The sequence below is a fragment of the Engystomops pustulosus genome, chromosome 2 (assembly GCF_040894005.1).
Source record: "Engystomops pustulosus chromosome 2, aEngPut4.maternal, whole genome shotgun sequence".
NCBI classification, from domain to species: domain Eukaryota; kingdom Metazoa; phylum Chordata; class Amphibia; order Anura; family Leptodactylidae; genus Engystomops; species Engystomops pustulosus.
In genome coordinates, this window is record NC_092412.1 from 116,276,851 (window position 1) to 116,347,797 (window position 70,947).

The 70,947-nt window shown below is 41.6% G+C and overlaps 1 protein-coding gene across 2 annotated transcripts; it reads right to left on the reverse strand.

Annotated features, from left to right (window-relative positions):
* Window positions 1-22,033: 22,033 nt before the first annotated feature.
* Window positions 22,034-60,400, reverse strand: AKAP1 (A-kinase anchoring protein 1). 2 transcript variants are annotated; one of them, XM_072136105.1, is made up of 11 exons: window positions 60,254-60,400; window positions 44,478-46,291; window positions 41,958-42,091; window positions 39,123-39,249; window positions 38,902-39,026; window positions 38,354-38,531; window positions 37,027-37,177; window positions 36,729-36,796; window positions 34,610-34,683; window positions 23,564-23,629; window positions 22,034-22,935 (listed from the first exon to the last, which is right to left on the reverse strand). In XM_072136105.1, the coding sequence occupies exons 2-11, from the start codon at window positions 46,264-46,266 to the stop codon at window positions 22,873-22,875; spliced, it is 2,775 nt and encodes a 924-aa protein (XP_071992206.1). In that variant the 5' UTR covers window positions 46,267-46,291; window positions 60,254-60,400; the 3' UTR covers window positions 22,034-22,872. The 2 variants fall into 2 exon arrangements, with proteins under 2 accessions (XP_071992206.1, XP_071992207.1); XM_072136106.1 differs by lacking the exon at window positions 60,254-60,400 and adding an exon at window positions 60,079-60,202.
* Between the last annotated feature and the right edge of the window lie 10,547 nt (window positions 60,401-70,947).

Here is a 70,947-nt window from a genome sequence, read left to right on the forward strand (position 1 = left end):
ACAAATCTAATATTTCTTAGATGTTGTGCTGCATGTGCGCCCCACAAGTAATTGTAACTTTATTGTAAGAAATAACTTCAATACAAATTCAATTATTATTACCAATTTTAAAACTATTTACTTCATTACCATTTATCGCTTAACATGCAGTTTATCGTCTTTCCATTATATTGTTTCTTGAAACCAAATGTACTTGGTGCATGTAGCAATTGACTTAGTTATGGATCTCACCCAGGTATTCCCAGAATGTCCTCCTTTCTTGGGTTTCTGGTATATTCTCATTAACATCCAACAACTGTCTGCTTTCTATATTTTATTTGTTCTACTTCATAGACACACAGGCGTGTTAGTGTTTTCTCTATTACAAAATCGAAATCCCACAAACATAAGCCACAGTTATGTGGATCTAATACTGTAAGAAGTATAACTGTATCTGCCTTCTATCAACTATCATGTAACGTGTATCATATTGCTCCTGGTTATACTGCACTTTGCTTCACATTACCCCTCCTTGTGTTTTCTCTTCACCCCATGAGGTACCCCCTACTACATAATGTGCCAGCTACCAGTAAATGTACTGTACATGATGTGATGCCCATCTCCTATCCTAACATGTGGCTGCTCCCTCACCTTTCATCAAAGGTTGTATCCATCAATGCAACTTCATCTCCTGTGATGTCCCTCATGGATTCTTCTACCTGAGGTCCTTGCTGCTCCTAGGATGTAGATGCTGGGTCTTTGGGTTGAGATTATTACTGGGATGTGGTCTCTCTCTGATGTCTTCTCCATGCAGCTACAGTCACATTCCAACTGTCATCTCCCAGGTAATGGAAAGTAAGTAAGCCTCTGATTGGTTGAGTCCATCCATTTTTTATAGAAACATACCAACACCTAATTTGTTGATTCCATCACATCTTAGATTGCAGATCCGATTGGCTGATTTGAAATGTTGTTTTTCAAGTAATGGAAAACAAGGCCGTGATTGGTTTATTCTGTCACTTATTAAAATAACATAAGAATAAAGAATTTAAACATCCTAGGGTTCTCATGAAAAAATGTATATGGGGAAAATGCAATAATATTTCACATAAAATGATGTTGCAACCTCCTTTTATACTGTATTATACAAATCAAACACTTCAGCAAAGAAATATAGTGTTATAAACAGTTTTTCTCTTTATGAGCAAAGAAACAGGTATTGAGGAGGTGTCAAGTGGTTACCATTGATTATAAAGTAGATCTCAGTTATTGAATAATGTACATGTAAAGCAGCACATGCAGGGAGAGGCAAAGATCCGCCATTACATACATGATTGGTTTTGTATGGTTATGGTTAGTGGATTTACAATTGTCAGGGACTAATGGTCAGGACACAGATTTTTTTCTCCAGCTTCTAATGTCCATTTTATCTATGTTTTAACTTGTCTGTAGGTGTTTGATTAAATAAAGTTGGTTCATTCTCTTTTTGACACATTTTGTGGTAGAGTGTGACACATCTCTTTTAGTTGATTAACAAGTTAATGGTGATGTGCAAACCTTGATAAATGTCCCCCAATGTTTTGATGTGTGACCCATTTGAATAGAATTATATTTTCTATTATATGCATACATGTTATGATAAATCTAGAGGGGGCGCTATGATAAAGCTACAGGGAGAACTATAACAAAATTACTAGGAGACTATAGTAAAACCACAGGGGGCACTATGATACAGTTAATGTTTTAATGTATGAGCCATCTAAAATAAATGATATTCCCTGTTATATGCAAAAATGTAATGATCTAGAGGGAGCAGTATAATAAGACCACAGGGGGCGCTATACGGGGCAATATGCTAAAGCTAGAGGGGGTGCTATAACAAAGCTATAAGGGAAACAGTAAAACTACAAGAGAGACTATAATAAACTACAGGAGCGCTATAATAAAACTATTCCGACATTACCGATGCCTTGACACCAGTACCATCTATCACCTATCGTAAGGGCAGGTCCCTTCGGGACCGCCTGGTACACAGCCATTTTTCGATCAATCCAAAAAATACATGGCTGGATACCATGAAACCAAAGGGCTCCTTCAAATGTGATGGCTGTGTAGCTTGCCCCTATATTCTAGTCACAAAGAAATTTGTGGCGAATGTGACTGGGGAAGAAATTCAGATCAATTCCTTTATTAAATGTAAAACAAAGGGGGTGATATACAGGGTGGTCTGTACTTGTGGCATAGAATATATTGGAAAAACTTTTAGACAATTTCGCAGACGAGTGGGCGAACACCTGGCCGACATTAGGCACTCGAGAGATACCCCGGTAGCAAAACATGTTCATGAGCATCACCATGGGTGTGCCGATGTGCTGAGATTTCATGGTTTCGTTCAGGTACCTCAAAATGTCAGAGGTGGGGATTGGAACCGAAAAATATTGCAAATTGAGACACGCTGGATTTACAGGCTAGCCACTGTTACTCCCAACGGACTCAATGAAACTTTAAGTTTTGCATCATTTATTGATGTGTAGTTTTACTTTGCTGGTAACAGGATTCAAATAACTGTAAACAGCAATAGCAAATTCTCTAATAGTATCCTAGGAGTTTTTCTTGGGTAATACTTTAATTTTGTGCCTTCTCCTTTAAGCCAGTTTCCATATATCGAATGCTTTCGTTTTATCTAAATACTGCCAGAAATATCATACTAATTACCACCTAATTTTACTGTATATGTATACTTACCGTCTAACGAGTTGGCAGGTTTTGAGCCATTCTATATGTATAAACACGAAGGGCTCACTGCATACCTCTGATAAGTATCAGCGGCGGTGGAATAATACATATTGCTGTGACTATGTGGCGCAACATTGTATCAGATAGAGGTAAGGGTTTTTTCCCTCCTCTCCTGAAGTCACAGCGGGGCGCGCCGCCTCCCTGGGGCCATGTGACTGATCACATGATCAGTCACGTGATCGGCACAAACCGGAAGTAGGCGTCGCAGGTGGCGTGTATGAACCGGCTGTTTAAAAGACAGTTGGTAAAGCGCAGCAAGTTGCTACACACGCCAGTCGCCTTGTCTGGGCTTCACTAAGCTGGACGGCCTGGGGACTAAAGGAACTACTGCCTGGTCTCCACCACTATGTAACCTAAGGAAATCTAAGAATCACCGACATCAGTGATATCTATATATCCCCTGATGAATCCGCGGGATTGCCGAAGAAACGCGTTGGGATAATGGGACATTTCGTATGGCTCTGAGATCACTTGATAACGTGGAGCTACAAGAGCAAGGGCAAGCTGCACGCCAGGGACAGCTGTGGACCGTCCTTGTGAGGACGGGAGTTTATGGGCAATATCAAGGTGTGAGGATAGTCTGTAAGGGATACCTAGGTCCTTCTTCATCTGTGAGAACCAGATGGTCCGTATCTCATACCCAGGATTGGTAAGAATATTCCATTTCATACCCTTTACATACTACTGTTACTGCTATTATCATTGTAGCATACACCTGTACTATTACTATTCTTCCACATAGCAGCGAGCATAGACCGGCTGCCACATCTGCAAGACTGAGTGACTATTGCTTGCATTTGATGCTATCTGGTATGATACCTGGCGTGCATCACCTTGTGTACATTTTTTACTTGTGATTAGTAGTGTAGATGGCACTACTTTTTGGGCCCTGTGCTTTTTGACACTGTATACAGCACAGTGACCCATTGTTGTTGATGTTGATGTATTATTTTTCACGAATATAGTGGTTTTTAAAGTAATTTTTGCAATAAATGTTAAGTTTTATATGTTTTTCACCTTGCAATAACTATATTTAGATAACTAGGTGATTGGTATAGTCCCTTCCTTATTGTGGATCTAAGAGTAAGCATAGGGCCGATCCTATAACCAATAAAACTATTCACATGGACAAAATTGGTGGTAACCCTCATTTGATGAATTAAAAACACACAATGGTCAAAGAAATAACTTGAATCTGACAAAAGTAAAAATACATCTATATAAAAACCATTGTTTTTCAACCATGCTTCAACTCAAGAAATAGGACTGAACAGAAATGATGGCACCATTAACTTTTGCTGCACAATCTTTTGAGGTAATCACTGCAATCAAACTTTTGAAACTATCTATCAGACTTCTGCACCTCTCAGCAGGTATTTTGGCCACTCCTCATTAGCAAACTGCTCCAGTTGTCTGGGGTGTGAAGGGAGCCTTTTCAAAACTGTGGGGTTTATTTCCTAAGGGTCGAGGATCGCTCTTTCGCCTGACTGTGGCTTTGGGATTTGTGCAGCTTTGACAGGTATTTAACTGGGGATTTTGTCACACGCAATTGGATTGTGGCACAGCAACGCTGGCTTACATGCAACAGAAATTAGGGGGGGGGGGGGCGCACAGTCGGATGATCAAACGGATTCAGACTGAGAGCGGGATTTAACTTTTAATTTGTGCCACAAGACAATGCACATACATGCACCGGGAAGAAGAAGGTGAATTCCTGCGGACCTGAGCGGGGAAGCGTCACATTCAGGATATCGGGTACACGATCTTAGTGAATCGTGGCAGAGTGCATGATCGTCGGACAATGCACTTTGGATGAACTCCAGCAACCGGGTAAGTAAATGTGCCTCTGTATGTTTCAGCTCCTTCCAAAGATTCTCAAAATTATTTGGGTTATACGGAAAGTGACATCACCGGGCCCCCGCCTCCTCCTAAGGGGAGAGATGCAATATGCTGCATTCGAATCCCCATGGGCTATGTCCCATGAGTTTTATATATTTTTTTTTTTAATTCTGTTGAATAATCCTCTTTTGATGAGGAACAAAAAAAATATAGCTCTCAGAATATGGGGACATATAGGCAAATGTGGTTTCCTTATAATGGAGTTTTTATTTGCTAAAGTAGTAAAACATAAGAAAATCTATGGTGCCTCCTTAATCGTACTAACCTATAGAATAATTTTTATCATGTTTATTATACTGTAGAGTGAACTGCGTAAAAGTTTTAATCAAAAAACAAGTGGCAAAATAGCTGCTTTATTCTGTTTCATTGTAGGAAAGAGTTAATAAATTTGAATCATTATGCTATTTTTAACATAAAATTAACCCGCAGGATTTGAGACACTAAACCGCCCATTGGTCCTCAAGTTGCGCTTATAATTAGATGAGGCACATAGGACTAACATCTGGAGCTCTTGGTGCCTTCCCTCTCAATGAAACTGAAACACTCCAGCTTTATAGTACATGATGTGTACCTACAGTGCTTGTGCAGTGAAGCCGGGGTGTACTACTCCAGCTTCATAGTACAGGATGTGTACCTACAGCCCTTGTGCTGTGAAACCAGGGTGTACTACTCCAGCTTCATAGTACATGATGTGTACCTACAGCGCTTGTGCAGTGAAGCCAGGGTGTACTACTCCAGCTTCATAGTACATGATGTGTACCTACAGCGCTTGTGCTGTGAAACCAGGGTGTACTACTCCAGCTTCATAGTACATGATGTGTACCTACAGCGCTTGTGCTGTGAAACCAGGGTGCACTACTCCAGCTTCATAGTACATGATGTGTTCCTACAGCGCTTGTGCAGTGAAGCCAGGGTGTACTACTCCAGCTTCATAGTACATGATGTGTACCTACAGCGCTTGTGCTGTGAAGCCAGGGTGTAGTACTCCAGCTCCATAGTACATGATGTGTACCTACAGCGCTTGTGCAGTGTATTAATTCCTCACAGGTTTCAATATCTCTACTTGCTTTCCTTCTATATAAAGCTTTTCCATATGTATATCTCCATATATACCGTGTAGGAGTGATAGTGATATGCTATACAGGATAGAAGTAGTAGACCTACACCTTCACACTAAAAACACACACTTCTTAATCCCTTTTCCCTTCTAGACAGTATTTACTTTCTTCAGGTTAAGTCAAAGGGATGTTCCACAGTGTAGCTAGAAGATACAGGGATTCCCCCAGAGTACCAAAATGTCAGATATGCCCCCATAGAATAGCCAGCAATTACAGAGACACACAGTGAACCCCAGTAGTCAGGATTAGCCAGTAGTCACAGAGATGCCAAACAGAGTAGCCAGTAGTCACAAAGGTGCCCCACAGAGAAACCAGCATTTACAGAGATGCCCCCAGAGTAGCCAACTGTCACAAAGATGCCCCCACAGGGTAGCCAGCGGTCACAAAGTTCCCCCCCAGAGTAGCCAGCCATCACAGGAATGCCCTCCCCCAGAGTAGCCAGCCACCACAGGGATGCCCATCAGAATAGCCCACAGTCACAGGGATGCCCCCCAGAGTAGTCCACAGTCACAGGGATGCCCTCCAGAGTAGCCAGAAGTCACAGTCACGCTGGATGATAAATGTGTCCTAGTATAAGACTGTCTAGTCGTACTCTGCACCTCATATTAGTTGGCTTACTTTATGCTAGAAAGGTAAGACACGATTCTGTCGGGTAAGCAGCATTTCTGGCGCACGGATCTTTTGGTGCGAGACTACACCCTTTTATTAGGCCACGCCCCTTTATCGAGCTAGTCGTAGGAGAGCCAAAAAACCTGTCTAAAACCCTTTATAAATGTAAACAAAAGAAAGAGAGAAATTACTCTGAACGGAGCTCCGACAATCCTTTATAAATTCTTTGTGAATCCAATACAGTATATGTTTTGACGCATCGATCCTTTTCAATGAGTATTACATGTCTCCACAGGTTTCTGACAAGAATAGGTCACCATGCAGACCAACTCCATCGCGTTTCCTAATCCTCTTTCATTGCCATCTCTCTTTAAGACAATTTCACTAGAAGAATACATGTATGGATAGTGTAGTATATTCTTTGTAGTTTAAAATTTTATTAAAAAATATACTCACAAAATATTTGTAAAAATGCGCATATCTAGACATAAGCAGGACGCCAGCCACACATGTCCACCCGACCCTGGGTTTTCGCCTACACAGCTTCTTCCGCGGTGTTGCTGTCGTCTCATGTCCTGTCTCTTTTATATAATTCACAACAACATAAAATTACATAAAAAATACATCTTAATAATACTAACTTATAATTAATTGATAAATGTGATGCTGACAGTTTTTTTAGTGCAAAATATGACAGCATTCTGTTGTAGACAGAGGAATAAATCTCCCCCAATAAATATATTTAGAAAATCTTTACATATCAAAACAACCTTTTTTATTTACATATTTTTTTCCTTTATAAACCTGATAAATGATAAGCTACCGTATATACCCGAGTACCTAATTTTAACACAAAAAACTGGGAAAACCTATTGACTTGAGCATAAGCCTTGGGTGGGAAATGCATTGGTCACAGCATCCCAGTATATAGCCAGCCAGCCGCCTGCCCCCCTTGTAGCCCCCTATGCCCAGCCTATAAAAAAAAATAGGCTGTACTCATTCTTTCCTGTGGCTCCTTTTACATTCTGCCTTCAGCTAACAGGCTGGAGAGAGGGCACATTGCAAATACCTAGATCTCCTGAACCTGGACCATTTTTTTTTTGTACAGCTTTCTATTTTGGTTTGTAAATTTAAGAGTGGATACCCCCATACACAATGCTTATATTATATTAAAGGGGACACTATCCTGTTTCTAGTTGCAAGGATTCAGAAGATATAGTAATTTAAAGTGTGCCCCCCACCGGCATTTCAGCTGAAGGCAGAATGTTGAAGAAGCTGCAGGAAAGTACTTTCAATTTGAAAAAGTACATGCACCTCCTTCATCTGCAGCTGAACCTGGGAAATTACAAAAAAAAAAAAAAAAACTTTAACAGAAAAACTGTCAAAGCTTATTTCTTCACATTTCTAGTCAAATATATATATATATATATATATATATATATATATATATATATATATATATATATATATATACAGACGGTCCCCTACTTAAGAACACCTGACTTACAGATGACCCCTAGTTACAAACGGACCTCTGGATTTTGGTAATTTACTGTACTTTAGTCCTAGGCTACAATAAACAGTTATAACAGTTATCGCAGGTGTCTGTAATGAAGCTTTAGTGTTAATCCTGGCTCTAATGACAATCCAACATTTTTAAAATCCAACTGTCACAGAGACCAAAAAAGTTTGACTGGGGTTACAATTATAAAGTATACAGTTCTGACTTGCATACAAACTCGACTTAAGGACAAACCTACAGAACCTATCTTGTACATAACCCGGGACTGTATGTATTATTAAAGATTAAAAAATGTAATTAATAAAACTATCCAATCAAGTTAAAGACTCACATGTCATGAAAAAAAAACAAAGTACAAATGTAATGTTATTTAAGCCCTTAAAGACTAAGCCACTTTAGCGCTTCCAGACCAAGCCCCATTTTTTAAATCTTTCCTGTGTCACAATAAGTTGTTATAACCTTCAAATGCTATACATATAACGTAATTGTGAGATTGTTTTCTCATCACACATTGTACTTCAAATTAGTGGAAATATTTGGATGATATCTTTTGCCTTTAATTATGAAAAAAATTTAAATTTGTCAAAAATTTAGAAAAATTTTCAATTCTTTGCTTTTCAAGTAGATAGTCAAAGCACCCAAATAACTTTATAAACAACATTTCCCTAATGTCCCCCTTATGTCCGCGTGGCTTTTTATGCATCCTCTCATCTTTTAGGTTGTCTTGGGGCTTAGAATTGTGGGTACAATTTTTCACATTTGTATGAAAATCAGGTTTCAAGTGACTTTGAACCCCATTTACCCCATTATAAAAACTACACCCTCAAAGTTTGAGAAACCAACTTTAAGAAGTGTGTTAACTCTTTAGGTGATTTACAGGGGTAAAAACAAAATGGAAGTTAAATCTACAATTTGTCATTTTTTGGAACAATACATTCATTTTGGCCCAAAATTAAACATTCACAATGGATTAAATGACAGAAAGCGCCAAAGTTTGATATCCAATTTCTCCCGAGTATGCTGATACCCCATATATGTTGGTAAACTGCTGAATGGGCACATGGCCGTGCATAGAATGGAAGGATATTTATGAAAAAAGGTCCAAATGGGGACCTCACTGAGACCCTTAGTCAAAAACAATAACTTTTATTCAAATAGGTAGATAAAAAGTGATCTGCACTTTTCTATCAGTGAACTTCAACAAAAAGGAATAAAAACCTACAACTCTGGTATTGTTCATTTATTATTTCACTTTTCTCGTATTCCAGTGAGAGGACCTATTCATATGGTTATTTTCACATACTATACTAGAAACATGCACCAGGGGTCACTGGTGTTCTATGTAGAAAAGTGGTAACTAGAGATGAGCGAGCACTAAAATGCTCGGGTACTCGTTATTCGAGACGAACTTTTCCCGATGCTCGAGTGCTCGTCTCGAATAACGAGCCCCATTGAAGTCAATGGGAGACTCGAGCATTTTTCAAGGGGACCAAGGCTCTGCACAGGGAAGCTTGGCCAAACACCTGGGAACCTCAGAAAAGGATGGAAACACCACGGAAATGGACAGGAAACAGCAGGGCCAGCATGCATGGATGCCTCTGAGGCTGCTTAATCGCACCATTATGCCAAAATTATGGGCAACAGCATGGCCATGACAGAGTGACAGAATGAAGCTAGATAGCATCTAAAACATCCAATAATTGACCCTGACACTATAGGGGACTTCATGCAGAGGCAGCGGCAGCAGCGGCAGGCTAGAGAGTGGCATGGCGACATACCCTAAATGGACTCAGGCTTCAAACCAATGGGTGGCAGAGAGGAACCAAAGGAGGTGAGCAAGAAGCGCTCAAATAATATCGGTACATGATAAAAGTTTGCCAGTATATTTTGTGGATTACACAGCAGGGTGGCGACAAAGTTAACATGGAAGCCATGAAAACAACCCAAAATTCTGCCTGACAAAGCTCGTTTGATAAGGGGACCATGTATGGAGGCAGTGAACTAGTAGTAGATTAAAGGTGCTGCAGTTAAAACTATGTTAGTTGGATCTTGGCATGGAGCTGGCGCTCCGCTGCCAGGCGAGCTTTCGCCAATCCAAGCCCGTGTCTCTAGGCTACTCCCCAAACAGCACTTCTAAGAACCTTTTGTATAAGATCAAGTGTAGTAGCGTTCTTATAAGTTTAGGATATGGCGGGTGAGGGGAATGTAAACAGAAGCGCAAGAAGCGCTGAAATATTATTGGTAAATGATAAAAGTTTGCCAGTATATTTTGTGGATAACACAGCTGGGTGGCGACAAAGTTAACAACTTTGATGTGGAATCCATGAAAACAACCCAAATTTCTGCCTGACACACCTCGTTTGATAAAGGGACGATGTATGGAGGCAGCTATATGGACGACTTTTGGAGGTAGCAATGGAGACAACGTGTGGAGGCTGCTATGGAGACAATTTAATTTGGATAGTGCCTGTATGTGGCAGTCCAAAAAAGTTTTCAAACCAGAGGAGCAGGTAGGTGGCCCTCCAGAAAAATGGAATAGATTGAGTGCCTGTATGTGGCAGTCCAAAAAAGTTTTCAAACCAGAGGAGCAGGTAGGTGGCCCTTCAGAAAAATGGAATAGATTGAGTGCCTGTATGTGGCAGTCCAAAAAAGTTTTCAAACCAGAGGAGCAGGTAGGTGGCCCTCCAGAAAAATGGAATAGATTGAGTGCCTGTATGTGGCAGTCCAAAAAAGTTTTCAAACCAGAGGAGCAGGTAGGTGGCCCTCCAGAAAAATGGAATAGATTGAGTGCCTGTATGTGGCAGTCCAAAAAAGTTTTCAAACCAGAGGAGCAGGTAGGTGGCCCTCCAGAAAAATGGAATAGATTGAGTGCCTGTATGTGGCAGTCCAAAAAAGTTTTCAAACCAGAGGAGCAGGTAGGTGGCCCTCCAGAAAAATGGAATAGATTGAGTGCCTGTATGTGGCAGTCCAAAAAAGTTTTCAAACCAGAGGAGCAGGTAGGTGGCCCTCCAGAAAAATGGAATAGATTGAGTGCCTGTATGTGGCAGTCCAAAAAAGTTTTCAAACCAGAGGAGCAGGTAGGTGGCCCTCCAGAAAAATTGAATAGATTGAGTGCCTGTATGTGGCACTCCCAAAAATTGTTTAAAACAGAGGACCGGGTCGGTTGCCCTCCAGAAAAATTAAATGCATAAAGTACTATAGCTAGAGCCAGTGGGCCCTGTCAAAAAATAGCCAGTTTCCTCTGCTTTACTGTACAAAGAGGAGGAGAAGGAGGAAAATGAGGAGGAGGAGGAGTGGATAAATTATTCAGGCTGAGCTTCCTTCACCTGGTGGAGATTGGAAATTATGAGAAATCCAGGCTTTATTCATCTTAATAAGCGTCAGCCTGTCAGCGCTGTCAGTCAACAGGCGTGTACGCTTATCGGTGATGATGCCACCAGCTGCACTGAAAACCCGCTCGGACAAGACGCTAGCGGCAGGGCAGGCAAGAACCTCCAAGGCGTACAGCGCCAGTTCGTGCCACATGTCCAGCTTTGAAACCCAGTAGTTGTAGGGAGCTGTGTGATCATTTAGGACGATGGTATGGTCAGCTACGTACTCCCTCACCATCTTTCTGTAAAGATCAGCCCTACTCTGCCGAGACTGGGGACAGGTGACAGTGTCTTGCTGGGGTGACATAAAGCTGGCAAAAGCCTTGTAAAGCGTACCCTTGCCAGTGCTGGACAAGCTGCCTGCTCGCCTACTCTCCCTCGCTACTTGTCCCGCAGAACTACGCACTCTGCCGCTAGCGCTGTCAGAAGGGAAATACTGTTTCAGCTTGTGCACCAGGGCCTGCTGGTATTAATGCATTCTCACACTCCTTTCCTCTCCAGGGATGAGAGTGGAAAGATTTTGCTTGTACCGTGGGTCCAGGAGAGTGAACACCCAGTAATCGGTGCTGGAATAAATTCTTTGAACGCGAGGGTCACGGGATAGGCAGCCTAGCATGAAATCTGCCATATGCGCCAGAGTACCAACGCGTAAGAATTCACTCCCCTCACTGGCCTGACTGTCCATTTCCTCCTCCTCCAAGTCCTCCAACTCCTCTTCTTCTGCCCATACACGCTGAACAGTGAAGGACTCAACAATGGTCCCCTCTTGTGTCTCGCCAACATTCTCCTCCTCTTCCTCCTCATCCTCCTCCACCTCCACCTCCTCCGATATGCGCTGAGAAACAGACCTAAGGGTGCTTTGGCTATCAACAAGGGAATCTTCTTCCCCCGTCTCTTGTGACGAGCGCAAAGCTTCCGACTTCATGCTGATCAGAGATTTTTTCAACAGGCCAAGCAGCGGGATGGTGAGGCTGATGATGGCGGCATCGCCACTGACCATCTGTGTTGACTCCTCAAAGTTACTCAGCACCTGACAGATATCAGACATCCACGTCCACTCCTCATTGTAGACTTGAGGAAGCTGACTGACCTGACTACCAGTTCTGGTGGAAGTTGACATCTGGCAGTCTACAATCGCTCGGCGCTGCTGGTAAACTCTGGATAACATGGTCAGTGTTGAATTCCACCTCGTGGGCACGTCGCACAACAGTCGGTGAGCGGGCAGTTGGAGGCGGCGCTGCGCTGCCCTGAGAGTGGCAGCATCTGTGCTGGACTTCCTGAAATGCGCACAGATGCGGCGCACCTTCGTGAGCAAATCAGACAGATTGGGGTATGTCTTGAGGAAACGCTGAACTATCAGATTTAACACATGGGCCAGGCATGGCACATGTGTCAGTCTGCCGAGTTGCAGAGCCGCCACCAGGTTACGGCCGTTGTCACACACAACCATGCCTGGCTTCAGGTTCAGCGGTGCCAGCCACAGATCAGTCTGCGCCGTGATGCCCTGTAATAGTTCTTGGGCGGTGTGCCTTTTATCGCCTAGGCTCAGCAGATTGAGCACCGCCTGCTGTCGCTTAGCGATGGCACTGCTGCTGTGCCTAGAGCTACCGACTGATGGCGCCATGCCCACGGATGGTAGTTCGGAGGAGGAGGTGGAGGAGGGGTGGGAGGAGGAGGAGGCATAGTAGGCCTGAAACACCTGGACCGAGGTAGGCCCCGCAATCCTTGGTGTCGGCAGTATATGATCAGCCGCAGGGTCAGACTCGGTCCCAGCCTCCACCAAGTTAACCCAATGTGCCGTCAGCGATATATAGTGGCCCTGCCCGGCAGCACTCGTCCACGTGTCCGTGGTCAGGTGGACCTTGTCAGAAACGGCGTTGGTCAGGGCACGGATGATGTTGTCTGACACGTGTTGGTGCAGGGCTGGGACGGCACATCGGGAAAAGTAGTGGCGGCTGGGGACCGAATACCGAGGGGCGGCCGCCACCATGAGGTTGCGAAAGGCCTCGGTCTCTACTAGCCTATAGGGCAGCATCTCCAGGCTGAGCAATCTGGAGATGTGGACATTAAGGGCTTGGGCGTGCGGGTGGGTTGCACTATATTTGCGTTTCCGCTCCAGCGTCTGGGGTATGGAGAGCTGAACGCTGGTGGATGCTGTGGAGGATCGTGGAGGCGACGATGGGGTTTTTGTGGCAGGGTCCTGGGCAGGGGGCTGACTATCAGCTGACACAGGGGAAGGAGCAGTGGTGTGCACGGCCGGAGGTGAACGGGCTTGTTGCCACTGAGTGGGGTGTTTAGCATTCATATGCCTGCGCATACTGGTGGTAGTTAAGCTATTAGTGGTGGAACCCCTGCTGATCCTGGTTTGGCAAATGTTGCACACCACAGTCCGTCGGTCATCCGGTGTTTCCTTAAAGAACCTCCAGACTTCTGAAAATCTAGCCCTCGCCGCAGGAGCCCTCGCCACGGGAGCTTCACTAGTTGATGCACCAGGTCTGGCCCTGCCTCTCCGTCTGGCCCCACCACTGCCTCTTCCAACCTGTTCTGGTCGAGGACTCTCCTCCGTCTCAGAAGCACTGTGTTCACCCGGCCTATCAACCCAGCTTGGGTCTGTCACCTCATCATCCTCCGATCCCTCAGTCTGCTCCCCCCTCGGACTTCCTGCCCTGACAACAACTTCCCCACTGTCTGACAACCGTGTCTCCTCATCGTCGGACACCTCTTTACACACTTCTTCCACTACGTCAAGAAGGTCATCATCACCCACAGACTGCGACTGGTGGAAAACCTGGGCATCGGAAAATTGCTCAGCAGCAACCGGACAAGTGGTTTGTGACTGTGGGAAGGGTCCAGAAAACAGTTCCTCAGAGTATGCCGGTTCAAATGCCAAATTTTCCTGGGAGGGGGCAGACTGGGGGGGAGGAGGCTGAGGTGCAGGAGCTGGAGGAGTGCCGATTTCGGTGACATGGGTGGACTGCGTGGAAGACTGACTGGTGGACAAATTGCTCGAAGCATTGTCGGCAATCCACGACATCACCTGTTCGCACTGTTCTGGCCTCAACAGTGCTCTACCACGAGTCCCAGTAACTTCAGACATGAACCTAGGGAGTGTAGCTCTGCGGCGTTCCCCTGCTCCCTCATCAGCAGGTGGTGTCTCACCCCGCCCAGGACCACGGCCTCTGATTCCTGCAGTAGTTGGACGCCCACGTCCCCGCCCTCGTCCTCTACCCCTAGCCCTCGGTTTAAACATTTTGAAAATGAAAGTTATAACTTTAATTTTTTTTTAACTTTTTTTTGTGTTTTTTTGTGTTTTTTAGTTTTTTTTTGTGTTTTTTTAGTTTTTAAAACCAAACAATGCTATCCTATTGCTATGGCTATTTTCTAGCCAAGTATGAAAGCACACTGCTATGCCAGATGAGATGACGCTGAGTTATGAAAAAATAAACGTAAAATAAAAAGGAAATGGCAGACTGTGCCTAATTGAAATCCAACCCCTAATAAATTTTCCCACTTCGGTCTTTGCGATGGATATGTGCGTCACTAAGCGCTAAACACAGCGGTCGCAAGTCTCACTCCAAATTCCTGACAATTGGCTAGTATATGCACTGCAGAAAGGACAGCCACCAGCAGATCAACCAGAAATAAAATATATATAACGCTATTGTAGGCGTAAGTAAGCCGTTTGGATTCTCCTTTGGCTATTTTCTAGCCAAGTATGAAAGCACACTGATGAGATGACGCTGAGTTATGAAAAAATAAACGTAAAATAAAAAGGAAATGGCAGACTGTGCCTAATTGAAATCCAACCCCTAATAAATTTTCCCACTTCGGTCTTTGCGATGGATATGTGCGTCACTAAGCGCTAAACACAGCGGTCGCAAGTCTCACTCCAAATTCCTGACAATTGGCTAGTATATGCACTGCAGCAAGGACAGCCACCAGCAGATCAACCAGAAATAAAATATATATAACGCTATTGTAGGCGTAAGTAAGCCGTTTGGATTCTCCTTTGGCTATTTTCTAGCCAAGTATGAAAGCACACTGATGAGATGACGCTGAGTTATGAAAAAATAAACGTAAAATAAAAAGAAACTGCCAGACTGTGCCTAATTGAAATCCAACCCCTAATAAATTTTCCCACTTCGGTCTTTGCGATGGATATGTGCGTCACTAAGCGCTAAACACAGCGGTCGCAAGTCTCACTCCAAATTCCTGACAATTGGCTAGTATATGCACTGCAGCAAGGACAGCCACCAGCAGATCAACCAGAAATAAAATATATATAACGCTATTGTAGGCGTAAGTAAGCCGTTTGGATTCTCCTTTGGCTATTTTCTAGCCAAGTATGAAAGCACACTGATGAGATGACGCTGAGTTATGAAAAAATAAACGTAAAATAAAAAGAAACTGCCAGACTGTGCCTAATTGAAATCCAACCCCTAATAAATTTTCCCACTTCGGTCTTTGCGATGGATATGTGCGTCACTAAGCGCAAAACACAGCGGTCGCAAGTCTCACTACAAATTGCTCACAATTTGCTAGTAGATGCACTGCAGCAAGGACAGCCACCAGCAGATCAACCAGAAATCAAATATATATAACGCTACTGTAGGCGTAAGTAAGACGTTTGGATTCTCCTATGGCTATTTTCTAGCCAAGTATGAAAGCACACTGCTATGCCAGATGAGATGACGCTGAGTTATTAAAAAAATAAACGTAAAATAAAAAAGGAAATGGCAGACTGTGCCTAATTGAAATCCAACCCCTAATAAATTTTCCCACTTCGGTCTTTGCGATGGATATGTGCGTCACTAAGCGCAAAACACAGCGGTCGCAAGTCTCACTACAAATTGCTCACAATTTGCTAGTAGATGCACTGCAGCAAGGACAGCCACCAGCAGATCAACCAGAAATCAAATATATATAACGCTACTGTAGGCGTAAGTAAGCCGTTTGGATTCTCCTATGGCTATTTTCTAGCCAAGTATGAAAGCACACTGAGGAGATGACGCTGAGTTATGAAAAAATAAACGTAAAATAAAAAGTAAATGGCAGACTGTGCCTAATTGAAATCAAACCCCTAATAAATTTTCCCACTTTGGTGTTTGAGGTGGATATGTGTGTCACTAAGAGCTAAACACAACGGTAGCAAGTCCCCCTGCAAATTCCTCACAATATGGTACTAGCTGCACTACTAGTGCCAGCAAGCCCAGCCACAAGCAAACAAAAAAAAAAAAGTATAACGTTATTGTAGCCCTAAGAAGGGCTGTTGGGTTCTTGTTGAATCACTCCTGCCTAACACTATTCTAATAGAACACCCTAACGCTTTCCCTGACCAGCAGCAGCTCTCTCCCTAGCGGCATCCAGACACAGAATGATCCGAGCAGCGCGGGCAGCGGCTAGTCTATCCCAGGCTCACCTGATCTGGCCAGCCAACCACTGCTATCGACGTGTAAGGGTACCACGTCATGCTGGGTGGAGTGCAGAGTCTCCTGGCTTGTGATTGGCTCTGTTTCTGGCCGCCAAAAAGCAAAACGGCGGGAGCTGCCATTTTCTCGAGCGGGCGAAGTATTCGTCCGAGCAACGAGCAGTTTCGAGTACGCTAATGCTCGAACGAGCATCAAGCTCGGACGAGTATGTTCGCTCATCTCTAGTGGTAACCATTCAGTGACACTTCGATACACTGTAACTCTAATTTGTAAAAAGAAGCAATTATGTTCTGATGATTATCTGATATGCCATAAACACAGAAGAGATTGTCAAGATTCTCAAACTTGCTAACTGAAGTGAAGTTACTGATTCATCCCTAGGAGTGTATATAGTAGCCCTGTGATCCTCTATCCTTACTGTCTTTTATCCTTGTTGGCAAAATAGATGGCACTCGTTGAGTTGCTAAATAAAACACTTAACAACACTATAGCCCCTCCCCCCAACATGTTTCGCCAATAACGTGGCGTCCTCAGGGGTGCCGTGGCAAAGTATGAGAATTTCCTGTATGCATCAATCATTTAAAGCTTCTGTGTGGAACGGCAGAATTGTACGACGTAGATGTATTAGCCATTCACAAAGTCCCAATAATATATAGACAACAAAATAAATAGAGGTCATCCATTGGTGAGAATAAACTTACCCTATCAAAGTGCGACGCGCATGCAAACAAACTTTAATCATGCAGCTGGAAAGACAATTGATCTGCGACGACACTTTGTTTTTTTCACAACTGGTGCATGTACAGCTACGGTGTTTTGGTTTTTTTGAACATCATATTGCACATGCGCTAATACTTATTTTTTGCATTGATTTCATTGTGCGCCATATTGTTGGTAAATTGTTAGTGAGTATACCTCTTATAAGGTTAAAATCCAAAAGAGTATAGGGGTATATGTTAACCACGCTTGGCACAAATATTAAAAAACGAAAGAAGAGGCTTTGAAGTCCCTAATAGATAATTTTACAATATTGAGGTAAGCAGCTCCTAGTGCTACAACAGACGCAGCAGTGTTACACTGCTAGCGTTATCGGAAACCTCCGATAACGCTAACACTGCTGTGCTGTACACTACAAATGAGATTCACTATTCACGAGAGGATGGGATGATACGCGGCAGTCACCGGCGGCCTATGGAGTGAGCGAGGCTGTCCTGGGAAGAGGCAGCGCAGTGTACAGCGCAGCAGTGTTAGTGTTATCGGAAGTTTCAAATAACGCTATCATTGTAACACTGCTGCGTTTGTTTTAGCACTAGGAGCTGCTTACTTTAATAAGCAGCTCCTAGTGCTGTTTTTTCAGGGTGACAGATCATCTTTTCATAATATATACTATATGAGAGAAGTCTCTGTAAACTAAATATTAAAAATTGACTGGTGTTCTAGAACTTTCTGGTACTCTAGTTGTAACCTAGTATCTATTTTCTGTCTAAATCCCAATAACAATTCAAGATGAGTTATGATGAAATGGCCTAGCCTATCCCTAATGTTGGTTCCTCGACAGAAGGTGATACTTGGAGATTTGCTCAATACATCAGTAAGTTCATCAAAAACCTGTAGAAGAGGCCAACACAATTTTTTTTTTAGAGTGTCTAAAATAGCATCCGCATATGCGTCATTGAAGACGTCCTTATCCATTTCCCAGAGGATGAAGACGTCATCTACATATCGACCCGAAACCAATATGTGGTCAGTGAAAAAACGTATTTACTTCACTGAAAAGTTCCGCTTCCCACCACCCAAGAAATAAATTGGCATACGTGGGTGCGAAAATGGTGCCCGTGGAAATACCCTTCATCTGATGCTAAAAGGTACCGCCAAACAGAAAATAATTATGTATAAGGAGAAACTCAAGAAGGGTGAGGATAAAGTGATTGTGGTCTACAAATTATGTTCCCTTAGAGTCCAAAAAGTCATGTGACCGCCAGGTCTAAATCTGTTAACCAGAGCTGCTGTGTCTAATTAGACACACTATGGCTCTGATCAGAATCAGAATCACCAGTCACAGGTGTTTGTTCCCCCTGTAACGGAGGGTTTTAGATGCCTTAGAGTGAAAAGCGTCTCCCAGAGGTCTTTTGTGACCTCATGATGGACAAAGTAAAAACGTACTCAAAATATGAATAAATTAAAAAAATACATTCTCATTTCCCAATTAAAAAAGTCCCCTGCTACACAACAAAAAAAACACTGCCATAGTCCCAGTTTCCCCAAGACTATACATATTATACTGTATATAGGCCGAGTTTTTCAGCACAAAAAATGTGCTGAAAAACCTCACCTTGGCTTATACACGAGTCAATAAAACAATAATAACTTATATACTCACCCTCCAGCGGCCACGATGCTCCACGCGGCTCCTCTTCGTTCTTCACGTGGCCGCTTCTGTGCCGGCTGTTAAAGAAAAATGAAGAGGAGCCGCGCTGAGCATCGGGGCCGCTGCGGGCAATTATATAAGTTTTTTTTTTTTTTTTTTAAAGCGCTGGGTGGGCTGGCTGTATACTACAGGGGGGCATATATGGTATATAAAAACGACCGAAACAAAATTAACCCCTTAAGGACGCAGCCATTTTGTAGCTTAAGGCTCAGCCCCATTTTTTGGATTCTGACGTGCGTTGCTTTATATGGTTATAACATTTGAACACTGTTACTTAGCAAAGTGATTCTGAGAGTTTTTTTTCCCCACATTTTGTAATTAATTTTAGTGGTAAATTTTGGTTGATAAGTTTTACATTTATTTACAAAAAAAGAAAAAATGAATCTTTTGAAAAGTAACATTTCCCATATGTCTACTTTACATTTTCAAAATTATTGATATGTCTGGATAATTTATTTTGATGTCACGCGGCTTACAAATCGAATATCGGTTTTCCGGATTTTCAGAATTGACTATTTTGGGGATAAATAGTTGGATGAAATTTTACATATTTCGCATCAATACCCATCAACCCATTTTCAAATGTACACTCCCTCAAACTATTTTTAGGAAGATTGTTAACCCCTTGAGATCTTCATAGTAATTGAATCAAAATGGAGGTGAAATTTAGAATGGTCAAATTTTGACGGTTATACATTCATTTAGCCCTAAAATTTACACATTTCCAAAAGATAAAACCCACCATACAATTTGTTCTACAATTTCTCCTGAGTACAGAGACCCCCCACATGTGGCCGTTATTTATTTTATGAGAGCAAAGTGAGGCGCAGAAGGGAAGGAGCGCCCCGCAGCTGCCAGGATTTTAGTTTCCTCATTGGCCCTTTTTGTAGGCTATAAAATTTTCGCTTTTTTGTTATTGGGGCCATGTGACAGCATTTTTTTGCAGGAGGAGATGCTTTTGCCAGCGTTACCATTTTGTGGTTGGTATCCACTATTGTTGAAAATTTAGGAATTTTTTTTTTTTTTTTTTTTTTTTTTTTTTGAGGGCAGTAGATAAGCATAAATTCTCTACTGGATTGTTTTACTTGTTTTGGGTGTTCATCATATAGACTAATAATCAGGTTATCTTTATTCTATGGGTCGATACGATTACAGGGATACTATACATGAATATTTTTCCTTAGGGTTTTATTTGACATATTTTGTAAAACTTAAGGTGGGAAAAATCTATCATTTTTGCATTGTCTGCTTCCAAGTGACATAACATTGTTACTTTTTTGGCTATGGAGCTGGTTGATAGCTTGTTTTTTGCAGGACATGTTGTACTTTGTACCAGTATTCTGGAGTACATACGTTTTTTGATCACTTTTTATAGCATTTTTTGTGGGATTGAATTTGTAAAAATCATAATTTTTGGAGTGTTTTTTTTAACAGCATTCATCGTGTAGGTTCAATAATTATTTACAGTTATTCTATGTCTCTATATGTTATGGGGCTTATAGGCATTTTTATTGATTTCTTACTTTAGAGCTTTTTTTTTTTAATTTTTCCACCATGGTAAATGAACAAGCAAATCCTCGGATTGCTTGTTCATGCTAATACTCTGCAATACTGTTGTATTGCAGGGTATTAGCAGTGTCAGCCTATGCTTAGGATGACACGGTGCCTATAAGATGACGCCACGGACTATAATATGTACTATAAATTACAAAAATTGCCTTTTTCCATTTAACCTCAAAAAAAAAAAAAATTTAAAAACTTGACTTCTGGCTCTGTCCAAAAGTTTGGGCCATTAAACCACCTACGAAAATTTTCTAAAATGCCTCGGTCACTATAGCCTTTTCAGGCCGTGTTAATGAACAGGGAAAAAAAAAAAAAATTTTTAACCCTGCAATTGGAAGATTGGATTTAAAAAGGTGGCCAAAGTAAGAGGCAAATTTTTGAATCTATCTTCTCTGGAGGCTTCCATTTGTCTTCAATGAGTGCTTCATGACTCAGGATGAGATAGATTGTCTCAATTACCAGGTACTTCCCACATTAGGACGAGCCATCTCCTCCTGATGATCACGCTGGAATTGTGAGCAGCAAAACCCACCCAAAATGTTTGGCATTCATATTCGTGGCTTTCGGAAGCTCCATCTGCCTGCTACAAACAGCACTCATGAGTAAAAATCAATTCCATGTATTTGAATATTAGCAACAAAATGTGCATGGAAACATACTCTTGCTCCAAAACATAGCAAGCAATATCATTTTAGCTGCAAAATCGCTATTGCGAGATCCTAGAAGTCTAAAGTTATACCTTTTTCCTATGTGGTGTCCAAACTGAACTGGATTATGATTAACGGGCTACTCCCTTATGTATCAGGTGTGAATTGTAATGGAGAGGTTTGTCTAGGCTCCTCTAGTAACCATACATGATCCCCAAGATAAGATATTTAATTGTACTCTTAGAGTGGAAATTGCATATTTAATATGATGTAGAAAATCATTCACAACATTTTCATTGTATCACATGTCATTTTGGAACACAATTGTACCCTGTTTGTACCCTTTGTTCATAATTCATCAATAACGTTTTGTGGAAACAAAACATAGCAACCACACTAGCTTTGAGGGTGAAGTAATTGGTACGTTGTAGGCAAATATATAGAGGCTGCTGTGTGCTTGAGCGCAAGAAACATGTCCCTGTATTAGAAGGTTTGGCCTCAATGGCAAAACTCCTACATCTCAAAAGGTTTGTCAGGTTATTTGAACACTGTAGGTATATGGGTCTGGACATGCAAAATCTTTGGAAGGGAAACCAGAGTGTAAAATAAATTTGACAATGCAAATCATTTCAATCATTTAAGGTACCATTTCTCAAGAAAGAAGTCACATCATTCAGTCATTAATGCTTCCCGTTCAGTGCTTTATTATTAATCAACCCCTCTTACAACAGGCTTAGGAAAAATATGCATTTTACAATACCTTTCCAGTGGATTTATATTACTTTGACATGTTTAAAAATCCATTTGTCAAGAAATAAAAAAGGGCACACCAATGCATTTTTGTAACTTTTTACATCTGTACAGCAGAGTAGCAAATAATTAGATCACAGCAACTTTAGACCATATAGCAAATCTAAACACCACACATTTGAGTACATAAAACCCATACCAAACGCATGAATGAGTTCATGTGCCGAGGGAAAACTGACTAGTAGTGTGGAAACTGCAGAATTCCCTTTTCCAGCTTTCAGATACAAAAATATTACAGTGATCAGTTCTTATGTCAATATATTTACAAAAATTTGCACAGCTATAAAATAAATTACAATCAGGCTTGGCAGGCAGAGCACTCCATGAAATGTACACATACAAAGACCATAATCATTTTGCTCATCTGACACGCCTACAGGTATGGTAAAACTTATCCCATTTGCATTCTTCAACTCTTGCATGAAAATATGTCAAAGGTCTCATCCAGAAAAGCGCATCCTAAGGATCAGAGGAGCAGAACACAATGCTTTGTAAGCATGGCCGCTCTTAAGGCTACCATTACAGGTAGAATAAGGAGATGCTCATTAGGTACAAATTTATGGCTTTAAAAAAAAAAAAAAAAAAAAAAATCATCAAAATAAGTCCTCTGCAAGATTTTTACATAAACAAAAAAAAAAAGCATACCAAGCCTGACAAGGTACAATTTTCTTATTAAGTAAACTGTTGGAGTGTTAGAACAGCTAATAGCTATCTATCCACTGTGCAAACCCTCTTTCCACAAGAGTCCTGTTGATAGACACCACCTAGGGGGAAACAAAAGGAGAAACTTAAAATCTGACAGGGATGTTTGCATGCCCTATACAATCCTCAATATATGGGCATTCATTTTAAATAAAATATATTTTATTTTTTAAACTATTATACAACAGATCATAACAATATACTGTATACCGTACATACACCAAAAAAAAAAAAAAAAAAACTATTGAAAGCCCTATTGACTGCAGTATAAGCCAAGGGCTGGAAATGTATTGGTCACAGCTGAGATCAGATGGAAAACACCGGTTCAGTACTGCTTAACAATAAAGAATAACGTACCGAGGCTAGAAAAGTTGGGGGAATATGTGGTGAACAATGGAGAATTGCATACAGAGGCTAGAGAGTGTGGGGTAATATGTAGAAGTGTCACATTTTAAGGGGATTTTTAACTTAGTGATTCAAAGCTCAGGGATTTATGGCGGAGGAGGAAATCCTTGCATCATGTAACACTATGATGCACATAATCCCATCCTCGATACTCTATATCGTGATCGGGACATGACCAGCACATTGTCCAGGATCCATGGACTGACCACAGTTGTGCATTTTAACAGAAAATATTATGCTTAAGGGAGCAAATGAAAAAGCCTTTCTTAAATGATAATAACTAACCTCATCTGCCATCATACTCCATAACTGCACAAGTGGAAGTCCTGTTGCCACATCATAATTTGTAACCTAGATATAAAAAAAATAATAAATAAAAAAAAGGGGTAAAAAGATCAAATAAAAACACAGTGAAATAGTTCAATAGAAATAGTTGAATAGCTGGAGAAGTTGGGTGGGGAAATATGGCAGAAGTTTTGAAGGGTGCTGACTGTATTAGACTAGGGACACTAATTTATGTTTAAATTGCTTTTATTTACATCTTTCAATTATGACAAGAAAGTGCTGTTAAATACATAATATTGGTATCAAACTACACTCAGTTCTGAGCAAATATATAGTTAACAACAAAAATATTGTAGCGTATGATATTATTCACTGGGTAGCACGTCAGGTTATACATGTAGACAAAAGTTATAATCAATATTTTTATTCATAGCCTAGGTGTTGTTGTTGCTGCTAAGTTATATAACATTAAGAAAACATTAAACAAAATAAAACGGAGGCTCCTAAAGGTAGGTTATAATTACAATTTGTTTGGCATAAGGTAAAGTTACATAGAATATGGTGTTTCCCATAATTGTGATTTTATTCTACTCATGGTGTATCACAAGTTGGTTAATCTAAGTCTGTGCGGATCTGATTTTAAGCATTGGAGCCCAAATTTCCTCAATAGGCTGATGGTGGAGAAAACCAAATGCTAGACGTTTTTCATATTCGTATGAGGTATTCACACTTGCAATAAATTCTGTGAAGGGTGGGCAGGGAGGGGACTTCCAGAGTTTTGCTATGGTTATTCTAGCTATAGCTAATATTTTGCAACTCCGCATTCTTTGTCTCCAGGGAAGGTTGTGAAGGCCTAGGCCTAGCAGTGCCGTAGCTGGATTGTTATCAATTGGGTATCCAATTTTGTGCGAAGAATCTCATATATTCTAGTCCAATATGGTTTAACTATTGGGCATTCCCAAAAGGTATGTAAAATTGTACCTTTGGTCCCACATTCCCTCCAACACATTGGTGACGTATTTGGGTATGCTTGATGTATTCGGTCTCATGAGTTTTATAGCATTTTCTATGTGCGTTGTGCATTTGAGAGCTTTGTGGAATGTAGTAATTGCTTTCTCCCATTCCGCTATGGATATATTGTGTCCTAAGTCTCTTTCCCAAAATCTATATGTGTAGCTATTATGAAATTTCAAGTGAGAGGATAAATGTGCATATAACACTTGTAAGCCCCTCATGGGCTGATGCACTAGAGATGATAGACAGGGGATTATGACTTGGGGGCAATTCTCCGGGTTTTGTCAAGGAAGTGTTTGACTCTAAGGTATGTGAACAATGCTTTATTAGGGAGTGCATATTGTTTTTATAATTCATGAAAGGATTTGATACCATCATTCCCTTGTAGATGTTTGACTGTCTGAACTCCTGCTTTTTTCCCCAATGTTAGAAATGTTAGAAAGTTGTAATCTGCTAGGTTGTGCTGCTGTTTCTTTACGCGTTTGGAGCCATGTGTCTAAGAGATTACGAGTTAGGGGGAGTAATGATTAACTTGAGGCAGATTCCATAAGGACGCGTTTAGTAACGTGTCTATTTTGTTACCAGCTGCCATTGTCTCCTCTATTTGCATCCAAGGGGATGGTGTTTTAGCTCTGAGCCATTGTGTTGCCTGTTGTAGTATTGTAGCGTTATAACTACTTCTAATATCAGCTACTCCTAGTCCTCCTATTAGCTTGTATTTGGATAAAATTTTATGTGTGATGCATGGCTTATTTTCTTTCCATATGTATGCTGACATGATATTGTGGGCTCTGGTGAAAAACTTCCCCGGGAGGGCTATGGGAAAAGTGTGAAACAGATACAATAATCTAGGTAGTAATAGCAACTTATAAACTGCAATTCTACCCCGCCAAGATACTTCTTTATTAAGCATCATTTTATTTTCTTTTTCGAGCAAGGTTAGGAATACATGTCACTTGCCCCTCTTCCAAAGTATTGGATGTCTCCAGTCAAAAGGGTATTTTTTTTGTAAAAAGAATAGTGATTCGGAGTCTATGAATAAAGGGAGGGCTTGGGTTTTTGTGGTATTAAGTTTGTAGTATGAGATATTTCCAAAAGGTCCGTCATTACTGATTCTAGTGAGATTTCAGGATTTGTGAGCGAGAGGATAATGTTGTCCGCGTAAACTGAAATGAAATGTTCTGAGTCACCCACGTACACCAGAGGGGAGTGTTGAATGGCGTGTGCAAGGGGCTTCAGGGATAAGTCAAATATTAATGGGGAGAGGGGACATCCCTGACAAGTGCCATTCGTTATAGGGACACTAATTTAACCAGTGTACTTTGTGAAAAGGAGTTACAAGCTAACCATAAGACTCTTTTGGCCCCTTGTATAGGTGAGGGTGTCAAAAAGGCAATAACTACTCAGTTATAGAAAATGTGAAATAATGTGCCACAAATATCACCCCTTGTCCTACAGTCATGGCCAAATGTTAATTTTTACAAAGTCTATTGCATCAGGTTTTATAAATGGCAGTTTGCATATACTCCAGAATGAAGAGTGATCAGCTTAACAGCAATTAATTGCATAGTCAATATTTGCTTAGAAAATGAACCCCCCCCCCCTTAAAAACACATTTCAACTTCATTGCAGGCCTGCCTTACCTCCTTCCTGATTTACCAGTACAGCACAAGCCGGGTCCCGATGCATGGAGAGGGCCCTCTCCATAGCCGGTAAGTCTTTGCTACATATTGCAGCAAAGGCTTATCGGTAACAGCTAGCACCGATCGGGGGCGTTTTCCCTACGATTGCGGCCGGCATCGGCGCCGCCATCTTGTCGTGGATTGTCGCTCCCCGTGGCGTCATCGGGAAGCAGTGATCCGTCACCATGGTAGCCTTGGGTCTTCCGAAGACCTGAGGCTTCTTCGTTTTAACTCATTCATTACAATGTGCTATCAGCACATTGTAATGAATGAGGAGGAAAATCCCCACTCATTACAATGTGCTATCAGCACATTGTAATGAATGAGGAGGAAAATCCCCACTCATTACAATGTGCTATCAGCACATTGTAATGAATGAGGAGGAAAATCCCCACTGTAGTATGGCAGTATATGATAGGATCGATCAGACAACCTAGGGTTAATGTACCCTAGGGAGTCTGAAAAATAGTAAAAGTATTAAAAAAAAAGTTTAAAAATTAAAAAAAAAAAAAAAAAACTAAAAATTCAAATCACCCCCTTTTCCTAGAACTGATATAAATATTAATAATCAGTAAAAATCAAACACATTAGGTATCGCAGCACAGTTTTTCACTGCGTTTTACGATGTAGATGAAAACAGCGCCCAAAGTCGAAAATTGCACTTTTTTGCCAAAAAAAAAAAAATAATAATAATAATTCAAAAAGTGATGAAAAGATCGCACAGTCCTAAAAATTATAGCAATGAAAACGCCATCAAAAGTCGCAAAAAATGACATCACCCACAGCTCCGTACATCAAAGTATGAAAAAGTTATTGGCGCCAGAAGATGGCAAAATTAAAAAAAAGAAACAAAACATTTTTGTACAGGTGGTTTTCATTTGTGTAAATGTATGAAAACAAAGCCTATACAAATTTGTTATCCCCATGATTGCACCGACCCAAAGAATAAAGTAGACATGTCATTTGGGGTGCTCCGCAAAAGCTGTAAGATTCAAGCCCAAAAGAAAACGTCGCAAATGCGTTTTTTCACCATTTTCACTGCATTTGGAATTTTCCCGTTACACGGCATGGAATATTAAATACAGTCACTGTGAAGTGCAATTTGTTAAGCAAAAATTAACCCACAACACAGCTCTTTATGTGGAAGAATTAAAAAAAAAAAAAAAGTTAGATTTTTGAAGGTGGGGAGTGAAAAAACTAAAAAGGAGCAGCTAACAACCTTTCAGTGATTAACACAGGTGAGTGTTGATGAGGACAGGGCTAGAGAGCAATCTGGACACTTTAAAAGGAGGCTGGTGCTTGTCATCATTGTTTCTCTTCTGTTAACCATGGTTATCTCTAAAGAAACACATGCAGTCATTATTGCACTGCACAAAACTGGCCCAACAGGGAAGAGTATCACAGCTATAAAGATTGCACCTCAGTAAACAATCGCATCATCAAGGCATTCAAGGAGAGAGGTTCCAATGTTGCCAAAAAGGCTCCACGGTGCCCAAGAAGGACCAGCAAGCGCCAGGACCGTCTCAAAAGTGTTTCAGCTTTGGAATCGGGCTACCAGCAGTGCAGAGCTTGCTCAGGAATGGCAGCATGCAGGTGTGAGTGCATCTGCCCGCACTGTGAGGCAGAGCCTCCTGGAGCCAGGCCTGGTGTGAAGGAGGGCAGCAAAGAAGCCACTTCTCTCCTGACAAAACATTCTGCAAAAAAAGGTACAGGGAGTCGACTGCTGAGGACTGGGGTAAAGTCATTTTCTCTGTCGAATCCCCTTTCCGATTGTTTGGAACATCTGGAAAACAGCTTGTTCGGAGAAGACAAGGTGAGTGATACCACCAGTCTCGTCTCATGCCAACTGTAAAGCATCCTGCAACCATTCATGTGTGGGTTGCTTCTCAGCCAAGGGAATCGGCTCTCTCAGTCTTGCCTAAAAACACATCCATGAATAAAGAATGGTACCAGAACGTCCTCCAAGAGCAACTTCTCCCCACCGTCCAAGAACAGTTTGGTGATCAACTATAGTGGTTGGTGCCGAAACGATTTTCTTGTTTTGGAACTAAACTTCAACAGATCCCCACAAATAGCCGTGAATGGTAAAAGGCACGATAAACATAGACTTGCCTTAGAGTTCTGAATGGTGTTGCTCAGCCCGAAGCAAAAAGGTACAAATATGAAGTCTACTCCAAAGAAAAGCGAGACGGCACTCACGGATGTGAAGAACTTTCTTTATTCAGACAAGGTGCAGTACAAGCGAAGAGCGGGGCCAGGCGACGGGCCGTTTCGCGCCAAGTCGCGCTTTCTCAAGCCGCCGACGTCACCTGCCGGCGCCTGCACACATTATATGCGCCACAGGCGGCGTCAAGGCAACAGTAGACAAAGTGACGTGCAGGTAAACACAAACACTACAGAGTTAACAAAACAGTAGTTGTATATACAATCTTTTTTCAGGGAAAACACTATAAATAGCGGAGTATTTCTACAGTGGACCAAGATCGAAGGTGGTGCTATATTATAACATAATTAAAGAGTTGCTAGTAACGCTAGCCGGCAGAAAACTTATCGGAAGACACTGAAGTTGTTCCTGTCATTCATACCCAAGGTACCCATCGCGTTGAACCATATGATGTATTTACTCTCCCACTGCAGCAAAATTTCTCTATTTCCTACCAGAGGGTCCACTTTAACCTTTTCCATGCCAGCAAACTTTAGAACGTTCGGATTGCCACGATGGAAAGTTCTAACATGTTCAATTAATCGTGGGCATCCGTTACCAGAACTAATGGATCGCCGATGTTCTCTAAAGCGCACCCCTAATCCGCGTATATTTTACCAATGTAGAAAAATTTGCATGGGCAAAAAATATGTATACTACATGTGTGGTTTTAAAGGAGATAAAGGAATGGACCTTTAAACTCTCTCCTCCGAAATGTATATATTTCAATTGGCTATTAAACACGCAAACATTGCATGAGCCACATTTGTAGTTTCCTACCGGAGTCCCTTTTTCTAGCCAAGTAGAGCGGGGGTTGTGAAATCTACTTTAAACCAGCATACTTCTGATGGTCGGGGTACGTCTAAATGCAATAATGGGTTTCATGGTGGAGACCTCCTTCAACTGTGGGTCCTGTCCAAGGATACCCCAATTGTTCTGAATGGCGTCTCGAATGATCTTCTCACACCGACTAAACTCAAATGAAAATGCAAATCTCCTTTTGTTGTGTCTATTATTGTGGTTATGTCTGACTTTATCCCTTTGAGGTTTTCTCAATAATTCATCTTGGGATAAAGCGATAACCTTACAATATGCTTCCTGAAACAAATCTATCGGGTATCCCCTCGCCAATAGTTGATCTCGCAATTCTCCAGCCTGGACATTAAATTGTGTTTCGTCATTATTTAGTCTTTTCAGGCGCCAGCAGATTACCTCAACGGCCTAAGAAAGCGCGACTTAGAGCGAAACGGCCCATCACCTGGCACTTTCCTTGTACAGCACCATGTCCGAATAAAGAAAGTTCTTCACATCGGTGAGTGCCTCGCTTTTCTTTGGAGTAGACTTCATATTTGTACTTTTTGCTTCAGGCTGAGCAACACCATTCAGAACTCTAAGGCAAGTCTATGTTTATCGTGCCTTTTACCATTCACGGCTATATGTGGGGATCTGTTTAAGTTTAGTGGTTGGTGCCGAAACTATTTTCTTGTTTTGGAACTATATTTGATGTAGACGTCTTCACATTCTGAGCACATCCACGAAGAGGATACCCCTACACTAATAGCAGTGGACTTGTTTGTCCAATTCAAATGGAACCTATGGCAGAAAACTCGCCTGAGGTGCTTTTAAGTACAGGAAGGGAAGATGCGGGGGCCTTTTTTGAACAGTACAACACCAGGGATAACCTTCAGATGAGCACCAAAGCCCTAGAACATCGGGTATTATCACTAGCGGATAAAGAGATCAGATTGTTCTGGACGAACCATTCGTTAAAATCATACAGTGATAATAACCGCCTACCAAGAGGTCTAAGAATATTTAAGGCTGCCGCGAAATACCAGGAAGACCCAGTCTTTATGCAAAGATGGAAGGATTTGCACTTACAGCATTCACTTAATATCATGCGCCTGGTGATGGATAGAAATTAAGTTGAGTACACCAGGGTAACGGATGAATTGTGCAAAGCAAGGAATGAGTTAAGAACCAGGTTGAGTGACACCCAGTTTGCAGCATTCTCCAAAAAATTGGAGAGAAAAAAAAAACTAGCGTTTACACAGATCGAGAGGAAGGAAAAGAAGCTAGATAAATTTGTACGTGATAAAAAGGGCTTTGAACAAGGAACAATATTCGAATGGAGCACCTCCAAGAGACAGAATTTCAAAAAGATCAATAGAAAAAAGAAAACTAAAAACAGATTTTTGGACCACAGAATCAGATTCTAGCCTGTCAGACAAATCAACTAAGAACGTGGGGGAAAATACATTGACCACGAAGGACAATACAGTGGCTTCGATTCCAGCAACCCCTTTAGGAAGCGCATCCGGAGGGGAGGACGGCGAAAGAAAAAGCTGGCACAGAAACCGCAAGAGAAAACAAGTCTCATGGTGTTGAGACTTACACGTGATCCTTCGCTTACTTACATCGGCCTTACTAACCAGACTGACTCTTACATACTTCGCTACATGATAATGCACTTGATGCCATAAATAACGCTGACCTTACTGACAATCTGCCTCCTTCCTCCCTCTCCCCTTCAGCTTTGTGCACTGTTGCATCTCCGAATGGAATTGAGGAAACTCATGACACTAACAATAGCAATGTTATTAATCTTACATATACTGTATTATCTTCAGATTGCCTATCCTTAGTTGCGAAGGGTTTAAATTTTGCAATGACAAACATGTTTGATCCCATACAGTTTGAGATTAATTTGCGAATACCTTTGAACAAATCAAACTCGCAAAAATTCTTTCAAGATAGAAGTGGTGGTTCAGGCATAAAAAAAGATGGAGAAACACCAGCTACATTGGGTCCATTAGGGCCCCCCCCCCCCGATATGTCTAACCCTATTGATAAGTCCACCGTTAATTGCCTGTTGAGTTTAGATAGGGGTCTTTTCATGTGAATCGGACCTGAATTTTTGGAACTTGAGATAGAGACCTTCAAGAAAGGCATGAAGTCGACTTTTTGCCCCCCTTGTCTGCGGGTTCTCCGCTCGATTTCTTTTGCCAACGTGTCAAAGAAGAAGTTAAAGCTCTTGTGTACCCCAAAACACCCCGCAACCTTACGAATGGTGAATTAACAGTGTTACGTTGGCTAAAATCTCTGCAGGATCTAATTCTTAAGCCAGCAGACAAGGGGGGCAATATAGTCATTATGACTAGGGAATACTATATGATGGAGGCCAAAAGACAGTTAGAAGACCAGGAAACTTACACCCCTATGACCACGAACCCCACTCACAAATATAAGAACCTGCTATGCACATTTCTGAGAAGAAGTGTAGAGATGGGCATATTGTCTGAGAATACTGCTCTCAAACTTTTTCCGAAAAGTCACAAATATCCGGTGTGGTACTTTCTACCGAAAGTCCACAAATCGTTATCTGCACCTCCTGGTCGCCCAATTGTGGCCGGTATCGGGTCCCTAACCGAGCCGTTATCGCAATACCTAGACTGGCTCCTCCGTCCCCTCCTTTTAGAGATTCCCTCATATTTAAAAGATAAAACTCTTTTTTGAAGATCATTAAAGATATTCATTGGAAAGAGGGCTATGCCCTGGCGTCCATTGACGTCGAAAGTCTTTACACTCGCATACCTCAGGATCTAGGGGTACAATGCGTCCACGATATTTTGACGAATGAGTCCACAGTACGTCCATTTTGTATGTGAAGGGTTAAAGTTTGTGCTATCCCATAATGCCTTCATGTTTGATGACGAATGGCTTGTCCAGAGAACCGGTACTGCCATGGGCACTCTGGCCAATCTCTTTCTCGCTTGAGAGCTGTTACATCTTTTCTCTGGACAATCCCTTCGTCTCAAACGTAAAGGCGTTCCACAGATATGTGGACAATATTTTTATCGTATGCAAGGGCACTCGTACTCAGTATTTTGATTTCGTGGAGCATTCCAACTCGTGCAACCTTATGAATATGCGTTTGTCACCATAGACTGCAGTAAAACAGCTCGACTTTTTGGAGGTCAGGGTAGAAGAAATAGGTGAATTGAGGACTACCGCTTTTAGAAAAAGTTCAGCTACCAACTCACTTTTACATTTCCAAAGCTTTCACCCAGTTCACACTAAACAAGGCTTACCATACAGCCAACGATTAAGACTTAGAAGAATAAATAATGCCGAAACACAATTTAATATCCAGGCTGGAGAATTGCGAGATCGACTATTGGCGAGGGAATACCCGATAGATTTGTTTCAGGAAGCATATTGTAAGGTTATCGCTTTATCCCAAGATGAATTATTGAGAAAACCTCAAAGGGATAAAGTCAGACATAACCACAATAATAGACACAACAAAAGGAGATTTGCATTTTCATTTGAGTTTAGTCCGTGTGAGAAGATCATTCGAGACGCCATTCAGAACAATTGGGGTATCCTAGGACAGGACCCACAGTTGAAGGAGGTCTCCACCATGAAACCCATTATTGCATTTAGACGTACCCCGACCATCAGAAGTATGCTGGTTTAAAGTAGATTTCACAACCCCCGCCCTACTTGGCTAGAAAAAGGGACTCCGGTAGGAAACTACAAATGTGGCTCATGCAATGTTTGCGTGTTTAATAGCCAATTGAAATATATACATTTCGGAGGAGAGAGTTTAAAGGTCCATTCCTTTATCTCCTTTAAAACCACACATGTAGTATACATATTTTTTGCCCATGCAAATTTTTCTACATTGGTAAAATATACACAGATTAGGGGTGCGCTTTAGAGAACATCTGTGATCCATTAGTTCTGGTAACGGATGCCCACGATTAATTGAACATGTTAGAACTTTCCATCGTGGCAATATGGACGTTCTAAAGTTTGCTGGCATGGAAAAGGTTAAAGTGGAGCCTCTGGTAGGAAACAGAGATAAATTTTGCTGCAGCGGGAGAGTAAATACATCATATGGTTCAACGCAATGGGTACCTTAGGTATGAATGACAGGAACAACTTCAGTGTCTTCCTATAAGTTTTCTGCCGGCTAGCGTTACTAGCAACTCTTTAGTTACGTTATAATATAGCACCACCTTCGATCTTGGTCTGCTGTAGAAATACTCCGCTATTTATATCTATTTATAGTGTTTTCCCTGAAAAAAGATTGCATATACAACTATGTTTTGTTAACTCTATTGTTTGTGTTTACCTGCATGTCACTTTGTTGTCTACTGTTGCCTTGACGCCGCTGCTGCCGACTGTGGCGCATATAATGTGCGCAGGCGCCGGCAGATGACGTCAACGGCTTGAGAAAGCACGACTTAGCGTGAAACGGCCCGTCGCCTGGCCCTGCACCTTGTCCGAATAAAGAAAGTTCTTCACGTCGGTGAGTGCCGCCTCGCTTTTCTTTGGAGTAGACTTCAGTTTGGTGATCAACAATGCCTTTTCCAGCATGATGGAGCACCTTGCCATAAAGCAAAGGTGATAACTAAATGGCTCAGGGAACTTAACAGAGATTTTGGGTCCATGGCCTGGAAACTCCCAGATCTTAATCCCATTGAGAACTTGTGGTCAATCAAGAGACGGGTGGACAAACAAAAACCAACAAATTGTGACAAAATGCAAGCATTGATCGTGCAAGAATGGACGGCTATCAGTCAAGATTTGGTCCAGAAGTTGATTGAGAGCATGCCTGGGAGAATTGCAGAGGTCCTGGAGAAGAAGGGTCAACACTGCAAATATTGACTTGCTGCATTAACTCATTCTGTCACTAAAAGCTTTTGTTACTCATAATAGGATTGCACATGTATTTCTGTATGTGATAAAACATCTGACAAACAAAAACCAGAGGGCAACAGATCATGCGAAAATAGAATATTTTCGCCATTCTCAAGACTTTTGCCCATGACTGTACAATCTGCTGAAGCCATCGCAATGCCCCCTTCAATACTTGATTAAGTTATACATTGTACAGTGAGCGTGCTTGGTATCACAGTTCAGCCCCTTTAACTTGAAAGGCACATGCAATGCCATTCATTGGAGTGCCATGACTGCTTCAAGGAGCTGATCAGTTGGATAGGCATGTGATCTACAGGAACTAATAATAAAATTAGTTGGGTTCAAACCTTGAAGTTAATTAAAGGGAGGGACAACAAAAATGCAAAGTTATACTTCCTGTAAAGTGGTAATGACTAGTTTCCCTTTGTAATTAATTACCTGTGCAAGCAATGCTGTGCCTCTTGTCATTTCATTTGCAGAGGTATCCGCTTCTGCTGAAAAGTGATCCTCATCTAAAAAAGGGGAAAAAAAAAAAAAAAAAGATTTTGTTGCATACAATTTTTGTTTTTACATGGGCACACACACAAAAAAGAAGCTATGTCGGGTGTTTTTGCAGGCTGTGCTAACAGTATGACCCCAGCACCTTTGCTGTATGGTCACAAAGTAGGCTGGAAAATTATGTCAGTAGCTTGTCTCAACCGCTTGGAGTGTCCCATGATGGTCTTAGCAAAGGATTTGCAAACATGGACAACACGGATGACACTTTGGCTAGACAGGGTGGACAGGTGTGAATGCCCCTTGCCTGCCACATTTACTATAGCAGAAATCTCTACCCAGAGGTCCGAGCTGGCAGAGATTGAGCCTGCATCTAAAAGGTTGTAGCCACTTAGTAGATACAGGACACCGGAGGGAATTTTAATTAATACTTAATAAATTCCGCCACTGCGCTGTCCATATTTATCACAGCTCCACAGAATTGTATGGGAGCGCAGAGTTGCAAATAAAGCAAAGAACGGCACTTGAGGTTTTTCCCCTCAGGGGCACTAGGTCTAGACAGAGGCCTGAGAAAATATGAGTGAATCAGCCCATAGCAATACATGGAGGCATGAGACTGTCGAATTAAAAACCACAAAAAACAAACACCAAACAATGTCCGCCTTACATGAGGGAAAAAGTATTGTGTGAATTAGGTCTTAGAAGAATAAATTTAACAACTCAAGTGAAATTTGACAGGTACACTTACACATGTTTAGACCTTGGCTCAGTAGAAAAGAATTGAAATGTGAAAAAGCAAAACAAAAAATAAAGGGGTAGTAAGCCATCCTTGAAAATCATGCACAGCATACTCAAAAGGGGGGGGGGGGGGAATGGGTGTGTGAATAAGCCTTTGGGTTGTGAAGGTCTTGAGACAGCTCACCGTTTTTACCCAATGTGACATGTTCCTTGTGTAGAACCTTGGTAATAAGACAATTTACTAGGGTGTGACTATACGGTGCTACTGTGCTTTGTGGCTGGCCACATCCAATTGCTAGATTGTGCCAACAAGCCTTAAAATTATTAGCAACGGGTTTCATGTACTGTTAATATGAAACAATCAATACATTTTGTTATAAATTATCAGCAGTCTTAATTGGATGCAGCCGGCCACATCACAACTGAATCCAAGCCACACTGTATATTCTCACCCATATAGACCATCCGTTGAACTGGAAGAGATCTTGTCGCATAATTACTTTGAGATTTCAGATGTCATGATTATGAATGGCTTTATGCACCTCTCCATGTGGCAAATACTTTTTCCTTACGTCTTAAAGGAGTTTGTCACTTAAACCTCATGTTTTTGTAATACCAATAACAGGATATTAGGTAAAGTACCAATATAGATCTATTAATAGCTCTGCACAGCTTTCTTGATATGTGAAGTAAAGCCTCCTGTCTTTTACCTCATCAGTCAGATAATCCTGTCCATAAAATGACTGCATGGAGGGTCATGTGATCTCTAACTGTCCATAAACAATCACCCTGCCAGGATCTTATGATAGTATTCATGAATTCAAGATTAAGGTCATGGCAGGGTGAGTGTTCATGTGTAGATAGGGATCACATTACCTTCCATCTGCGGTCATTTTATGGTCAGGAATGTCTGGCTGATAAATACAGGGGGTTTCACTTCACATATCAACAAAGCAGTGCAGAACTATTAATAGATGTGTATTGGTAAATTACCTAACATCCTGTCCCCACTACATTACAAAAAACATGAGGTAAAGTCACCACCATTAAATTTATGGACATTATGGTTTCATTTCTTTGCCATTGTGGATCGCATTGGTCCACTAATATCTAGAGAATTTCATGACAATATAGTGTCATTAGAAATACAATTGCCCAGAAACCTGGCAATGCATTCAATAGTTAAATAACCTGCTGTAAAATATATATTTATTTCTTTTTCTCCCCATTTTCCCTTGCTCTATACATATTTTGTTTTAAATAACCATTGACAATGGGTTTCAGGTTTTAAACTTTCAGAATCTCAATTGAATTGTGTGTTCACCTGCAAGTGGGATTACATTGTCTAGAAGAACCTCTGCACCTTGGAAGGGTAGTGTAACAAAATCCGACCTGAAAGGAAATTGGAAAAAAAATAAATTCGATACTGTCGTTCAAGAGAAAAGCAACACTAATATAGTACAAAAGAATAATTAGGAAGAAGGGGGAAAAAAGTACTAAAAAGTTCTAAAAAGAGGGAGGCAGGTTACGATCTATATAGTAAGATAACAATTCTAATTCTTTATCAGGCCATTAATTTAACAACTGAAAATAGCATTTAAGATAATACGGTAGGTACTGACCTGATTTGTCTGAGTATCTCAATCTTCACTCTTTCATAGCCACCGTAGTCAACATACCGTATCTCTACTTCTTCTGAGTCTTTGTAGTAGGCCACCACCTGTGCCCTCCACCAAGCACTCTCTCCAGCTGGTGCTGCACAAATGACACCAACTGAAGAGGGAAAAAAAAAAAAAAAAAAAAAAGTTACATAGAGCTCTAGGCAAAGGAAAAGACAAGTCTCAAACCTCAGAGTTTTATAAAATGATTTCAACATTTTGCAATGAATAGAAAACCACCAAACTCTGCTCAACCCCTTGTGTCCCGAGGCCTTATAGAATTAATTCAAGTTTACAAAATAAAATGTCCAATTTTTGGCACCATTTTGTACAACAGGAGCTGTTGAAATGATTAACTTATCTGTTTTACAGAAAATATAACTAATGCGGTATCCAACAGGGCGGAGTGCAAATCACCTATATGGGACCACCTTCTATCAGCTAGATAGAATAGATAGAGCGCTTCTGTATAGGAGAATTTTAATTACAGTAGTTTCAGACCGATGAAAGTGCTTTTGATGACCGCATAGCCTACATTTCCCTGGAAAACTGTTGAATGGATGTAGTTTCTACTGGCAAAAACAGCCAGTTTGTACTTGCTCCAGTGTGCAAAACCGTAGGCAAGTTGTGCATGAACAGGTTTGCTACAACAAACTCCCTTCAAGCATCAGGTCAATTTATAGGTCCGAGCAGAGAACAGCTGAACTGAACTCATCCATTCAGCTGGTCTGCATTCAGGCCCATAAATCCTACAGACAGAGATTGTCAGGAGAAACCTCACCGAAATGTATTGTATACTTCCCAATACAAAAGTTATGTCCTTTACCGATTAACCTTTAATTTTATGTAGGATTAATAAATTCATGAATACCAACCACATCAATCGTTCCAAACAAAAAATAGAAGTTATTGCCATATAAAATATAAGCAGGCACATTATTACAATATAAACTACACGATTCCTCCAATAAAGGTTATCCAATAAGCTAAAATACCTTTTCTATAGGACAGGAGGGTGAAAGCTACACCCCACCCTGTCAGAATCAGCGTTAAAGTCTTGTCTATAATCAAAAGGAAATTTTAGCAATGCTTAAAAAAAAAAAAAGTCTGTGAAAGGGACAACCAGTGTTAGGGAAAGAATCATTTCACTGTGACCTCCAATATTACGATGTATTCTTAGTTCTTGCAAACTGAACATAGAAGTAAAGCGTTACAATAAAAGGTCATGTTTTCACACATTTTAAAAAAAAAGATCGACCACAAGAAGAAAAAAAAGCAAACAAAAACTTGCCTTCTACTGGTGTGGGCAATGTAGGAACACCAGGCTGAGAGTAACAGAGAAACATCTGCTGATCCAAGCCACGAAGTGCATGAAATGTAGGATGCGTATGTTGTTGAACAAACATGTGTCCTGCATTGACCACGTTGACCACAATGACTTCAACTGTTACACCATCTGGAAGCATAAGCTGCAGAGGAAAAAAAAAATATATATACCTTAAAATACTAAAATGGTCTTGACAACCTTTTGTAATCCCCCACAAGATCAGTTTTGTATTGCCTAGATTTAGCAATTTAGAATTTTCTACACCATATTCTGATGTACTATTTTTATGGCTTTCAAGCAGCTCAGGACTTGGAAACCATTGTAGGCCAGGTATGCTTTCCTTGAGACCTCTGGAACCTCTAGAGGTTTTCCATATTCCTGGATAAACTAGTTTAAGCATGAAGAGCAATTTAATAGTAATAACAAAAAAAAAAGCAAAAAAAAAAAAAAAACACATACGTAGGTACATGACAATAATCACTCAAACAAATTAAACAAAACGTGCAACTTACCCATGAAGTCATGGGAAGAGAGTGCAATGCCAAGGAGGGTGGAGGTGCATAGATATTAGTCAGGTTGAGTTCTTTAAACTTCTTTCCTATTAGACTTAGGGCTCTGTCAACCTGCTGCTGAGACCCTGCATTACAAGTTTAAAAGGAAAAAATGAAGTGTATGTCTTTTACCAGAGGTCAATGAAGCTCTTCAACAATATAGTAAAATAGCTCATTATTACCTTCTATGTGGCATATTTGGTAATCTTGAGTGTAAGGCAATGTTGAAATGTATATCTTGGCACCAGATGACTCTTTCAGGAAACTCACATATCGGCCTTGTTTTCCAATTAAACGGCCAACCAAATGCTTTCAAAACAGAAAAAAGTCAAATGATAGATAATACAAGATAAAACGCAAAGAGTTAGACCAGAGATCGCAATAACGCCTCTACAAGCGTCTGACGCATGCAGAGGCTCATTTACTCTCCAAAAAAACCACCAAGCATATCAATACTCTTGGTGATGTAATTGTGTAAGCGCTGTCTGGCTCTCAGCAGTAGTGATGTGCAGCTGCCGCCTGCTAGTGTGTAAGGGACAGAGCGGACAGCGGAGCTCAGACACAGAGCAGTCACGTGCCCTGCACACTGCCCACTACACTGCAGATGTATCTGCTCCTCCCCCGCAGAAGAGGAGCTCAGGCCACGCCCCCCTCACCACGGAGAAGTCACTGTGTTCTCCCAGCTGCTCTGTGTCCAGTGTCACTAGCATATAGGGAGCAGCAGGGGAATCACATTACATTGAGGGCAAGGCACAGGCAGGAGGACAATGGGCCCCAGAGCTTACAATCTATGAGGAGGGGGACACAGGAGGGGACAGTGCTTATACAATGGTCACAAGAGCTTACAATCTATGAGGAGGAGGAGGGGACACATGAGATGACAGCGCTTGTACAATGGTCACAAGAGCTTACAATCTATGAGAAGGAGGGGACAGGAGGTGAAACTGCTTGTACAATGATCCAGGCATTTCAAGTAAGGTATAAAATAAATACCCCCAAAGACCCTAAGGCTGTGTTCACATTGTATTTAAACTCATTTTATTGAACAAAATCCTCCCCGAACCAAAACACTTGTGCTCAGTAAGTAGCAACTTTATCGCGGCCAAATACATCTTGCTAGTTATTGAACGCAAGTGCATTGGTCAGAAGGCTTATGGTTTTGGGAAGGACTATCTCCCGATACACTTTAGTAAAAAATAAACTCAACACCCCAAAGATAAATATTAAATAAATTTAGTGGCGGCAGCCCCAGCCTGCTCAGTGTGGGGAGGTAGGGGGTTTGGGGCTGGCTATTAATGTATACGACTAGGAGTTATATATTTGTATTACTGGAAATTCCATACTCTTCCTTTGGTAAAAATACTCCTCAAAAATGGTGAGAGGAGTATTATTACCCTTCTGGAAAAATGTTAGTGCGACCTCTGAGTTGGACTATAAACCTTAAAGAGAACCTGTCACCAGGAGACCATTTTTAGCACCAAAAGAGATATATATATATATATAGTACCTTTCAATACCATGTGCTGTGTGACTCTTCACCTGGGAGTGGCTGCAAAGGAGCAGTCGTCCGTCCCCACCCCCCACACACACACTTTTGGGAAACCACTATTCCATGTGTCCTTTTCAAATAAATTAATAACTCCCATCAATCATTGGCTGTAGAGGAGCAGAGGGTGCTGCCAAGCCAAGTGATGGGCGTTTTCAAATATTTGAAAAGGACACATGGAGGAGCTGTTACCCAAGGGTGGGGGGAACTGCTCCTTTGCAGCCGCTCCCAGGGGACGAGTGCCTACAGCACATGGTATTGAAAGGTACTGTTTAGCATCTTTTTTCTGTAAAACCCATTTTTTTAATACAAAACACTTTGTCAGTGTATGTACTATGCTCTGCGGGGACTGCTAAAAATGGGTATCCCCTTTAATAAAAACAAATCATGGATTAGAGTTAGACCTGATTCAACACGACAACCAATACAGCATAATACTTAAACATAATATTTACTAGATACATATTTGAACGTAGATCACCCCTTGAACAGCATGGCTGCACTGCAATGTCCAGGTATTAATTAGCTGTTTCAAACACCTTTCGGATGTGAACTGGCAGTGCATGATTCACCCCAAGAGCAAAATCATCTACTACCAGGCTCCCTTCTCGGCTGCTACTAATATACCAGAAGCAGCCTTTAGATGTGGTGGTGACATTCCCACATTCCTGTGGATAGCGGCCAACTTATTGCTGGAGAAACCTTTATTGGTTGGTAGGGGACCAAATACTTATTTCACTCAGCAAAATGCAAATACATTTATACAATGAGATCTTCTAGATTTTAACTTTAGATATTCTATTTCCTTTCCTTATAATCATAGACTGTTCAAGTCTTTGCAAGTGGGCAAACCTACAAACACAGCTACGGATGAAATTATTATTTCCCGTATCTGGAGCAATTTAGAATTATGGAAACCTACTTTTGCACTTTCCGGGCGAAAACAGTCTAAAACCCTAAAACGTGGTGCACAGCATTTCAGGTGGAAAATACTCCAAGATTCTAGACACAATGATAAATCTCTACCCAGATATGGGTGATCAAATTATATTTAGAACATCCTGCTGTAAAAACTAGAGCCTTATGGAAACAGGGTAAGCATGGATGCAGATATTTATGGCACTCCCTGTGCGGTAAAGAGGGACACAGGCAAAAATAAGACAGAAAATTCTATTTACCTAAAGAGCAGTTCTTCCAAATGTATAGAGGCAACTGCAGGTACTCCATTTGCCCATTAGAACCTAAAAGGCTGCCCGTGGAATGTTACTGGTCAGGGGAGAGGGAGTTTGTGTTTGAGGGTGGGAGGGGGAGTTGGGGATTTGTGGTTCTGTATTAAAAAAAATAAATAAAGAAAAGCTGCCTGTCCTTTACACCAACAGTGTATTATGCTGTACAAGAATAGTGCTGTCAGACACTGCATGGCATGTTCATTGTACACTCCTAATATTTATAACCTCTTAAACACTCTTACCTTTGGCACTTCAATCTCCCAGATGATAAGCTCAGCTTTTTTTACTTCCATCTTCTGCTTTACATTCTGGTCTTGTTCAGCCTTTCCCAGAGCAAAACCACTGTCCACAGAGTCCATACTATTTACATCGGAACCTGCAAAATGCACAAACTCATTGGCACCAGAAACAGTGTGCTTGGAAGAGAGCCACTTATGATATACAACAAAGCAACTCTCCGAGCAGAACCCTAAAGACATCTGCATATAGGTAAAGTAGACCTATTGTGGCCCACATGTCTCAAAGTGATGATAAAAGTCCTGGAACAAACCTTTAATCTGCTTAGACTCAGGGTGCAGCCACACGTTCAGTTTTTCAGATGCAGGTTTTGAACCCAAAAGCAGGTGTGGATCATAATGGGTGCGGACTTGAGATGTGCTGCTCCTCCTATTTCTACTCCACTGCTGTTTTGAGCATTAAAAACTGTATTTGAAAAACAATGTGTGGAAGCACCCTCGGGTACATGGGGTTAAACAATATTACCATCAGATTACCTGATGGTACATGTGTAGCACTCACGTCCCCGTAGCGTTTTCCAGTTATATACTTTAGTTATACAGTACATAAGCTTGGCCTATTTTGGGCAAAATTTGTTTTAAAAACATGATAATTAGCCCAAAACACTCAATGTCGCCGAGACTCTGCCACAAACTAAATTATTCACTTCTGGCACTGCCTATAAGAGACTGAAGTCATCAGGCCTCTCTGGAAATCTTACGCATGTGCGAGAATACCTTTCCTTGATGATGTGCGAGGTTTCCAAAGAAGGCCGGTGACGTCACTGGCTCTCATAGCAATCTGTAGTCAGTGCTAGGAGCCACCAATGAGTGAATAATTGAGCTAGCATATTTTTAAAACTAATTTGGCCCAAAATTAAGGAGCTTTAAAGAGTAATAAAATTAGATGGCTGGAAAATAGCACGGGACAGGGAGAAGAGTGGTACACATTTACCTTCAGTTAATCAGATGGTAGATGTCTTTTAATATGTGAATGATTTTGTTTAAGTGTACTACAAGAAAAGGGTGTCTATATAGAAAACATTAACGTTCAAATCCCTATTTTTTAGGCTGCTATAGGGTACTTGAACTCTAGGAGGTCTGATTGCTTGTCCAATGCACCAAAATACTGCTATACTGTTGTAAAAACCCTTCTCCAGCAGGGTGTAATAGGGATGGTTGAATGACATGCAGTTCTGCGGAGGTGCCACTCATTACATCGTATGACACAACGGGTCCAATCATTGATATAGTGGTTGGTCCGTGATTCGTGGACTGACCATAGCAGTGTAAACTTGCTCTAAAACAGCACATACTAATCGATATCAGGAGAATATTGGCTCTTAAGGCCAAGTTCACACATGCATTTGGTAGCTTCCATGAAATAGTGGAAAAATAGTGCAGCAGCCTACATTATTTTCTGTTATAAATAAATGAAACATAATGGAAGGTCCATTTAAGCCTAAGGGGAACAGACTAGCATTTTTTCATTTCAGTTACACTCCTCTAAAATAGAAAGTGCAACAGAAACTCATGACATGTGTGAACTAGGGCCAAGTATCAAAATAAAGTTTTCAGAATAAATATATTTTGATGAAAATATATCCATACCTCAGCCTTATCTGTAGACTTGGCAACAGACATGTCATTTATAACCCTGCCTACAATAGGAAATGACATATCCATATAAAAATCACAATTATTCCATCTACTATTGACAATAAGCTTATCAAATGTCCCCCCCTCTGTGTATAGAAAAGGTCTAGAAAACTATAGTGTGTGGACACTATAGTATACAACAGTTGACCACCGCGTGTTAGCAACTGGTTCTGTTGATTAAGCGCAAGCCAAGAAGCACACCAGTATACGGGTAAAAGGAGGCAAGGTGGGAAGTAGAGCTTATTGGTCTTTTATAAAATTCTGTAGTGCTTGGTCAGTGAGGGAAAGTGACATTTTATATATTTTATAAATGCTAACATCATAAAATGCTAAAATCCATCATCAAAAGCATGATAAACAAAAGGACACTTGCTCATAGATCCAGCCAATGGCTGTGGGAATCTTATATTTGTTAACCTGCTTTCTTCTAGAATCAACTTTTATTAAAAGAAATCCTCCATGCTGGGGCTTTCTCAGGCTGTTACACTGTCTCACCTCCCCCCCCTGCATCCTCGGTGCATGCCGCCCTCACATTGTGTATTATAAATCTCATGGGAGAAGAGGTGGTTTCAGCACACAGTGCTGCAGCTTACACAGTGGGAGCAGGAGACATGCTCCTGCATAAAGGGGCTTTGGAAACACCCAGAGCTCTCCTGGCTATTTAGCATACTTTAAAAAAACTGACATTAGAAGGAAGGGGACCATGGATAACAAATATAAGATTTCCACGGTCACAGAGCCTAGATCTATGAGTAAGTGTCCCTGGTTTATTATGCTTTATTTTGAGGTTAGATCACCTTTAAAAAGAACAGAGAGCCAACATCTCACCTCCTGAGTGATCAGCTTCTGCATCTCCAGTCCATGGGCTTTCGTTTTTTAAATCAACAGAGCTTCTCTTCACATCTCCATTACTGTAGGGTACACTGTTTTCAATTGTTCTTAGCCTTTTTATTTTTTCACTGGATACATTAAAAGACTCCTGTGATAACTCAATGCCAGATGAACTTAATGAGTCATAGGGAGCAACGCCAACACTTGACAGAGCAGTGCTTTGCAATTGATCCTCCATACTGACCCCATCTTCTGATGTACATATACTGACACTGGAATCCTCCATCGTAGCCCGACACTCCTCTAGAAAACCTGCATTTTTATTAACTGGACTTAAATTTGGCATGGCATAGGTTTGATCTGTGGATCCATTTGAAACCATTTGCTCCTCAGTTTTATCAGAACCTGAATCCTCAGTAACTAGTGAAATGCTTCCGGCGTTCTCTACAATGGGTTCTTCGGTTTGTGTAGATTCACAGGTAGAGTCCATATCACAGGCAGACTCAACCTCTTTATCAAGAACGGCAGCACTTCCAAAGTTTACATCTAGGGATTCTTCCATTTGTGTGAATTCCTCAGTGTGTTCTAAATTTTCTTCTTCAGTGCTTCTGATGCCCTCCACTTCAGGTTCCTCCGTTTGCGTAGATTCGCAAGCAGAGTCCATCTCGGCATAACTTTCACTGTCCATGTCGGCACTTAGCTCACTTCTTTCAATTTGCTGACAATGAGCATTTGTCAGTAGCAGTGTTTCATCTGCCTCACCAAGTACTAGGCAATTGCCACCTGACACCTCATTCACTGAGCTAGCCAAAATTTCTTGTTTAGCAGCCACAATTACTTTGGAAATTATGTTTATGGCCAGCTGCTCAACTATTTTGGCCTCATAGTTTCCAAAATAAGTTTTTGCATCCCCTTCTTCAAATTGTTCACTTTTCTCCAAGCACTGAGAAAAGGCATCCAATATGTCAGTACAATCTCCCTCTCTCATTACCTCTGTGCACGCAGATTTGATATTTGATAGAGACTCTGCAGTCTCTGCAGTTACAGTTTCAATCACAAATTCAGGACCCTTTAATGCAAAGGAAGGAGACAACCGATTCTGCAGTGGTGGTGGTTGAGATTCTGCCCCCACCTCAGGCTCATAATTTCTTGAGAAGTTGGTATTACCGCTCTGCATTTCTGTGGTTTCATTGACAACCGATTGAGGACACTGAACTAGAACAGACATTTTCACCACCGTTTCTATCTCATCAATACAAGGCTGTTTACCATCTTCAGTAGAAGGCACCACATGCAGCTCTTCAGACGTTAAACTCTGAATAACTTCTGAGGAACTATTCTGCAGAAACTCTGTAGATGTGGTGCTTACGGCATCTGCATCCACTAAACATAGCTCAATATCACACTTCACAGAAGATTCCTGTAATGAGTCATACAACATATTATGGATATCAGAATTCATGATTAAAACATCTTCAACCTTGGTATCCGACTCATTATCAATTACAGCAGCTATCTGTGTTACCGAGGGCACAACACATCTGTCCTGTGGAGTGCTGCCCTCTCTGTCCAGCTGCACAACTTCCGCCCTTGAACTGCTTTGAGTTTTTTCTGTAGGGCCCAGTTCTGTCAATTCACTGTCTGTTTGCACATCTGTGGGGGCAGCTAGTTGCTTGCATTTTCTATGGCTGTCATCTTTCTTCCGTGAAAAAAACCACCACCAACCAAGAAGTGCCAGCACTCCAGGGATGGTGTAGGGCAAGATTAGACGCAAGCGCAATGCCATTGTTAAAATAGCTTCTCAATGAAACCTAAAAAAAAGAAAAGAAAAAAGATTAAACAAATAAAGAAATTTACATATAAAGTACAGCAAACAGTGTAAAAATGCAAACTTACAAAGCCTATGTAGGGTTCTCCAAGATTCACAAATCACACTTGTGTTTTTGTGAATCTTTTCACTACACTTTTAGGAAGGTGTAAAGGCAAATGAAAAACTAAAGCTTCCCTTATTTATTGCAGGGTGAAAAGATGCAGGCTACTGCACCATTTATTACAAATGGAAGTCATGGAACCTGCAAATGCAAAATCATTACAGTACATGCCAGTCAGGTAATAGTCATCTTATGGCTCACCCCTTGACAAAGATCAGTATGTTGGAAATGTGCAAGATAGAAGTCTGTCTGGTCTACTGAGCACAGTTTAGGTTGTTTTTCAGATTTGTTCTCCTACATTTGCATTCATAGTTAGGGACTGCATGTTCAATAAACTAGTAGTACACCTGACTTAAAGGAGACCTGTCCTCAGGTCTGTGTCACTAGTCCTGTCACCTCTACCTGTTGGAGCAGCTCACAAGGATCCCATCACAGCCTTTATCTAGTGAATTTATACATTAATAATTGCAAAATCCTCTTTTCTTTATTATGTAAATAGAGGCAATTCTCTCTAATGGCAGTTTTTGAAAATATATTTAGGTTAGGGGGGTTATTTTGCCTGACTGGTTCTCTTTAAGGACACCTAACCCCTCGTTACAGCCTGACCTCTCTGCCCCATATGACCTGATGAGGCTCTCTGGATGAATTACATTAGTCCCAGGCTGCATTAATCAGCTGTAAGGAGTCTAACACATTTTTATTGATGATCCTTGTTTCTATGGCAGCACAAAATTTTGAAAATTCAATTGTTGAAAGGAATCTGGAGTTACAATCAAAGTATACCTGTTCCGACTGTGTATTAAGGGAACCAGACACCACATTTTTCATAAATACAGTTAGTGGCAGGTTCCGATAAAGCCCTAGTAACTATCCAACACTGTTCTTTTAGCTAAAAACTGTTTCCCTCAGATCCCTACAAAACCAGAGTTATAAACTTGCGTACTACTATGCATCTTTAGAGCGATTCAAGGGGAATGGCCTAATTTCATGTGACCAGGTTGACATCACAAGTCATTTAGCCTCTTAACATTAGCAAACTGTACCCCATGCACATATGACCACAAAAAATTAGAGCAGCCTTTCATGATGTATGCTTGGTGTAGTTTTCTAATGTTAGAAGGCTAAAGGACATGTACTGTCGTCACCCTGGTCACACGACATTACTGCTGCATGCAGATGGCAGGGGGAGGAGCTGCTGGATTACATCTGAGGTCACGCCAACCTCAACTCGCAATAGACATGCTTTGACACTAGGTAAAATTTTGTAAAAGTTGAATCGGAGGGGAATAACTTTTAGCTAAAAGAAAGGTGTCAGCTAGTTACTAGGACTCTATGGGAACCTGCCAATAGATGTATTTGTGAATAATGTGGTGACAGGTTCCCTTTAAACTCCTACTTTGTCACTCCTATTTTTACCCAATATTTTCCGATATTAAGCCCCCTGCACATGACCATAATGGAACCATAGCTTTGGGGATAACATATGTCCCATCTCTTGATATCCCTTGTGCTGACATTCTTCTATTTTGAGGTTATAACACAGATTTTACATGTCTATAGATTATACATTGTAATTTTTATTTTCTACAATAAACTTTTTAATCTTTCCTTTTGTGTAGATAGGTGTGTATTATGGCTCATTCTTGTTTTATAATAGTATAGTCATAGCTTTTAGAGCATTAGTATTTTATTCACACAAAGTTTCTGCTAGGTGTCATACAGAACAGTTGTTATAAATGAAAATACTTGAGAATATTGGAAATTCTGCAATGATAAAATTGTGTAATATGGCTACTTCTGGGCTTAATACAGAGTCATTAATGGTAAATTTACGGGCCTTCACCAGGTCCGTTTGATGCCATACAATCTGTATGCATTCTTAATTCCACACCACATTCCATAGTAGGCATTAAAAGCAGACAACCACTGATAGCAGTGCCGGCTGAACTAGTAAGCTAGTTCCATGAGGCATATGAGAAAAAGTGCTCAGACCAGCTACTTGACATACAGGAGCAGCTTGGTGCAACTCTTTAAATTCACTTTGTTCTAGAGCTTCAACCCTTCATTTTCACTACTCATGGAATCAAAGGATTCTAGTAAGTAGAGCTAGGAGAGGGGGAAGAAAAAAAAAAAAAAAAAAAGTATTCGGCAGCACAAGCAGCATGGTTTACACAGATTTATTGCAAGTTTTGCCCCACTCAATGGAATGGGTAAAGTCTACAGCATAAATAATGCATTATCCTGTCTTTCATACATCTAGTGGTACCTTTAAATACTGAAGATTTCACAACAAATATTAAGCAACATACACATCCAATGTATATATTACATTAGGCAAAAGATCTTTTTCCAAGCTAGAAAACCTGACTTTACAAATTTAAATTTATAAAAATTCCAGCTCCACTAAAATGTTCACCATCTTTGCATTCCTTTTTTCCTGGTCACTGTAGCAATGCTAAGATTAATGCAGAATTTCTTCAGAGTGCCTTACTCCTATAGCAGAAGAGCTTCACTACTTAGCATGTACATAAAGTACAGCACAAATTCATCTAAACTAAAAGCCTAGATTAGGGGATGTGCAACCACATAGAGCATGTTAAGCCATGAGCTGTGATCTGCACCTTGCTGAGTGTCACAATATATAGTCCACAAAAATAGAAATGGACAGCACTCAGCAGTCTTCTAATAGTCTTCTTATACAAAATCATACTTGCATATAGGACGCATATAAACATGAGCGAAGGGAGGACGTGTTGAGACCTATAATGAGGCAATGGCCGTTTTGCGCTAGTTGCCCATGTCGTTAAGGAGTCAATTTTGCTTCCAAAACAAATTTTAAAGTCGATTGACAATTTTGGCACATTTGTATCAAAACAAAAATTTACCGCTTAAGTAGTTGATATACAGAGTACAACAATTAGGACTGCATATTCTGGCACTGTTGGAATTTTCTGACTAACCCCCAAGTTTTGCAATCATATTGTCAAAAGGGGCGGAGCTAGACTGTCTGCTCCTGCCCAAGCTTACCCATATGAAACTAGAGTCTTATTAGCCAAGTTTAGAGGGAAAATTGCAAACAGAATATTAACCCCTTTAGTGCCAGCATTTAATATTCCATGCCATGTACTGGGAATGGCTTATATACTGGTATATATATATTAAGAGAATAATTTGTGTGTTGAAAAACCACCACTGAAATAAACTGTACTCGCCTTTCCCCGCAACAGCACCGCTGACCAAATGTGCCCTGAAGATGTTTGTGTCTATACCTGCCTTAGATATTGCTTCAAGAACCAACCCCTAATGATGTTTGGAGATGCTCTCCTGATCGGGGTTCTAGACGTGATAAACAATTCTGTAACTTTTCCCCGTTTGTGTCAGTTCTAGGTATTTTCTCATTGCAGAGACCATGCAAAAAATCTAGGTCTAGTGAATCCTCGATTAAAGCAATCTCTACTAGACTTTGGTTTATGTGTGAGCTTTTCGATCTGCCTTAAGGATCACATGGAACCTCCCTGGTGTCTGTGACAACCATGGTTCGTTAATATGGATAAGCGGTAATTTCACTGTTCTTGCTGCCAGGGCTAGCACCATTAAACATGCTAGTTTTATAGCGGCTGTCCTAAGAGACAGTGGGGCTTATTTCCTAAGGGTCCCGCTGCCGCATTTTCATCGGTTTTCCCAACTTTTCTGGATCGCGGGGGATTGTGTTGAGCGCAATCGTTTTGTGTCACAATCGTGCCGGCTTTCACGCGACACAAATCGGGGGTGTGGGCCGTCGGATTCGGACTACGAGCAGGAAATTTAAATTGTGTCGCAAGCCACGGACTTACATGCACCAGGAAGAAGGTGAACTCCGGCGGACCTGATCGGGGAAGCGACATGCAGGAAATCGGGCACACGATCTTCATGAATCGCAGCAGAGTTCATCCTCGTCGGACAGTCCGGATCTGGGATCGCGAAGGGACTGGGTAGGTAAATGTGCCCCAGTGTCTCTGGGTGTAAGGAGCTCAAATATTTGTGCAAGACATCTATGTCCCACATAGATGTACATTTGGTCTGGATGTTATGGCTCCACTTATTAATTTCAAAGTTAAATCCTATTCCTCTACTGAAATGGGAACGTAACCACATTTGTGACTCTCAGCAACTGGTTGGAGCCAGCATGGCTATTAATCTTGCGATTAAACTCGCCATCTTCATCAGTGTGATGTCTGGCTTTTGGCAAACATGTCCTGGCAGCCTTTGGACCTCTGCCCATTTTACTCTGGGTACACTCAGGTGGAATAAGTGTGTGTTTATGTGCAACCCTGAAAATATCAGACTGGGAAACCAGTCTTCCTCAACAAGTCTAATGTCGTGTTTCTGTGAACCATCAACTGGACCGAATCTGAATATACTATGCATAGGATACCATGAGACCTGAAATGTGTTATGATGGTCTTTAACACTCTGAATGTTTATGGAGTATTCAAGAGGTCGAACACCATCACATTCCTGTGATAGATTTGGTCTTCCCAATAAAATTGAAACAACCTTCTGTGCTTTGGAGCAATTGAGATTGTGTGGAAAGTCTTTTAGGTCTCTTTATTAGAAACAAATACTTCAGGGAACTTTTAGTTCATTATGTCACTTGAACGAAGCGAACTACTTGGAGTTGCAGCTTTAAGTTGTTAAATATTGAGTGTGTTTCATCCCCTTCATTATTCCAACATGAGGTGCTATAGCTGCAAGTCGCCCTGTCCTCGGGGTCTGACTCGAAGGTGTCCGACACAACCACCTTCTTTTTGCTCGGTTTGTGTTTTATAACCTCTTCCTCTGAAGATGAGGAAGCCGAGTATATCCCCATCAGCCTTTTTTTTGTCACTTTCGGCGACATTCTTGCCATAGCAGAAGCTTCCAGGGAGCATGCATCCTCCTCCATAGCCGGTGGAAAAAATTTTGAGGTGAAGCACACGCGCTCCGTAAGCACCATGTGACCACAGTGGCTAAGGAGTGCTGCGGTGGTCACTTCTATTGCACCGGACTTTACAGCAGGCAGTCGCTGGCACCCATTAGCTGGTGCTGGGTGGCTGCCTCCCGTAGAACAAATACAGGGAGTATGGGTTTGCTATATACTAGAGGGCATGGGCTGGTTGGCTATATGAAATTGAACCCACAATCTCCTCCCTCCACCTGCCATAGAGAGTCGCTATCCACTAGACTATGGGGTTTATGGGTGTCTATGGGAGGATTTTATGTAACAGAGCTTCACTGTGACACAGGCTGAATATACTGGTATATGGAGAGGCATCTTCTCAGATTATTATCATTAAAATGATTATTATGGAGATTATAAATATTTTAAGCATATAATCCAGTTAAAGGACAAAAGAAAAAAAAGGGCTCATTCAGACGGGTGTGTCCGCCGCTCATCCGATGTGAAGTCTATTCAGTCCATATTGTATCTATTTTTTCACGATCCTTTTTCGGGGGAAAAAAAAAAGCTGCAACACTCTACATATGGTTGTGCAATTTTTTTTGCAGATCCATTGACTTTATGGATGTGCGTGGTTTGCACTCACTGTCGGCACATGTGTGGGAAAAAATGCGAACAGACCCATAGGAGACATTGGGTCCGTTTGCCATCTGCAAAAAAAGGATAGCACGTGGACATCAAAAACGCCTGTCTATATGAGCCCTAAATTATACTATTTAGTATACTATTTTATATTAACATTACTAGGACAACCTTTACATCACATATACTGCACAGTTGTAAAGCACTAAAGCTTCTCCTGGCATATCACTGGTGACAGTTACTTGTGTTTCAATAGAAATGCAAATTTGATCAGACCGAGTCCCGCCCCCAGGCATTTGCATTACAATTCTAAATTCAATGTAAATGCTCCATGTGACCGCACCCCAAACATTCAGATAATACTTTTTTTTTTCCTTTTCTTGAAAGCATCGGTATTGAGTAATGCAATTCTTTTCTGGGTATCGTATCACACTTAAAATTCTGGTATCAGTGCAACCCTAGCTGAGACCAATGCATTTTCCACCCTATACTTATACTCGTGTCAATAGGGTTTAATTTTTTTTTTTTGTGGTAAAATTAAACTCGAGTATATAATATATCTCAGTTTCCACATATTCATAAGCTAATAACTTTTTAATACTTCGGTTAATAGAGCTTACACAGGTTCATACACTTTATGACCTTTTGATCATCTTTTTAAAATGTGTTCCAAAATGGTGATAGAGGTTTAGTATCCATGCCTCCATTTCAGGCTCCATTCACGGGTTTTATAGAGGTGTATTACACCCAGTCAAAGTGCAAGAAAGCACACTGTCTTACTAACCGACGGCCGTGCCCCTGTGTCCTGCTTTGCGGCACAGTCAGTCAGCTGAGAGGGGAGGGGCGAGAAGCTTTCCCCCCTTCTCCACCTGGCCGTGTGCTTTGGCAGAGCATAGCAGACGTTTGTGTGAATGAAGCCTAAGAGTAGAAATATTCACAAAACTATTGCTGGCTGTGAACAAAACTCACTTGAAATCAGACTACACTTCCCTTTGTCAAGAATATATAAGGAGGGATAAAATATTTATTAAGTAGACTGGCTTCTGCATTTCTTCACAATCCAGAGCTTGGCCTGCTATTCTGCTTACAAGCAGCAGCTGTCAGGCTGCAAGCTGCCCAGCTACAGTAAACACTCTACATATACATACCCTTGTAGGGTTTGCTAACTTCAACAGGATCATGTGCACAACACTGCAGGCTGGAAAGGATATGAAAAGAGAAGCCAATGAAAATTTCAACAGAAAGTTCTGCAGTGTCTGCTAAGGATAGATTTGATAACTTGCAAAGCATTTTCTGTACACTTTCTGTCATTACTCATGACAACACAATCTACAAAAGGTGTACAACAGTCCGTTTTTCTTCATTTTCCTCTGTAAACTAAAGCTTGAATGGAACACAAACACATAGAAAAACTAAACATAAAAATAGGTTTAGTTTAGTTTTTTTTTTGGGGGGAGGGGGTCTGGAAGACTTTTGCAAACAAAATTTGTATACGATCCAAAATTTACAATACGTTAATTCAGCAAATAACTATTCCACACACTAACCAACAGATCCTGCACTCTTTCCCTTAGCTTTAGCATCTGATCTCTAAAGCCACTCCATAATTCATGCTTCCTTACACTGAGGGTGAACAGAAGATCTACTTAAATGTGCACCAAAGGTTTCACTCTTGTGATAAGAGCATTAACACTGCCAGACTTCTACAAACAAACCTAGGCTATGCCAGCTGCCGCCTAACAATTCTGCTAACCTTATGACTTGCTACAAAGCAAGTGCAGGCAAGTGCATACACCATGTGTTAAATATACATGTTACAAAGTCTATTATCAACTGCATTGTAAATTTTCAAGGATGAAATCACATGAGGTTGTGGTACAAGCCTGCCTTTTAATATAATCATGTCATCCTCATTATGAATCTCAACTCTGTAAAACTAGAATTTCATTGTAAATAGAGGCTACTTTTTTCATCTGATGTTGGATCTTGTGTTTCTCATGGACTTCTAATTGTTTATCATTAAAAATAAATATTGTAATAACTAACAGATCTTGGCAGAGACGATTCATACAAAGGTCATTTCCTTGGTCTGTAAATGTCCCAGTGGTAACCAGTCCACTGTTGGCCATTACAAACTCTATAACAAGTGGCAGCACTATGGCTAGCAGACCCCCAAGTAGGCAAGGATTCTGTCAGGGTGCAAGGTAAGTTATAACACACAAATTATATTGTAATACAAATGCTTAGAGAAGGCAGAAAGGCATATTTGTAATGCAGGCGTCATTGGCTTCTACAACCTTTAGTGAAAATTAGTTCCCAGTTCACAGGTTCTCTTTTAATGTGCTCCAACACATTGCTTTATCTGCCAAAAAAAAAAAAAAAAAATCTAGTCTTTCCCCTTCTTTAGGGTACATTCACACGTGGTAAGCCCACCATGTGGGCATACCGCCATGTGCTGGAGAGGAGGAGGAGGTGGCCGCTCCTCCCTCCATAGAAAAAAGTGGCTCACGGCCGCACACATGCCAAAAGATAGAGCATGCTCTATCTTTTTGCGGTGTGCGGCCCGGATCGAAACTGGAAGAATAGTGGACTGAAAAAAGTCACACCTGAGCGATGCAAGACTAGTGATGCCTTGTGGCTGAAGATATGCTGTAGTTCTTCAAAGCAAAGGTCTGTACACTTCCTACTGGCTGTTATAACCATCAGAAAATTTTGTTATTATCTATGTAATCAAAGGCACTGGTCGGTTGACACCACTGACCGGTTAAACCAGACATTGCTGGACTCCTTACATTGTCATACACCACCACCACACCCCCACCCAGGCTAGGGGATGTAATCTTGGATGCAGGAGTTTGATTTCAGAGCAAGGTGACAACCCTGCTGGGTTTCCCACCAAACAGGTGGTTTATATTTCCAAATTTGTAACAATGCTTCCTCCTTGGGACCATTGGAACAATTACTAACTAGTTCCTCTTCCGAAGATCTTTGCCTCTCTCCCTCTGAATCCTCTCATACGATCACCTAGGTTTATTCAATATTAATACGAGCGGGTACAATGGACCCGCTACCAAAATGTGTCTGGGAAAGGGACCTCAACAAATCACTCAACCCAGCACAATGGCAAAAGACGCCGATCTTGATGCATTAATCGTCAATATTCTGACATTTACAAAGGATTAAATTACAAGACACTAACTGAATGGTACAGAAGGCTGGCAAGGCTGTATACAAAATGTTCCCCACTGTCCCAGATACTTGCTGGTGCTGCGGCAAAGCTCAGCCTTTTCTACTTTGTCTTGTTGTCTGTAGATGTTTACCTTCAATATTGGCAGGTTAGGACAATGTTCTGTTATTGATTATTTCCTTTACCTTCCTAGATGTCTGTGTCACATCTGGAAGCACATACTAAAATAATATCTATAAGCATCTCTATTTGAACAACTTCAAATATACAATGTTGAGGATTGCAACTTCTCCCTTTTTAACTTCAACGAGCCAACGTTGCAATACCTAGCAAAGAAGTCATTACATGTACGGGGTGAAAAGTATACACTCACCGGCCACTTTATTAGGTACACCTGTCCAACTGCTCATTAACACTTAATTTCTAATCAGCCAATCACATGGCAGAAACTCAGCGCATTTAGGCATGTAGACATGGTCAAGACAATCTCCTCCAGTTCAAACCGAGCATCAGTACGGGGAAGAAAGGTGATTTGAGTGCCTTTGAACGTGGCATGGTTGTTGGTGCCAGAAGGGCTGGTCTGAGTATTTCAGAAACTGCTGATCTACTGGGATTTTCACGTACAACCATCTCTAGGGTTTACAGAGAATGGTCCGAAAAAGAAAAAACATCCAGTGAGTGGCAGTTCTGTGGGCGGAAATGCCTTGTTGATGCCAGAGGTCAGAGGAGAATGGGCAGACTGGTTCGAGCTGATAGAAAGGCAACAGTGACTCAAATCGCCACCCGTTACAACCAAAGTAGGCAGAAGAGCATCTCTGAACGCACAGCACGTCGAACTTTGAGGCAGATGGGCTACAGCAGCAGAAGACCACACCGGGTGGCACTCCTTTCAGCTAAGAACAGGAAACTGAGGCTACAATTTGCACAAGCTCATCAAAATTGGACAGTAGAAGATTGGAAAAACGTTGCCTGGTCTGATGAGTCGATTTCTGCTGCGACATTCGGATGGTAGGGTCAGAATTTGGCATCAACAACATGAAAGCATGGATCCATCCTGTCTTGTATCAACGGTTCAGGCTGGTGGTGGTGGCGTCATGGTGTGGGGAATATTTTCTTGGCACTCTTTGGGCCCCTTGGTACCAACACCACAGCCTACCTGAGTATTGTTGCTGACCATGTCCATCCCTTTATGACCACAATGTACCCAACATCTGATGGCTACTTTCAGCAGGATAATGCGCCATGTCATAAAGCTGGAATCATCTCAGACTGGTTTCTTGAACATGACAATGAGGTCACTGTACTCAAATGGCCTCCACAGTCACCAGATCTCAATCCAATAGAGCATCTTTGGGATGTGGTGGAACGGGAGATTCACATCATGGATGTGCAGCCGACAAATCTGCGGCAACTGTGTGATGCCATCATGTCAATATGGACCAAAATCTCTGCGGAATGCTTCCAGCACCTTGATTGAATCTATGCCACGAAGAATTGAGGCAGTTCTGAAGGCAAAAGGGGGGTCCAACCCGTTACTAGCATGGTGTACCTAATAAAGTGGCCGGTGAGTGTATATAGCAGTACAAGTCAAATTGCACCAGAGACCCTTCAAAATAGTTTGAGTAAAAACTCACCAATATAAAAATGTACTACTTAGTTCAAAGAGAACTGGTAATGCAAAATTAATGCATCCAAAATAAAGACTTCATTTAAATAAATATGAAAAAGCACTGCAAATGATGCATTATAAAATTTAGTCGATTTGCCCTGCCTCCTTGTTCCCGATCGACAGGTAAAGTGCTATGATGTTCTGCTGTATGGTTCATTAAAAGCTCTGTTACATCATTGGGTACTTCATGTAGTGTGACCAGGATGACATTACCAAAGGTTCTGTTAGATCTTAAAGATCTACCCCATGTATGTATCTGATCACATGACATCACAGTAGCCTCCATGGGGGATGTGGAGAAGTAGAAATCCATGGAGGCTGCTGTGATGTAATCAGATACACACATGGGGTAGACGTTGCAGACCCAACAGGACTTTAGATAAGGTCACTCTGTTGACATGAAATGCTTAGAAGAGAAATGGGACAAAGGGAGGAGTAGATGGGAGGGTCCGGCTATGCAGGACATGCCCCCTCTGATGCAAGGGAACATGATATAAAGTTTATTTATGTAGACGTGAGGGAAACAAGGTATAGCTAAGAGAAAAGTGTCAGTTAACCCCTTAGCGCTCCGCAGCTCTACAGCTCTGGGTCCTGCAATTAGCGCTCAATGCAGTAGAGATACAGCGCGGAGACAATGCTGGTTCGGCTCTGCACCGGAGCCGAGCAGGCATCGGGGGGGGGGGGGGGGTTGTGGGATGTCAGCGGTAATGCAGTGACCAGCGCAACCGTGGTAGGCCCCCGATCAGGACCCCAGAGATGCCTGAAGGCAGTGCCTCTAAGATTGCATCAGTGAAGTCATCTTAAAGGCACAGTGTCAGCCTATGCATGGACCGCCCCAACCCCACCCCCTCATGAATACTGAATACGTCGGACAGCTTTGCGAGTGGTCCGGCGATTACATTGTACCCCGCCACAGTTGTAGATAGCGTTACCGGAGGTTTCCGGTAACACTATCCTTCTAAGACTGCGGTGTTTGTTCAAGCTCTAGGAGCTGCTTACTTTAGTAAGCAGCACGTAGTGGCGAAATTTTGGGTGACAGGTCCTCTTTAAAGGAAACCTACCATTTCAAATGGTAGGTTTAAGCTGTAAACACCGAGCACCAGCTCAGGGTGAGCTGGTGCCGGTGCTTAGTTTCGTTAGTGTTAAAACCGCGGTATCGCGGTTTTAACACTTTTTAAACTTTATAGCAGAAACTGCTTCGGCGCTTCGTGCGCGCGCCTACATAGGAAATGCCGCAGGCGCGCGCAGCGCCGAATCGGCTTCTGCTATAAAGTTTAAAAAGGGCTAGCTATCACTAGCTGTATATGCAGTGACTATTTATATAAGGGCAATTTACGGCATCCTTTTCTGGGCAAAGAAAGATGGTTCAAACTTAACTCATTATCAAATATCTTTAAAACAGCAAGTTCCAGAACTGCTGCTTTAATGCCTTCAACCCAAAATTATGTAGAACAGGGCAATGGTAGTTCCAGATGTTACAGCATAAGAAAAGTGCAGTAAATTCTGGTAAGAGCAGCAGTTGGCAGAGGAAATCTAGTAGTGACAAGGACCTTGCCCCAAATGTGGTTGTCTCGTCTGCACAACATAGATCTAAAACTTTAGCAAGGGAGGCTGCAGCTTGTGCAATCTGGCCCTTAGCTCCTAATACCCAACTATTGTTGGGAATAGAAGGGGAAAAGAAAACATTTTTAAAGACCAACTAACAATTAAGTTTTAATTTGGAAAATAGAGACAAAAGAAAAAAAAGGAATTTGAGGACAGAACACAGCTGTTTGATGAAGGGGGTCCTGCATGCTAGGACCCTCACCAGTTACAAGGTCTTGTGCTCCCTGTAAATGAAGCCGCGGTTGTGCATGCAACTGTCTGCTTCAATAATTTATTATGGGATCATACAGTAAATCACTAAGTTATCCGACAAAGATGAATCGAAGCAGCACCTGCCTCATTCTGGTGAGGTAGTAGGGAATGCTGTTTCTTTGGGATAGCAGGGGTCAAATGGTTCAGATATCCACGGATCAGATAGTGGTCCCAGAAAATGTGAACTTGTACTTGTGGAACACCATTTTAATGAACAAATACATGCAAGTTATTTTTAAATTTAACATTGTAACCTGGCAAAACACCAGGAAAAGCATCAAGTGCCAATCATGAAAATAGAGGTGTAATATCCATAGATTTAACAAAGCAGCGGTCTCAGAGCAGCCTGCTTGTCCATTCATCTATAGTGCTCACAGAGATAGCATTACAGCTCTCTTCTATCCTCATTTGTCTCACATTTCACACCCAGTGGCGGCGTGGACAGACATGCAGTGCCTGAACGTATAACAAGCCGGCTACCTGAAAAACTGCACGGCCAATAAAGACCAATACATAAAGTGCTTAAACCACCAGCACGTGTGCGCTCTGCTCCCAACAATTCATTACTGAAAAGTCATTTATCCAGACAGTCCAGTCTTCATGCTGGGATTACATAGGAATGGCAGAAGAATCCCACAGCTCTGGTGTCAGTCCTGGCACTCTGCAGCATGTGTACAAACAATAGTACAAGGTTACTACGCCCGATGCTGGGCAATGTGCTAGATAAAAGTTCTAGGAACGCAGTCCGTGCCATATGAGTTTTGCGGTGGTTGTGCTGGCGACACTTGTGGATGGCACAGGGGCACCGAGTTCCCAATGTCATACACAAGGCATGGCTGATGACCTTTGAGCTTGACATCTAGTACTGGTCTGGGTGACCTTGATAAGGTACCTCAGGACACACAGCTGCCCCTGAAGGTGAAAGTGTCTGAGCTGGTGAGAGGGCAGCTGCACTGTGTGCCCGCCCAGGCCTTCCATGAGGAATGTTCATGGTGTCCAGCTGCTCCATGTCACCACATTGTACTCCCACAAGTTACCGCACCATGTGACTGAGGTCACCCCGCGGCCCAGTACATACAGCGTATAAATACGAGTCTGCCGATAAAAATAGATTCGTGATGGCAGCTGCTATATATAGAGGCCAGGCCGAGCTGCCCTGCTCCCTGTGTGAGGGATGAGCGGCTGTCCTGTGTCACCCAGCGGCCGGGCCACTGTCATCTCCAGCCAATACACGTGCAGAGCGCCCGCAGCCGGGAAATCACAGCCCCGCTCCTGACGCCACCCCTCCGCTGTGTACTCAGCCCCGCACACACGTGGGCGCCCAGAAGGACACACAGCGATGGAAGAGGTCACAGGCGCCGCTCACCATCGCACCCACATACACAAGCGTCTACCTGGCCGAGCACCGGGAGGCTGCACCGGCAGTGACACCGGGGATCCTCGGTGAGCTCGAGTCACACCAATGGAGAACGCGTCCGCAGACTTAGCGGCCATCCTGCAACCCAACAGGCAGCCATGCGCCCTCCTGTGCACTTACTCACACCTGGGACATAGCGGCCTCCAACTCACCTAAGCCGAGCGCTTGCGGCTTACTGCTCCGAACACCGTCTGAGAGGCGTGGAAAGCGGAGGAGGAGCGAGTGTGCTTCTCTCCACGCCTCGACCAATCAGTGCCCGGGTGCCGACTGCGTCACAAAGAGCGGAGGAAAAAAAAAAAAAGAACAACACAACGCACATTAGTAACGAGGAGGAGAGCGCCGGGATAGGAGCGTGACGTCACCGAGGATCCTCGTCCTGACGTGATTTCCTTTTCCTATGGAGTGTGGATGCGGCGCCGTGCCGGGGACGTCCCTGGCCTCTAGTGTCCTGTCGTGTTGTCAGAACTCCATATAGTAGCACAGGTTACTATTCTCCATGACAAAACAGGGGCTTTTTAATCCCTTCATGAACAGAATTTGGTGGAAAAAAATAGTTATTGCGCCAATAAAAATATTGTGGCCAAGCTAAAACTTCAAATAAAAAGCATTTTATAGAAAGAACATTAAAAAATATGTACCCTCGTATAATGTGATAAATTATACCAAAAAGATTTTATAAATACCCTCACCCTGCTGCAGAACCATTTCAGTGGTGTGATATGTGGAGAAAACCAGGCACTGCCCATAGGCACTGCCCATCACCTGCCAAATACAATCCCAACAGTGACACATGGTGGTGGCAGCATAAAGCTATGGGGGTGGTTTACAGCTGCGGACCTAAACTCAATTGGGCATCTCTGGAGAGACTTGAAAATGACTTTCCACCATCCAACCTGAGGGAACTGGAGATGATCTGCAATGAAGAATGGGAGATGATCCCCAAGATCCCTGTTACATCATTTCCTAATGAGACTCATGGCTGTACTAGCTGAAAAGCTGCTTCTACTCGATACTGAGCAGTGTCTGAATAATTGTCACCATGTGATATTTCATTTTTTTCAAAAATATCTACATTTCTTATTTTTTTCTGTTAAGGTGGGGAGCAGAATGCACATTAATGAGCATTAAATAACTTTTTTGATCTTGCCAATAAAGGTGTCTGAATACTCTCCATACCCACTATATATGTACAAACTAGAAGATGGAGCATAGAAGTGGGGTTAAAACGTTTTTCAGGTTACATTTGAAGGTTTGGATGGTGGGGGCAGGCTAATGTGTTTTGGTGGACAGTTCCAGAGAATGGGGGATGCATGGGAGAAGTCCTGGAGATGGGTGTCAGAAGAGTAGATGTTAAGAAAGTGAGGCTGCGTTCACATGGCGTTTACATTGTGTTTTGAAATAGAATACTTAAGCTGGGAAAAGGAGCCTTTTTTTTGTAGGAACCGGAACAAGGGGGGCTAGGAGAGGGGGTGTGCTTGGTTTGCAGTTCTTGATCCTGGTGGTTGATATCCTTTAAGGTTTGTGATTTACCTTTGTATCTACGGTTGATACCCTGTATGATTCAATTCTGTATATTTGTTAGCCTTACTGTTATCTAAATTTTTAGAATGCTGGTACTTATTTCAAAGTTTTTTTAATGCTCTCCTCTTTGTGTTCTAACTTCCAATAAACCGTATTATACAAAAAAAAGCTGGGAAAATGAGATTTGCCTACTTACATCACTGTTAACATTTGCATTTACAAAACACTATATTAATACAAGGTTTAAAAAACGTGTTAACTAATACTACTGTGGATTTTCTGTACAGAAATTCTGTGTGGCAAATCTGCAATCAATCCTCACTGTGTGCAGGTACCCCAATGCCTTGTCACTGGCCTGCATTTTCATTTTAGAGTAGACCTTCTGGATAGTGACCCAAATATGTGGAATGAATAAGCAAAACAAATGCAGATCATTGATTGACAGATGGCAAGTAGATAAGTAGACTGGATTACGCAGAAATTGGCAATACAACATTTCTGTCATCTGCACAGATATCATCAACATAGGTCAACAATGGTCTAGTATTTATCTTCTGATCTGTGTCTGGGAGCTCTCATGCCTAAACTAGAAACAGAAGCACTGGTGCATAAAGAATATCTTATTTGCGCCACACTGAACTATTTAACTCAAATATATTAATAAAATTAGACTGAATATTTAACCCTTTGATCGCCAAGGACGTATATATCATAAATCCTCACAGGGTGGCACCTCTATGGATGAGGACGTCAAACATACGTACTGGATTCTAGGAGCCATAACTTTGGGTTCCTGTGACCTAGAATCTCAGTGATACAGGGATATTCATGTTTAAAGTGACAATTTTTCCCCTATCACTTTAACTGCTTTTTAAAATTATTTTTCATTTTTTTCAAAGAAAATCAAGACTACAAAATTTTATTCCATACCACCAAATATATATATATACAAACATATTCCTGTTACATCCAACATATAACAATATTAAAATTTTCCATTTATGTTCCCAAAGCTCCCCTTCCTGGTTACGGAGGTTAACCGCAAAATAAATAAATAAAGTAATTAAATAAAATTATACTCCTTCATTCTTTCCGTCCATTTCATTTTGATTGTACATACTAATCCCACTTATTCCATAGTATTTTATAACCATTTTTAATCGTACTTTGCAATTTTTCATATTGTACCATTTGAGTCACTACATTTCTCCATTTAATTAAACTAAGTCCGTCTTCTTTAATCCAATTTATGACTACTACCCTGTTTCCCCAAAAATAAGACACTCCCTGAAAATAAGACCTACAATTTTTTCCAAGGTGAGAAATATAAGGCTTCATCTGAAAGTAAGACCTACTATGTTACTATAGCATCCCCCTTGCCATACATTAGTATTAGTATCATTTAGATCAGTGGTGGCGAACCTATGGCACAGGCCATCACCCCAGCATGAAGTTCACCAGACAGGACTCAAAGAATCTTCCTGCAGAATCTTCCTACAATGATCGACAATTTTGCCCTACTCCTTTCATCTGTGTTGGTGTCCTTAAAAGGCTGAATGATTGAAAGTTTGTCAAAGAACAAGGAGAAATAAATTACTGCTTAAATTGCTGCGGTGGTACTTTACAATAAATAAGCGACTTTTGGTTAAAGTTTGGGCACTCAGGCTCTAAAAGGTTCACCATCACTGATTTCATAGTATCATAGTATATAAGGCTGGAAAAAGACGCAAGTCCATCAAGTCCAACCTTTAAGAATTAAATAAATGTTTTATCCCCATAACCCATGATATTTTTTTCTCTCCGGAAAGTCATCCAGGCCTCTCTTGAACATGTACATAGAGTCGGCCATAACAACCTCCTGCGGCAGAGAGTTCCACAGTCTCACTGCTCTTACAGTAAAGAACCTTTACTGTAGATACTCGAGGAAAGCATCTCTAACAAACCCCTCAAATATTTTCCCCACCACAGCAGTTAGACTCACGGGTCTGTAGTTTCCAGGATCGCTATTTGATCCTTTTTTGTATATTGGTACCACATTTGCTATGCAGAAGTCCTGTGGAACATAACCAGTCCTCAGTGAATCTTCAAATATTAAAAATAACGGTCTGTCTATCATGGTACATAGTTCATGCAGAACCCGGGGGTGTATGCCATCTGGCCCCGGTGATTCATCTATCTTAGTGCTTGCGAGGCGGCGCCGTACCTCTTCCTGGGTTAAACTGTTGACATTCCAAAAAGAATTAACATTATTCCTCATTGTGTCTTCCACCAGGGGATTTTCCTGGGTAAAGACAGTTGGGAAGGCGACATTCAGTAGACTGGCCCTTTCCTCATCTCCTTCCACCATGACCCCCATGTTATTTCTAAGGGGATCCACACTCTCTGTTTTTAGTTTCTTATCATTTATATACTTGAAAAATAATTGTCACGGGTGGTCCCGCGACCCATATCGCGGGTCGCGGGCTCACCCGTGCCCCCCGAGCCTCGCAGGCGCGGTGCCGGCGCGACTCACCTCTCCCCGCTCCGGAATCGCTGCCAGGCGCGCGTGCGGTATCTTCAGGAAATTTAAAGGGCCAGTGCACCGCTAATTGGTGCACTGGCTGATCACTTCCCCTTTAAAAACGCTGCACCTCCCTCACACTCTTGCCGGATCTTTGTGCCTCATAGCCTTAGAGAAAGCTCTGTTGCGATTTGCCTGCGTTCCATTGTCTCCTGCGTTCCTGTGTCTCCTGCGTTCCTGTGTCTTCTGCGTTCCTGACTCCCTCCGTGTTCCTGTGTTGCCTGACTACCTCCGTGTTCCCGTGTACCAGTGTCCCTCCGTATTGCTGTCGTGAGTTCTGTGTTCCCGTACCCTTCTGCTTGGACCTCCTGTTGCTGACCCCGGTTTGGATTCTGACATTGCATCTCTGCCGCCTGCCCTGACCCTGTGCCTGGACTGTGACCACGAGCTTGACTGCTGTTTCCGTACCTCAACCTTGGCCGCCACTGCAGACAAGTCACGCCTGTGGAACGACCTGGTGGTACCACGCCGCAGCTTGTCTAACCCGCTTTGCGGCGGGCTCTGGTGAAAACCGGGTACCACTTAGACTCCGGTCCCAGGTTGTGGCTTGAGTCATCGTCTGCAGTGGTCCAGCGGATCCACAACCCGTAAACCTGATAATAATTTGGGATTATTTTTGCTCTCTCTGGCAATTTTTTTCTCAGTCTCTATTTTTGCAGCCTTTATCTGCTTTTTACAGGATTTATTTTTCTCTCTATATTCCTGTAATGCCTCATCGCTACCTTCACGTTTTAGCACCTTTAACGCCTTATCTTTCTTGCTTTTTGCTTTCCTTACAAGACTAGTTAGCCACATTGGCTGTTTCTTGTTCCTCTTATGCTTTTTCCCATAAGGTATGTGTTTCTCACAGGACTTTTTCAGAATATATGAGAAAAATTCCCATTTTTTGGGGGGGGGGCTTTTGTCTTTGAGAACATTATCCCAGTCTATGCCTTTAAGGTCTTCCCTTCGTTGCTGAAAATTTGCCCTCCTGAAGTTTAGAGTGTTGGTTGCCCTTTCCCTAACGTTCTTAGTAAACCGTAGTACAAAATCAATGATATTATGATCACTATTCCCCAGGTTCCCCCCAACCTGTAGTTTTGATACCCTATCAGGTCTGTTGGTTAGGATAAGGTCCAGCAGTGCCCCCCCCCCTCTTGTTTAGATGATTACTACAAGAGGTTATGAGGTTTAATAATTCTGTTGCATTGCAGCTACTTGGACAAGAAGGGCTTAAACCGTTTCCCGACGCGCGGCATAATAGTACGGCGCTTACGGGGTTTGTCAGTTGCAGGTGCATGGAGAGGGTTCATGGGCTGTCTTGTTTTATTTATATGACTTCTTGTTTCCCTAGAAGTCATATGAATAAACAGTAAAAATCATAAAGACACAAAAGTCACAAAAAATGACACCACTCACAACTCCATAAAACGAAATATGAAAAAGTTATTAGTGCCAGAAAATGGCAAAAAAAAAAATAAAATTAATTTATACAGGAGGTTTTAATTTCAGTAAATGTATGAAAACATTATAAAACTTATACAAATTTGTTATACCCGTGATCCCACCAACCCAAAGAATAAAGTAGACATGTCATTTTGGGCGCAAAGTGAAAGCCGTAAAATCCAAGGCCACAAGGAAACGGTGCAAATACTTTTTTTTCACTATTTTCACTGCATTTGGATTTTCCTGCTTCTCAGTACAGGCATGGAATATTAACCCCTTATCACCGACACTAGTTTTCAGCTCAATGACCACACTCAATATTTCAAATCTGCCCTGTGTCACGATAATTGGTTATAACTTCGGAACACTTTAACATATCTAGGTGATTTTGAGACTGTTTTCTCGTGACGCTTTGTACTTCATGTAAGTTATAAAATTTAAGTGATAAGTTTTGCGTTTCAGTCTGAAAAAAAGGGAAAATTTGGTAAAAGTTTGTAAAAATTCTTCATTTTCCAAGTTTGTTCTGCTTTCCAGACAGGAGGTAAAACTACCCAAAAAGCTTGATAATGAACATTTACGGAATATCTGCTTTATGTTGAAATGATATTTTATGCATCCTCTCATTTTTCTAGGATGTTATGAGGCGCAGAACTTTAGGTGTGATTTTTCTCATTTTCATGAAAATCCCCAAAACATTTTGAGGGACTACTCAGCTTCAAAGTGACCTTGAAAGTCCTAAATAATAGTAAAACCCCATAAATTACCCCACTATAGAAACTTCACCCCTCAATGTATGTAAAACAACTTCTATTGAGTCTATTAACCCTTTAAGTGTTTCACATGGATTAAAACAATATGGACCTGCGATTTAGAAACTTTTGAATTTTTTTGGAAAATGTATTAATTTAGGCCAAAACTGACAGTTTCATAATAAATTAAATGATGAAATGCTCTGCAATGTTTGAAGCCCAATTTCTCCCAAGTGTACCGATACCCCGTATGTTGTGGTAAACTGCTGTACGGGCGCACGACCAGGCATAGAATGAAATCAGCGCTTTTATAGCAGATTTGTATTGTCACATTGTACAACCTATAAATTTAAATTTTTTTGGTAATGCGAACATATATGGGATATGGGATAAGATACATGGGATATGGGATAAGATACAATGTATAGATAATTATTTTTGGGTGTCTTATGCTTATTTGTGAGATTTTATTAACTATTTCAAGGGGAACCCAAACAAAAACATCAATTTATTATTTTGGATTTTTAGCACTCCCCCCCCCCGCTCACTTTAATGTAAAAACAATATTTTATCTTTATTCTCTGGTTCACCACGATTGCGGTGATACCTCATTTATATAGGTTTTCTTATCTTTGCTCAAATTTTTCGTGTTTTTTTTTTTTTTACCTCGTTCACCGAGCGGGTTCAATATTGATTTAGATTTATTGTACAGATTAGTACGGACGCGGTGATACCAAATATGTACGTTTTTATGTGTTTTTGTGTTTTATATACTTTATTTGCATTTTATGTGTAACTGGGAAGATTATGGGACTTTTATTTCAATTACCATATATACTTGAGTATAAGTTTTTCAGCACAAAAAATCTGCTGAAAACCCAAACTCGGCTCATACTCGAGTGAAAAAAATATATATCAAAACTCACCTTTCTGGCTTTCCCCACTGCTGGCTATATACTGGGGGTTATGGGCTGGCAGGCTATATACTGGGGGTTATGGGCTGGCAGGCTATATACTGAGGGGCAGGTGCTGCCTATATAATATGGGCAGGGTCCGGCAGGCTATATAAATGGGGAAGCTGTGACCAATGCATTTCCCACCCTTGGCTTATACGTGAGTCAATAGGTTTTACCACGGTTTTGTGGTAAAATTAGGGGCCTCGGCTTATACTTGGGTCAGCTTATACTTGGGTCAGCTTATACTCGAGTATATACGATATTTATTTAATTATAATTATAAAATGACTTAATCTTTTTTTTGCTTTTCTACATTTTCCACCTTTTGGCTTGAACAAGCGTTCTTCCGATCGCTTGTTCAAGCCTTTACATTGCAATACACTTGTTTTGCAGTGTATAGTGTAAGTAACTGAGCATTCTTGGCATGCTCAGTTACATACAGCCGGGTCCTGCCAAGAGGCGGAACCCGGCGGGGACAGAAACCAGCAGCCTCGGGTCACTTGCCGCAACCCGGGGCTGCAGCAGGAGGGATCGTATCCCCCGGTTAGCACACCAGGGGGGTCCGATCCACGGTGGGGACACTTACATGCCGCGGTCATGCTTGACCGCAGTGCGTAAGGGGTTAAACACCTGGGATCTGAGTTTTTCTGATCCCGGGTGTTAGTGCCGGGTCTGGGCTGTGATATCACAGCCCGACACTGGCACCAACTTAACCCGATGTCCCGTAGAAAGGCATCACGTCAGAAGAAGTACCCTTAATGACCGCCGTAAAAAACCGATAGGGCGGTCATTAAGGGATAAATACTATCACTATGAAGTGCAATTTGCAAAAACAAGCTGTCACACAGCTCTGTACATGGAAAAATACAAAAGTTATAGATTTTTGATGATGGGGAGTGAAAAATGGAAATGAAGAAAACAAAAAAAGACCAGGTTGTTAAGTGGTTAAGGAAAGTACTATTGCTAAACACGAAAGACTGGGAACAATGATTCCAACAGAAATGGAATAAGCATGAAATTCAGAGTTTGGAGAGTCATAAGGATGTTAGAGAAGTTGTTGACTTTTTGTTCAACAATAATTTGAATTATTTTTCATGGAAAAAAACGATATCCCCCGCAAATAAGACCTACTGTCTCTTGCGGAGCAAAAATTAATATAAGATACTGTCTTATTTTTAACACTCTCGTCAAATGGGGTAATGTATCTTCGGTATGATTTAAAAAGATGATCACATCATCCATGTACAATGCTGTTTTGTCCTCTCTCTCCCTCCAACTCCAAAACCCGTAATCCAAGCATCATCCCTTAATACCTGGGCAAGTGATTCCATTGCCAAGGCAAAAAACAAGTGGGAGAGAGGCCAACCCTGTCTTTTACTCCAAGACATAGTAAAGAGGCTCGAGCTATCTTGCCTTGGACATAGTATATATTACACTTAGCCAATTTCTAAATCTGGAACCAAATTCTACTTTTCCTAATACCTTCCAATGGTATTGCCACTCCACACTGTCAAAGACTTTCATTGTGTCCAAAGACAGAAAGGAGCAGTCCTCTCTTATTCTTCTGCTGAAAATTAGTGAAAACTCCAAAAACTTTGGGGCTTATTTACTATGGGTCACGGATTGCACTTTCGTTAGACTGTTCATGGTTTTCAGGATTTGCGCTGCTGGGACTGGTATTTAGCAAGGGATTGTGTTGCACGCGATCGGATTGTGGCACAGCTGCGCTGGCTTTCATGCAACACAAATTGGAGGGGATGCCGTCAGACGATCCGACTGATTCAGACTGAGCGCGGGATTTAACATTCAATTTGTGACGCAAGATAATACACTTACATACCGTATTTTCCGGACTATAAGGCGCACTTAAAAGTCTTGGATTTCCGTGGAAATCCAAAGTGCGCCTTATAGTCCGGTGCGCCCTATGTATGGCGCTGGGCAGCGGACCATACTTACATAGGTCCCCGCTACCGGAGACAGCAGATCTCCAGCGGGAACTGCAGACCACGCGGCACGAACAACTTCTGCCGCGTGGTCTGCAGTTCCCGCTGGAGATCTGCTGTCTCCGGTAGCGGGGACCTATGTAAGTATGGTCCGCTGCCCTCCTCCACCTCCCCCGCTCACCTTCCCCGCGTTCCCCGTCGCGTCTCGGCGTCGTGTCCCGTCGCGTCTCCGCCACGCCCCCGGACCCCGCGCCTTATAGTCCGATGCGCCTTATATATGGAATTATTACATATATAAGGCGCATCGGACTAATGCGCCTTATAGTCCGGTGCGCCTTATAGGGCGAAAAATATGGTACATTAGGAAGAAGAAGGTGAACTCCGGCGGACCCTAGTGGGGAAGTGACACATGCAGGATATCGGGCGCAGCAGATGTGCATTCTGGTCAGACAATGCACTTTCGGGCCTCGCACAGGACAGGTAAGTAAATGTGCCCCTTTATCTTGTATAAATCTACCAGGTGTAAACCCATTCTGATCCTCAATAATTATTGATTTAATAATGTTAGAGTCTAGTAGCCAACACCCTAGTTATAATTTTAATGTCTGAGTTTATTAAAGATATGATTCTATATGATCCGACCTCTAATGTATCTTTATCTTGCTTTAGAATAAAATTCAAATTAACTTTGTACATAGAATCAGTTAACCTCCCTGCTTCAATTGCTTTTTCCCATACTTTTCATTTCTCTATTATTTTTACATGACCATCACTATAAAGTAAGGGGTTAAAAATTATCTTTATTTTGTAAACATCACTAGGGGAGTAAAATTTGAGAACTTTCTTTTATGGGCAAACCCCTTTAATTATAAAAAGTTGCAAATTCCATATCTGTGATTTCCTGGAAAAGGGGGCCGGATTGTCCTTTTAAGCATCTAACTCTACTGTGTACTACAGAATCTTCTACTGTGTGTTTGCATATGAAAATCACTACGGAGTAGTTTCTAGCTACATCTGCTAAACTGGAATCAGAGGTTATAATATACAATACAATTATTCTTTATATAAAATCTTATCTTAGGGGCATGGAATTAAATTCAAAGGAGAAAACAATTTTTTTTAATCTTTATTTGGCCTGGATGATTGACCCTTGATTTATCAGATTTGAACATGGAGGAAATTGATCATGGAGGAAATCCATACGTGCTTTCTTTTGTAGGGTCTGAATCCACTCCATTGTGGGGAGTGGACTAACAAAGACGAGTCCTGAGGAAGAAGACTTGTTAGATCCTTTCAAAAGAAACTGGGCCCCTAGATCATAAAAATGATAAAGAAATCACATTAGTAGTTCTTCACTCTTTAAAGTTCTGTAGCATGGATACATTTTTGTGTCCCGCTTAGACAATGTACATTCAAATAATTTTCATCACTCATGTACCAACTTTTACCATGCCAATCAATTGATTTATTTTTTTTAGAATGAATTCCCTGCCATCTTGGAGCTGGAGTAGGATTTGCTTGTGCCATAACTAGGAATTTTTCAATTTTATTTCACAAATATTTTATTAAGAAAAGCAGATAATAAAATAATAATTCCTGTGTAGCTTTGACTTTAATCTTGGGATCCTTACAACTTTGCGGTACTTCAGTATGTAATCCTCATACAATTTATATTTTGTAACACAATGCCAA

Excerpts from the sequence above, each read along its gene's own strand:
- AKAP1 (XM_072136105.1), bottom strand. The coding sequence starts at position 46,266 with ATGGCATTGCGCTTGCGTCTAATCTTGCCCTACACCATCCCTGGAGTG. Across the intron at positions 38,532-38,901 it reads CTCTTCCCATGACTTCATGG|CTTATGCTTCCAGATGGTGT; the intron begins GTAAGTTGCACG and ends TTTCCTCTGCAG. Across the intron at positions 34,684-36,728 it reads CAATGTAATCCCACTTGCAG|ATGAGGATCACTTTTCAGCA; the intron begins GTGAACACACAA and ends CCCCTTTTTTAG.